Here is a 71365-nt window from a genome sequence, read left to right on the forward strand (position 1 = left end):
TGAACCCTCGTTAAACAAGCTCTTGCCGGTTACTTGCCAGGCCGTGCATCCTATAAATAACCCAGGGAGGGGGCCAGATCAATGCTGCCCACCCCAGAGCTTCAGCTGCTGAGGCCCTATGGCTTCCCGGCCTGATCAATATGGACTCACAATGGCCCAGAGAAAGCCAGGGGCAGGCCCCGAGCTCCAGGCTGGAGCCTTCTGCCCAGAGCAAAAACAGGCAGTTTCTATAAAGGGGGGTTAGGCCAGCTGCTCAGCCCCTCCCAGCCAGAGATTCCAATTTCCCTCCCCAAGCCTGTTTGAGGAACTCTAGGTTTCTATGGCTGCCTCTGCCCTCGGCACAGGGCAGAGGGAGGGCAGAGGCACAATATGAGGACTCAGGCCCAGGACCCAGCACCCCAGTAGCCACTGGGATGATGCACAATTTGTTTTCTTGCTGCTTTCTGTTTGCAAATGATGTTTGGTTCTGTTGTCTGTGAATTAAAAAGGGATGCATTTCCCCCTTGCTTCTTCCTGATATGTTTTTAAATAGGATCTGATTCTATGATGTACAGGAAACTGAAAGGGGAGAGATTCAGTTTTGAGGATCCAGTGTTCTCTCAAAGAAACCCATCTGACATTTGCAGATTTCATAAAAACATGAATGCATTCCCAGGTCTTGGCAAGGGCTTGAGGGGAAGGTGGGGGACCCCTCAGCTGGAGCCTCACAGCTTCTGGGGTAGTCTGACCCAGAGAGAGTCCAGGAGTCCTGAAGTTACCCTACCCATGCATCTGCCTTGGCCTTCTGGATTGTGAGCCCCCTAAGGGGGCGGGGGCAGAGAGGGAGCAGCTTTAGAGCCTAAGTAAGCCCTCTCTTCCCTGTGTGACTTCAGAGACTGTGCCGGTCACAGAGCAGTGCAGATGTATAGGGAGATCTGGAAGGGGTCAGCTCTGCAGGGCCAGCGAGGGACCCCCAGGCTCGTGTCTTAGCCATTGTAATTTCTTGTAGGCCTTGAAATAGGTCATCTCTTTTGCCCATCATCTGGCTCCACCTGTGGCCTTTGCTGTGTGCATCAGAGCTGACTGTTGAAAGAAGAGCTGGTCAACTTCTGGAATATTCTCTGATGGTCATTTTACAGATACAGACAAGCACATGTAAATGTGTATGCGCCCATCCACAAATGCACAAATGCCCACGTACAAAGCTAGGTCCATGAAGGCATGATAACTCAAGTGCTGGGCCAGGGTCTTTGCCTCAGTAGATAACCCCAAAGCAGAGTGGGAGGGCCCAGAATAGTATCTCTCAACTGGGCTCAGTTTTGCCCTTCCTCCCCAGGAGACCTTTGGCAATGTCTGTAAACATTTTTGGATGTGGCTGCCTGAGAGGTGGGGAGGAGGTAGAAATGGAGCACCTAGTGGGCAGAGGCCAGGGCTGTTGAGTGCAGGACAGCCCAGTTGTCCAACCCCAAATGACAACGGTGCTGAGATTCAGAAATCCCGGGCTAACTCTGCACCAAATCTTTATTCCTTGCCAAAATTTCCAGTGCTGCTGTTTCTGTTTCAACCACAGTGCCTTTGGCATGCCGTTCCGAAGGGGGAGGGGAATGCTGAAACCCCACACCCCTCTCTTGATATCAGTTCCAGGTAACAGGGCCTTTATTCCAGCCCTCTTTCTGCTAACCACTGACAATCATTGTCCCCAGTGTGCTGCAGCTGCTGCCACAGCTTTAGGGGACACTTGAGCACAGTCCTCCTCCAGATCCTGTCTGAAGAGTGCCATGTCTACACACCACTGGTCACCAGCTTCTGAGGAGTGGCTGTCCCAGCTTCTGCCTGGCCTTCCAAGAACCCCACTCGATTCATTTCAGAATCAATACAGAATCATTTTAGACTCTGCTGTGTAAATACAGGAAATTAGACACTGAGTGCCACTCTATTTCAGGATCCAAAACCTAGGTGACTAATTCCCCGCCCCCCCATACACTAGATTTCCCCTCTGATCTTGTTCTGATTCCCTCACCTCCTTCCCCCCCTTTCCCCTCCCCCACGGCCTATTGTCTCCTGCTTTTCCTAGAATTGATCATTCCAACCATGTTGGCCGCTTGTGGATATAGACTTTGCAGTGATCTGAGCTTCTGCTCTCACTGGCCAGGAAAGGACGGTGGTCAGTATAAAATGATGCCCTTTGTTTGGAGAGGGGAGGGTCATTCCTGCTACATAATCCCAATTGCGCACAATTAGCTGACTCAGGCTAACGGTGGCCACTTATTGACCAGGCAGATAGATAATCACCCAGGCTATGATTTTGTCACTGCAGAACCCAGGAGCCGGTTTAAGTTGAACACAAAAGCATTAGCCCCATTCCACCATGGAGTCTAATGCCTACAGATAATTCCAGAATTCTTTTAAGAACCAAACTGGAACGTAACCTGTTCTGTGATTTTTTTTTCGATTTTCTTTTGTTTCAAAATTAAATTGCTTGTATTTCCAGCATGCATCCAAGGAGAGCAACTACAAATAATTTGTAGAACAAAAATTCTCTACATTGTAAGATTCAGAAATGCCTACGAAAAATCAGTCCTGTTGATTTTAATTTTGGAACTTCAGAAAAGGATGAAGTTTAGCAAAATAATAATAAAAAAAATTTCCCAGTCCTGAACATAATAAACTATTTGTCATAATGTGGGCATGGATTATGGAACCATTATTGAGCAGGAAAGTAAAAATGATCTCTTTCTCTGTAAATTTTTGGGGTTTTATTTATAAACACAGAGATTCTATCATAAAATGTTTCCCCCCCCCAAACCAAGCATGCAAAACATTAGGAATTCCTAGAAATGGCAAGTAATTTATTCTTTTGTTTACTATGTTTATGATCTACAGAGTGTCCATAAAGTCTGGAAACATGGGTAAATATAAATAATGTGGTCAAGGACATCCTCAATCACAAAAACAACTAATAATATGTGTATTTCCAGGCTTTATGGACATCTTTGTTTATCACTGTCATGTAGACAGTGGAAATGAAAATCTAATTAACATTTCTTATGCTATATGCAAATACAGAGTCAAATTGAGAGTAAATATATCTCCCTTTACATAATAATGAATTCCCTTTGTGTAACAATTTTTGGAGGGTCGATCAAAATTTAAGTGAATGCTATAGAATATGACTTTGTCAGGTGAAGGATCTTGATGCAAATCGAAGGCCTCAGTTTTCAGTTTTCGAAGTAGAGGTTTTCATGGATTGGATTTCCTTCAGGAGAGACACAAAATGATGGTAGTCATGACAATGAGGAAGATGAGGCTGGTCACGCATGTTCACCCAGCTTTGTCCTGCAGGAGACCCAGCTGTGGACTGTATGTGGTTTATCTCAATGGAACCTTGGTCTATCTTTCTTGCCTGGATCAGGATATAGGTTCAGGTACTCTTCTGATACAGCCAAGATTTTGTTTTATTTGATATCTAGGCATGGGTGGATTATGAAGGAAGCATGCTGGAGCAGGAAAAATATAGAAAAATAAAAATCCGCTAGCTGTGGAACCTCATTCAGGTCAGCTGTCCTTTCTAGGCCTCAGTTTTTCTTTAGGGTCAGAAAAAAGGAGCCTAGGACCAAAAATCCTAGCCTCACATCACTATCAAGTCCATTCACAAGGAAGCTCCCTTGGTCTTAACAAAAAACCCAACTGGTTTCCATCAACCCCTGGAGGTAAGGTGTCCACCACAATCCGGGCAGTGCGGTCTACGGGGAGGCCTGTAGCATGGATTGGAACTGTTGGAAGGAGACCTTAGATGCCGTTTCCAGTGCTTTGGGAATCAGAAAATCAGTTTGAACCAGAGCTTGACGCATTATGCAGCAACTATTTGTAAGACCATCTTATGCTCCACATACCCTTTGAACTCTCAGGGCAATGCCATGGCATTTAGTGGACAGATTGATGTGGTGTAGGTATTTGCTGAGTCAGAGGAGAAATTGAAGTAGTAAGTCAGGATTCATTGAGTTGGAATACTTTGAGGAATTCTGTATGAGGAGGACAAATGTCCACATTTTGAACTTTATTCCGATTAGCCTCACACCCTTCCTCCCTGTACCACACCCACCCACTCCAATCCAAAGAATCTGAACCTTGGATTCAGTTGAATACGAGCAAATTCAATCTGCCACACAGCCTAAATTTATGGTTGCCTCCAAATGTGCGTGTGTGCGCGTGCGTGTGCGTGTGCGTGTGTGTGTGTGTGTGTAACATATTGTCTGTGCTCTCACTTGCATATTTGGGTGTATTTAAAGGAGATGTGTCTATCTTGCTGGTGAGGAGTGGGCTGCCCTTTCTACAGTGCTTTTGTTTGTTTGTTAAGCAGCACTGAAAATTGAACCCAGGAGTGCCCTACCCCTGAGTGACAGCCCCAGTCCTTTTTATTTCTGACTCAGGGTCTCACTGAATTGCCCAGCGTGGCCTCTCTCTTCTGACCCTCCTGCCCCAGGCCTCAGTCTTCTGAGTTGCTGGGATTCCAGGTGTGTGCCACTGCACCTGGCTAGCTTGCAAATCTTGAAAGCTCTGCGATATCATTTTCAGCAGTTGAATCAATTGTTTTAATGGAAAATTACAAAGAAAATGAGCGTTTGGAAACCAAAGGTTGCCGACTAAGAGCAGAGGGAAAAAAAAAAAAAAAAAAGACTGCATTTCACCTAAAAGAGAGAGACCTGAAAATTGACTTCCTATCCATCTCTTTTATTCCTACGCCTATTTAACAGCCAACATATTCTCTTTTGGCCGGTGACTGCTTATTTTAAATTGTTTTCCAGCCTCAACAGCTCTGTCTTCACCAGCTCTTCTCTGCCCCCCTTCTCCTAGGCCCCCCCCAAACGATACAGTCTGTGTCATTAGCTGATGCAGCTGATGAGAGTCCAGAGATGGTTCTTGTTGGCCAAGCCTGGGGAGGGCTGCTGAGGAGCAGGAAAGATGCCTTCGTCTCCAAGGATGACCAGAGAGCAGGACGGCTCCTCTCACCCCTCCAGATCAGAGGCTCTGCAGGCTAGCCGCGTGAAATACCGCAAAAGGTGAAGTTGACCACAAGGCAATATTCAGAGGTGGACATTGATCTCAAGGTGTGAATCACTGACCACTCAGGGTTCTAAATTCTGTCTCTGTGTTACCTAAAGTTTGCATTTCTATTGCTATGGCTCAGAAAGTGGTTTCTGATTTTGTGGAGTTTGGTGTGTTCTCCTTGGGAAGGCCTTTCGTTGAATCCTGTAAATATCTGAAATGCAATTCCAAACATTTCCAAGTTAAACTCCTTTTCTATTCACCATCGATCCCAGAAAGAATCTGTGCAGACCCAAAGGACTAGCCAACATTCTCTTTGTTCTCGATGGAACGATGGTATTTGGGTGGTCCACAGGGGTGTATCATAGCAAATTCTCTCTACACCAGTGATCTCAAAGATCTCAATCTTGGATAAGAGAGATGTGGATATTTCTCAACAGAAGGGAAGGAAAGTGGTCTGGATGACTCAGGTTACTAAGTATGGATTTCCCCTACAAACACCAAAATTGCAAAAGCCAGTAAAGGAGTGAAACCTCTCTTCAAGGGAAGGTTCAGGAAATAGGATTCCAAATATCCAACTAAGTGCTTATCCAAACCCTTTGGTTGGACTTAGAAACTCCATTTCTATAATGACAGAATCATTTCTCTGACTTAGAAGAAGCATCTTACCAATGTTGAGGGCCACAGCCCAGTAGGGAATGACACAGGGCATTTTTGCCAGAAGGGAGTGGTTGAGAGGTGACACCAGCGAGCCATTGAGATGATAATGGTTAAGTTAAGCTGCGCATTCAGTTGTATATAGACCCCTGCTGTCCACCTCAGGCGCCTGCTACTTTGGGGATTCCTGGGGAGTTCACGTTGGTTGGTGAAGTTCCGGTCAAGGGATTTCCGGTTGGGGGTGTTCCTGGGAGGGCCGCGTGGGTGGCAATAAAGGAGTTCCTGTTTGAATTTACAAGTGCCTCCAGTCGGCTGGGTTATTTTGTGCCCAGCCAGACTGCAGCATCCCAACACCCTGTGCTCTCCCACACTCTGAGCCTCAGCATCTGCGTTGACCCAATGGAGGATGAACTCCAAACCATTAAGATCCTCCCTGGAACTTAATTTTTAAAATGCAACCTCTACTTTCACTTTCTTTTTTGTTGTTGTTGTTTTCAAAATCTCTAATAAAATAAGAATTATGAAAGCAAAAATATCAGTCATCGCAGTTATTCCAGTAACTGGAGTTCTCATTCAACAGAGACATTATTTTGAGGTGGAATCTCAGGGCAAAGTCCTGTCCTTCCAGGGTGGAATGCTAATTTGAATTTGAAGTGGATGTTGAATATTAACCCTGACTTGTGTCCTGGACGGCAAGCTTCTCAACCTCAGCGCTGTTGACATTTGGACCGGGAAATTCTTTGCTGAGAGGCTCACCCTGAGAGCAGAAGCATCCCTGACCTCCACCTCCTCCTGATTATACCCACCAAAAAATGTCTCTGACCTTAGCTAAGTGGCGGTTAGGAGACCCAAATCAAACCTGGAGGAGAGTCAAGGGGAACATTCACTTATTGGACATTTTTCCTTTGCTTAAGAGAGAGCTAGGAAATGTGACTTTTCTGAACATAAAGTCAAAGAAATAAATGACGTTATTTCTGCCGTATAATGGAATATTAAACACCCATTAAAAACGTGCTTTAAAGACACTTTATAGGCACGAGAATACGTTCATCCTTAATGTGAGATGATAAAAGAGCAGAATATGAAAGTATATGTGCCATACATGTATTCTGTAAGAATCCATATATTTGGAAATATTCTAAAAGGAAAAAAGGCCACAAAAATTAAAGCGTGGTTATCCATGCGTGGTAGAATCATGCAGCGTATGTTTTTCTAAGTGAAATTCATCTGTTTTCTCAGATCATCTGCCATGGACCCGCATGTTGACAATTTTAACACTAGATACAGAGAAAGGACCAGAAAGCAGGTGTTGTACAGCCCAGGTGAAAAACCAGCCTCTACCTCAGAGCAAAGCCTGTCCAAGGAAGGGACATGGCCTTTGTCCTTGGAAATACCCACAGAGCACCCCTAGGCACATACCCACCCTGTTAAGTTGTTTATCTACAAATAACAGGAGAGATCTGCTGAGCCAGGTGTCCCTGACTCAGTCAGGCTAGGTGGAGATCCATAGCAGCCCCCTAGCAACCACCAATCAACATGAGAAAGGGAAATACCTGGGATGCCAGATGACCCTCCCAGTAGTTTATGGTGGTTGATAACAAGTTGGGAAACCATGTAGTTCATCACGAACACCCCTCTTGGCTTAAACCAATCAGTTCAAATGAATCCCCCTCTTGTACTGACCAATCACCCCTCCCCAACTTGTTCCCTCCAGTGACTGTGCTAATCATGTTTTAGAGTTGTTGTTTGATTTCCCCGCGGTGTGTGATGATTTGCTAAGGGATGCTATGATGTATGTGGGGGTCCCTGCCTTCTCCAAAGAATGTATAAAACTGCTGCAAACTCTGGGCTAGGCGCCTCTCAGCGTCACCAGTTGCTGTGTGTGCGTGCGGAGGACCGAGCTAGCTCGAAATAAACACCTCTTTGCTGCTTACATCGATCTTGGTCTCTGGTGGTCTTTTGGGGGTCCCGAATTCGAGCATAATACAGGAAACCGAAAAGCTACATCCAGCTGGCTTCCTCTATTCCTAAATCGGTTTCCTTCCTCCCCCTGAAGGGAGCACAGTGATGCTTAGAAAACTCCTCCAATTCTTTAAACAAGCTTCTCTCTGCAGCCTTGAGTTTTCTAGGCCCGAATTCACGACATGGTTCATTTCACACGTGGCTTCTCAACCTGGGTGCCCTCATTCACTCAACACTCCAGGACTGTCCTGGGCACTGGGGATGCGGTGGGGGAACAAGGCCGGGAGAGTTCCTGCTATCTTGGAAGACAGGACAGTAATTGGATCAGCTGATACAGAGACAAGAGAATTTCAAAGATGAATGGTAACTGTGAAGGGAAGAAAGCGTGAAGAGGTGTTAAAGAGAGGGAGTCGGGCAGAAAGCACTACTTTGGGCTGGGGCATCCAAACTGAGACCAAAGGCCCGATGCGGTGGTGTATACCTATAATCCCAGCAGTTTGGGAGGCTGAGGCAGGAGGATTGCACGTTCAAAGCCAGCCTCAGCAGCCAGGTGAGGCCCTAAGCAACTTAGCCAGACCTTGTCTCAAAATAAAAAAAATTAAAAAGGGTTGGGGGTAGGAAGGAGAGCAGAATGGATCCGACATTAATAGCCCATGTGCCTATGTGACCTCGGACCTGGTGCACAACCAGAAGAATGAGAAGTTAGACTCCATCTGTGTAGTCGGTGTCAGAATGCATTCAACTGTCCCGTATCACTGAATTAAAAAAAGAAAAGGCTGGGGATGTGGCACCCCTGGGTTCAGTCTCTGGTACCAAAAAAAAAAAAAAAAAAAGAACTGAGACCAAAGAGTATGATAAAGAGTTACAGAACAAGCCTGATACATTCAAAGAAGACACCACTGGAGCTGGCACTTTGTAAGGAGAGACTAGCTAGAGCCCAGGCTGGGAATTTGGCAGGACCCCGATGGCACGTTTCTCCTAGGCCAGGTTTAGGTCTAGGCCACAGGGAGCGACAGTCATGAATCAGACTTTGGTTGCGGGGAGCTAAGATCTCAGAGCTTGCCAACAAGATTTCAAGGTGATTTCAATAAAATGTGAGAATCACGGTTCTCGAGTCTTCTCTTTATTAAAAAAATCATGAGAGTGACCCGGGTGCTGTGCCTCCTTCCTATAATCCCAGCTCCTTGAGAGGCTGAGGCAGGAGGCTTGTGAGTTTGAAGCCAGCCCGGGGGGAACACCCCCGTCCACCACCAGTGATAGGAGTGGTGGGCCAGGGGCGGTGAGTGAGCTCATTTCAGACCCCTGTTCCTCAGAGCGTGGTCCATGGGTCAGTCACAGCAGCATTTCCGGGAGCCGGTGACAAGGACAAGATCTCAGATGCCAACCCAGACCTTCTGAATCAGAACAAGAACAGGCACTTCAGCAACCACATCCTAAGTGTCTTGAATACACATGGAAGTTTGAGAAGCACTAATTTAAAATATATATATATATATATATATATATATATATATGATATTTTTTATCATGATAAAAATAGGATCGTATCATATCATCCTGTAACATTATATATCATGATGACTTACGTAGAGTGCAAGATGGGGAGAGGATGATTTTTAGTGATAAAAGAGGAGGGAGTTACCACATACCTGATTATGCTATCATTTTTCCCCTGAAACGAAGGAGCCACAATAAAAAAGATAAATTCGACTCCAGGTCAGGTTAAGTTTAACCCCCCTTGGAGGTGACTGAAGCATCTGAACTGTACCCTTGGCTTTATAAAGTTTCATCAACTGGACGATAGATACTGAAACTCATTCTACCTTTAGTTTTCTTTTTTTTTAAGAGAGGGAAAATTCTTCATTAAAGTAGCTAAGCAAAAGTAGTTGCTACTACTTTAAAAAGTCTGTGAGTGGGTCCATTTCGTGTGGCTGCGTGAGGCATGAAGAAAAGAGGTTTCCTTGGCTCAGGATTTTGTGGCTGGAGAGTCCAAACAGCACGTCTGATGAGGGGCCCCTGGCTGTGTCACACACGGTGGAGAAGCAGAAAGGGAAACAGCCTCCTACAGAAGGGGCCAAGCCTGTGACGTGCCCTTGCTTTAGAACAACTCCCTCCTGTGAGCTGCCTTCCAAAGGGCCATGCTTCTCAGCAGCTTCTATGAGGCCCCGCTTTCTGGAGATCCACCACCTCTTACTCCCCTGACGCTGAGGACAGAGCGCCTACCACCCAAGTCTTGGGGGGACAAACTCCGGCAGTCTCTAAGCCACGGCACTATAAAGGACCTAAAGAAACTCACGCCATCATCCCAGAGGCTCGGGAGGCTGAGGCAGGAGGATCGCAAGTTCAAAGCCAGCCTCAGCTACAGGGAGGCACTGAGCCACTCAGTGAGACCCTGAATGAAATATGAAATGGGGCTGGGGGTGTGGCTCAGTGGTTGAGTGCCCCTGAGTTCAATCGCCCAGTCCCCCAGACTCCAAAAAAAAAAAAAAAGAGAGTGACACTGTGGAATAAATAGACTTGGACCATTAACCCCGGATGATCTCGACTCTTCTTCCTGCTCTGTTCCTGTTACTCAAGATGCTTGGCAAAACTTAACCTGTCTCGCTGACTCTGTGTGGGTCTCTATTCACTCTGCTTTATAAAATGTCATCTTTCTTATTTTTTCCCCCTCCTCGTTAACCTGGGCCTTTTCACCTTTTTCATGTCACAACTTTTGCCAGTTCTCAGACAGGCCCGACTTCTGTCCTCTCAGGGATCAGAGGAAGCCCCTGTTGGTAGGAGCCCTGGGCTTATTCCGTGGCTCTCACTGATCAAACATTTCTTTTCGATTGGCTCCAGCTCCTGACTTTATCTCTTTGTCCTTTGAAACTGATAAGCTATGATTTCTAGCAACCATCGCTGATCCCAAAGCACCACGTGCGTTAAAGGAACCCAGACCTAGAAAAGGCCCGAGTCCCAGCAGCGTTCTATGAGGAAAGAATATTAAAGTAGGGTGCCCAAGGCTGGAGGTGACAGAGAGCCTTTCTTCCCGGGTCCCCCAGGGGCCCCTGCTTCCCCAGTGAAGCACAAGCCCCCCTCCCCAGGTGTTCCGGATGGACAGCACCAGGCCTTGAATGAGAAGGCAGGGACAGGAAGGCTACCTGTCGCTCACTCTTTGGGGGCTCTCCCCCGCTGTGTCCCTGTTACCTCCTACATTGTTATGAAAGTATTTCTTCTGGAAAGGACCCGATCTTTGTCCCTGAGCCTAGTAGGAGGTGATTTAGGCTGGAAGGAGACAGGGAAGTGTCCTGGGCTGGGTCAGCAGTGGGTGCCGTTTGACTTGGTTTTCTGGGGCAGCCTGTGACCGTTTTAGTGATGTTTCTGAGGAAGGGGCTGTTCCTGCATCCAGGACTCCTGGGGCAGGAGGGCTTTCTGGTCCTCTGGACTGGCAGAAAATGAGGTCACTTCCTGAGCTCAGGGCGGCAGGCCTTTGCTGCTTGGGTTTACTGCTCCTGGTCCCCCCGCCTCCCCCATGCAGAATGTCCTTTTCTGTATAGCAATCACTGTTGTCATTGCGGTCATTCCTGCTCTGATTGACAAGTGCAGTGGTCATCAGAAAAGCAGCTGTCTAAAGCCTCATGAACCACCCTCCCAGCCATTTTGCAAGAGCATAAGCAATACACCGGCAGATATGTATTCAGCTTTGGTCCCTGACAACTCCCAGCTCTAGAACGGTGCCCAGTGTAGAGGGGGTGCTCACTAAACATTTGCCACATGAAAGAATGAACTTCAGCCAGCAAATCAGGCACCTTTCCAGGGCCGAGAAGGCTCTCCTGAGACCTTTGCCCTTTTGTGGTCACAGTTCAGTGTCCTGTGCAGGGACTTCTAGAACACCTCCCTGAACTCTGTAGGCGCACACAGTGGTCTCTGCCATGCTGTGAGCACAGAGGTTAATCCTGGTGTTTACCAAACCACCTGGCACTTAAGACGCCGCGCTTAATAGTTTACTAACGGTCTCAGTCCATGTTCTGTTGCTAGGACAAAATGCCTGAGACTGGATAATTCATAAAGGAAAGAGGTTTATTTTGGCTCAGAGTTCTGGAAGCTCAAAAGGTGCCCACATCTGTTTGGCTTTGAGGGACAGCCTCATGGTAGAACAGGGAAAAGAGTGAGAGAGGAGAAAGCTGAGGAAGCCCAACGTACTTTATACCAACCACACTTGTGAGAAACTACATTAATCCCTTCATGGGGACAATCCCTTGTAACTCAAAAACCTCTCAAAGGCCTTACCACTTCTCCACGACATTTCATGAGCTTCTGATGAGGTCAGATCAGAATAGTATATATATATATATATATATATATATATATATATATATATATATATATATTGTTCCCTTTGTGCAAAGGCTTGGAGAAGCCCAACTCCTTTCCTGGGGAGGGGGATCCTGACAACAGAGCTCCCTCCGCCCCTCGAGGCCCAGTGTCAGTGCGTCCCGTTCTGTCTCTACCTACCACGTCCACGTCCAGCCAGGACTTAGGTGTGTGGGATCCAGGTCCTCCTCCTGAACATCGCATGCCATGAGTGGCCCTCCCAGCCGTCTTTGTCTCTCTGCCTGTCATTTCAGCCACCTTCCCTCGCTGGGTCACTCTGTCTCTGCCCTCAGCACGGAAGCAAGGGCCTCCTCAGCGCCCTCCTTTGCTTGTAGAAAGTCAAGTGCTTACAGAGTCAGCGGGCAGGTGGCAGGTGAGGTGGCTTGGGTGGGGACTGTGGAAAAGTGGAGAGCAGGTTGGGTCCTCCACGGGGGACCGTCATGCCACCACGATGCTAGCCGCTCGTGGAAATGCAAGAAGAAGAAAATTCCTTGATCATCTGATATTTGAAAAAAAAAAAATCTGGAAATCGAAAATTTTATAAAAGTTGTGAGTTTTAAAAGTTTGTCAATCACACAATACCATGAGCCAACTGAAACAGCCCGTGAGTCTCCAGACTGGGGCTGGCAGGCTCCGGGGACTCTTTGAACTTTCAGAGTCATTATTTTCCTGAGCTGTGGGATCTAACTCCAAAGCACCCAACGCTCCTTCCACTCTCCCGCGTCCTTGCAGTCCTTGGTGTAAGTCACCTGGGCCACGAGGACAACAGGCTCCATCTAACCTGCCACCTGTATGTGGGAACGTGTTGGGAAATAGGGTCTTTGCCGATGTCATCAAGTTAGGATGAGGCTTAGTGTGGACGCTAGTTCAATATGGCTAGTGTCCCTGTAAGAGAAGAAGAGAGACACACACAAGGTGACGAGGAAGATCTCCACGTGACCATGAGAGCAGAGACTGAACTACTGTGTGGGCCAGCCCAGGGGTGCTGAGGGTCGCCAGTATCCCCAGAAGCTGAGACAAAGGCATGGGATACACTTTTCTCTAGAGGAAGCACAGTTGCATCAGCACCTGGATTTCAGACATCAGTCTCTAAAGATGAGAGACTCTCCTTTCTGGGGTTTTGTTCCCTTAGAGCATCCCGGGAAATCATTACATTGGCCATTCATGGGATGCACACTGCTATGAATTGAAAATGGTTCGTCTCCCCCTGAAACTCCTGTCGAAATTCAATTGTCATGATGGCGGTGTTGGGAGGTGGGGCTTTTAGGAGGTGACTAGGTGGGTTCACGGGATTCATGACTTTCCTGGGGAATGGACTCTCCTCTAGAAGACCAGTTGCTACGAACCAAGTACCTGTCAGGTTCTCTCTTCTGTGCACATCCACATGCCTTTCCAATCTATCAGAAAGCAGCACAGGAATCTCAACAGATGTGACCGTCCCATCTTAGAATTCCAGCCTCCAGACCCATGAGCTGAATCAACTTTCCTTTATCAATGCAAAGTCTTCCAGTCTTGAGCTGGGGATGTGGCTCAGGGGTAGGGCACGATCTTACCATGTGCCTGTCCTGGGTTCCATGCCCAGCACACGTTCCCCCACCCCACAAACAAACAAACAAATAAAAAAACAAAAATGGCCTTAGCTTTTCAGTTATGGACTAAGGCAGGTGCCAAGAGAAGAAGGAAGCTCAACTGCCAACCTTCCCACTCCTTCTCGCCTCCCAGTGGCACCTCAGACCTTGAAAACCTGACGTCTTCTCTCAGATTTCCGAAATTCCTGAATTTTAGTGACTCCTCTAAATATTTCTTTGATTTTCCAGAAATCTTCAAATTGAGCTTTGTGCAAGGAAGAAAATGTGAATCACGCTGGTTCTCTTGATGGGAGACCAAAAGATATTAGCTGTTCACGCTTTTTTTTTTTTTTTTAAAGAGAGAGTGAGAGAGGAGAGAGAGAGAGAGAGAGAGAGAGAGAGAGAGAGAGAGAGAGAGAGAGAGAATTTTTAATATTTATTTTTTAGTTCTCGGCGGACACAACATCTTTGTTGGTATGTGGTGCTGAGGATCGAACCCGGGCCGCACGCATGCCAGGCGAGCGCGCTACCGCTTGAGCCACATCCCCAGCCCATGTTCACGCTTATAAATGATTTTTTTTTCCACAGTGACAGTTCAGAAGGAACTTTTTCCCCTTTTGGTGAAGAATGCATGATTTGCAGTCAGTGAAAAGAAAAAAAGAAAAACAGCTGATTTATTTTCCCACAAGAGAGGGAAAGGGAAGGAGGATAAAGCCCTCTCACTTCTAAGTGGATGGATCATTCTTCTGTGGAAAAGATAAGGATTATCACATGCATAAAGCATTCCTTACTCCCTGGAGGGAGGTATGGAATGGCACGTGGACCCACAGTTGGTGCGGATCCCTGCTATTTCTGTCTGCACTGCACAGCGAGCTGGAGGTCTCGAGCAGGATGGTTCTCCTGGGAGACAGGTGTTTAAAGAGCTGATCCCTTGCCTGTGAATCCCTGAGGATTCTTCTCCTCCTCCTGAGACCTATAGAGTAGGGCAAGAAACATCAGAAAGGAAAATGTGCAGAGATGAAACTTGTTTATTTCATAATTCAGGGACTGAGATTGGGTTAGGAGGGACTGCTAGCAGACTTCTTGGGAAGATTTATGACCAGGCAAGAAGTAGCAATAGGCATCAAGAACCCAGTAGGTGTGCTCCGGAGCCAGGCCGTCTGGATTTAAATGCTTAACAGGCATGTGAATTTAGACATCTACCATAACTTCTCTGCACCTCAGTTTCCTGATCCGTCCAATGGGCTCAATGATAATGTAAGGATTTAAATGAGTTGATTCAGGGAGGGCATCTGGAACAGTGTTTGAAACTTAGGAAGTTGCTAGATACATCTTATTGAAATGGGGTTACTGAGCCCTGCTGATGCTAAGAAACCCTCAACTAGTTTAATGGTTTAAGACAACGACTGGTTGTGCCACACGTGTGTGTGTGTGTGGGGGGGGGGGGTAGGGGTGTGGCAGGCTCTGCCTGGATCAACTGAGTCAGATGCCAGTAGCTGGCTGAGGCTTGGCTGATCCCAAGGCCAGGTGGCACGAACCTCTCATGGTGACAGCAGAGGCACAAGGGCACAAATGCAAATACACACATGTCCGAGGCCTCTGCTTGGAAATGGCACACCATAGCATCTAGCATGTGCATCTACCTAGTCCCTGGGTACAGCCAACAGGCAGGAAGTCCACCTACCCTAGGTCGGGAGGCAGTGCAAGTGAGGTGGCCAGGGGTGTGGACGCAGGATGCAGAAGAGCTGAAGAATGGAGGCCGATATTCTATATGAACTTGGGGGCTCTCAGTCCTCACCTGAATAAGAAGTGGCGGCTGAGAGTCAAGGCTGTGATTCTGTATCCTGATCTTCAACTCGCACGCTGACCTTGGGTGTGGTACTTCTGCCACCAGATCCACAGGGATAGATGGAAGTCAGTCAGGCCCTGCTCTCAGCTCAGGTTCCACAGAGCCAAAGAAGTTCCTTGCCGGCCACTCCTGGCTCTGGAGATTCAGGTAAGTGTGTGTGTGTGTGTGTGTTTGGGTCTTTTCTCTGTCCAGATCGGAATGGTCTTCCCCTCTCCCCTCTCCCCTCTCCCTCCGTGGTCCTGAGGATGGTCCCAGGGCCTCTCACATGCCTGGTCACTGGGAGCTACATACCCTGCCCCTGGGCCGCAGATTCTAAAGCAAATCTTCTAGAGCTGATTTCTCAGGCTTCTATATTATTAGGCTACAGCAAACCCCACAGAGAGTACAGTGACTAAGGATGCTTAGAAATGGCAGGATTGGGGAGGGGTGTGATCTTAGTTACCCAAGAGCTGAGCCCAATGATCCATGGGGGCAGGATCTTAAAGGGACAGTGCAGCTCTCTGCAGTCACACCCGGTGACCCCTCATAGTTTTGACCTCTTCTGCACTAGTGTGGGCTGAAGAAGAACCCCCTTGACTTTGCTGTGCCACCAACGCTGTCCGTGCGGAAGCAGCCCAGGCAGGGAGAACCCACAGGAGCTAGCCCCAGGCCTCTCTGTCCCTGCAGAAGCAGCTGCTAGAAAACTCTGCCTCGTGCATGAGACACTGTGCCATCTACCTGGACACAACCGAAAAACAACAACAACAACAACAACGTTTCACAAGCCCCGTGTGACCTTGACTATGTGCCACATTCTCCCAGTTTTGTCTGTTACATCAAAACGTAATGGTGGCGGAGCGGCTGTACTGATTTCACAATGCACTCGGGATTCAGGGTCCACAGCAAAGGCGTGGGCCAGTTCAAGGTGTGTGTCCACAGATGAGGCGGTGGGGGGTCGGAAATGGACCCCTTCAAACCCACAGACCTCACACACATGCCATCCGTGAGGCAGCTGGGGAGAAGGACAGGGCGCGGCTGGCGAGCGAGTCCCAAGGTGTGTTGGTGCTAGCTTGATGTGGGGCTCCTCAGCAGGAGGAGTGGTTCCACCCTAGAAGGGTTTTGCTCTTGCACAGGATTAGAAAATTGCTGGAGAGAAGGGAATCTAACGTTCCCCATTCCTACTAAGATAAATACTCTGTAAGCTTTAAAAAGGGAAGCAACTTAAATCCAATTATTGAGAGAGTAACAGCGTGGGAGGTACTTCAAGGAAGGCCGGGAGGTGACAGGAGCCTGACTGAGGCTACTGGGTGGCAGTCTAGCTTGTGGCACAGATGGGAAAACCGTGCCACCCATCAGGCGGTGATCCCCAAACACCCAGGGCTGGCCATCAAGCCAGTGACAGACAGCTCCAGGTGACGCCTTGTGTCCAAGTGTTAACTTCTCTGCTCTCAGGCCTCAGTTGTGCCATCTGCTCAATGGCTCGTTATCAATCAGGAGCAAGAAGAGACACATAAAGCCCTTCAAATTCAGAAAACAGAAGCATCTCTGCAGACTCACCAGCGTGGTATTTCTTTGCCTGCTCCTAATATCAGGAGTGGGGGCTTCCTCGTCTGCAAGTTCACCCCCTGTTTATAGGTGACTGCCCGGGACCTCATACTTAACATAGCCATGATTCCCACTTGTTGCTCTTGGTCTTGATGTCCCTGTCCTAACAGACGAAACAGTGTCAGGATTTAGCTATGCCTGCGAAGGCTGGACAAGGTCCCACCCTGGCTCTAACAAAAAAGGATCAACTTGTGTGCCACCTCTGACTTTGTGCCCTGCATCTTCTAAGCTGCCCACGGAACATTGGTTAAAAGCGGATCCTGGAACTGTCCTCTGTGAGGTGAGCTGCCCGGGGGGGGGGGGGGGGGGACACACACAGAAGGTGGCCTGTTCCTGACAGTGTTCTCAAGCCCCCTCACATTCCCTAACTCTGGGAAGTTGTCCTGGCTTCTTGGAGAGCCGGAGCCAAGCTGACACAGGGTCCTTGAGTCTTTGTTGAACTTGAGCTCAGATGGATGCAGAAACACAGGAGAAGCCAAATCATATGTTTAAACAGTTAAGAGGAAACCAGACTCAGCAAGGAACTACAACCCTGGATTTAGCCAGGGTGAATTTTCCTTCTCTGGGATTTCCTGTCTCTTTTCTGGATGTTTCTATCTATCGAATTTTTCCCTGGCAGTTGGTTTAAGGCCATCAACTCTGCGGTGAAAGAAAGTCTTACACAAGACTTGGGCTTAGCTGCTAAAATATCAACCGCTGCCGAATTGCGAGGATCCAGAGCCAGACTTACATGACATAAGCTCCCGGCCTCTGTCAATCTCCCGTTACACTGGAAAGAGAGACCAAACTTTACGGGTGGGCTTAAAGAAGCCTCCACACAGAGAAGGCTGGCATGCTACCTCCACAATGCTTGGGGGGGTGCACAGTGACAGTAGTGGGGGCCTCTAGGGGGTGGGGATGGCAGCAAGAAGAGAGATCCTTAAGGAACTTAGAATTAGTGAACCCCAAAGCCTGGCTTCCTGCAAGTTCTTAGACTGTAGTTAAAACTTCACAATTTTTTTTTTAATGTAAATCATCTGGCATACTCAATTGCATGGGGTAGGGAACAATAGGTTAGGATTAGATAATTTACTTAGTGCTAAAATTCCAGGAAGTTTTGTGTTGATCTGGGCCTGAATCTTGTTACTTTTTAGCTCAAATCTAAATCTTTATCTTCCTATATTAGTTGACAGAACATTTTTGTTACTTGCTCATTTTTACAGTTGTAATTTTTACCCCCTTTCATCAAATAGAGCTGGTGAGATTAGCAGCTCTTAGCACTGAGATGAAAATATTGGTAGGGCCCAGTGGGTCCCGTTTTGTTTATGCTAACAGAGCAGGCTTTGATCTAAACATATTTCCTGGGGTCTGGACGAGATGACCTAATTCCTGTCTTATCCGTCTCCACTTTTCTGTGAATCTCAGATTGCGCTTTACTGTGGAGTCCTTTGAAATTCACTTTAGGCTTTCCCCTCCACTTTGTTACCCTCTCTGACATTTGTTTCATTTGGGGTTGAGTGTGTAATTCCCACTAAAGAGTCCGTGGCTTTATTTTTTCTAACAGGACTGCTAAGTTTTAACAAGAGTGAGGCGGTTTTTCTTTTTCTTTAAGCTTCTCTCAATTCTTGACATTCACAACACGCCAAAAACAATAAGCAAATAATCTACTGCTAGAAATTTATGTCAACTGCAAATCATTTAGGATTTTCTGTCTGAACACCTTAAAAAAAATTCAAAAAGATTGTTCTCCCCTCTTTTCTCTTTCACTTAAAAGTCATTTAAATAAACCTGGCCTGCTAAGACAGACATGTGAAATCTCAAAGCCCAAAGTTGGTTTCTGTTAAGTCCAGTGGATCTACAAAGGACCCTCCCTCCCTCACCCCCACCCTCACCCCCACCCCCATCAAGACCCCCGTAGGAGTGGCCTCTTGGGCAGCTTGGGTGCCTCATGGTTTCCTCTTCCTTTTTTTTTTTCTCTCCAGGTTCTTGTCAATCACCAAAATGCCCTTCCAAGGGAAACCCGTGTTGGGGAGGAGGGAAGCAGCGGAGATGGAGTGAGGGGGAAATAGAAAAAAGATGAAGAGAGGAAGGAAAGGCTCAGAGAATAAAAGAACCACAGTGACACAGCCAGAAAGAAAGGACCAAGCAGTTAAAAACGGGGGAAAAAAAAAAGTTCCTAAGGTTTGTAAATTGGGGGTGATGGGCACCGCTGTTCTATTCTGTATTTATAACAATTCTCATTTAAGGGGGGAAAAAAAAAGAACTAGGAAAAATGTCACCAAGGTGAACCTTTTTAGTCCCCAAATTTTGCGACTTGGCTGTCATTCCACTCTGCAACCACCCTTCTTAATGCACTGAAATCTGGTTCTTGGAGATTCCAAAACTACCACGATGCACCTCAAGTTCCAGAAGGGGGGAAGGAAGGCCAAGCAGCGCGCGCGGTGGCTGGAGTGGGGGGAGCCGAAGAGGGGGAGGTGCGTCCATTATCGGCCTTAAAACCAGCCGTGTGGCTTTATACATGCAAATCCATTTCGCTTCTGCTAGGCCGAGCTGCCAGGCTAAGTGTATTTATCACACTGAGGCGAAGTGGGACTGGGGCACTTTCTTGTTTTGGAAATGGATGGGAAGGGGAACGGGCAGGTAATGATCAATAGATTAGAAAGATAGTCAATCGATAAATGGATAGGCAGGGACAAAAGGGGAGAGGACGGGGAGGGGGAGAGAGTCTACGACCTTTTCCTAAAGACTTCGGTTGCCTCCGAAAAATCTATGCATAAACGAAAAGCCACTTTGGCTTGCCTTAACGCACTTCCAGAAAACGCTGGAAGGGAGGAGGTCGGTGGCAGAGGGAAAAGAAAAAAGTGCCTGGGCTCCCCGCCCCCCAGCGCCCGCCTCGCGGAAATGGACTTGTGGCCCCGGGTGACGCAGGGTCTGACCCCCACACCCAGCCTAGTGTGCGGGATCCGGGGGACCAGGGGGCGGGGACCGCGCTTTGGCGACAGAGGTAGTACGGGGTGCAGCCGCCGAGCTTCTGGGGGGGGGGACAGCATCGCGCGACGGCCTCCCGGGCCCTTTGGAGAGGGCGGGCGATGTGCAGGGGTGCGGGGCCTGCGACCTGCAGTCGCCCCGGGAGATCCCCAGGGTCGGTTCCGGAGAGGAGCCCCGGCCCTGGAGCGCTCAGCCTCTCCTCGCCACGCCCAGCCTGAAGGAAGTGATGGTCGCCTCCTTCGCAAGGAGAACCACCCTATTTGGCCCTCGTGGAGCCAGAGCTCTGGATGCAATTCCGGCCTTGTCTTCACTGCTGGGGAGGCAGGAACGAGATCTGAGAGATGAGAATTATAGAAAACCTGTCCAAATTTGGGGGTGATTAGTTATCGGGATGCTTCTCTGCATCGCAACGCTGCTCACACCCCCATCTCTGCCCTTTTTTGGTTTGGGAAACATCCACTCCCACCCCTGCATCGGGGGCCTGGGGTCCGCCCACCTTCCCCAACACCCAGAAGGTGCCTAGAGGCTGAGCTGGCGCTCCGGGCGCCTTTTGCGCGTCCCGGCCTTGAGACCCTGCAGCAGTTAAGTCTAATGACAAGGTCCGCGGAGGCCACGGAGTGACCCATGGAGTGACCCGCGCCCCAAAGGAAACTTCCACGGGAAGGCAGCCCAGAGCTTTCGCACTCACCTGGGGATAGCCACCGGTTACCAGGGTTCACCACCTCCCCGAGGGGAAAAAAAGACACCACCAACCCACATGGACCCAACATCCACTGTCATATGGCTCACCCCAAATTCCTGCACAGGAAGAAAACGTTTCTCCCTAGAACAAAAGGGAGAGAGGAAGAATCAAATTGAATTTTGATGAAATGTATTCAAGTCGATGCTACATATCCTTTATAATAGACTTTTTCTTTTAAATATGCATGTGCTTTTAAATGCCTAAAAGACTAATTAAATAAAGAACATGTTGACCTCACTGGGTTGAGGCCCAGTTTCAGAGTCAGATTATATAACCCTGCTGCATCGGGAATTCTCTAGCAATGCGGCTCTGAGCCGCCTGGAAAAAAAAAAAATAATAACATGCCACTGAATCAAGTGAAATGAAACCAGAAGAGTTAAAGCTGAAATCTAAATCCAAATATCCTGCTTAAGGAAACTTACCTGTCAGGATGAGATCTCCAATGACAACATTTTATTTCATGTTTTTTTTTTTTTTTCTTGAGGAAGAGGGGTTGAGAAGGGTAGAGAGATTGTAAATACATTCTCACACAAGTAATGGATATTGGGGAAGTATCTAGGGTCTCCAAATTTCAAAAGAAAAGGAAACACAGGCCCATTCAAACTCGTTTCTGTTATGCCTTTTACAATTTCTTATTTAGAGAAAGATACTAGCTCACGTACACAATTTACTGGCACCTGGGGAAATGTTAAAATACATGTAGGGGCCTAGCTAAATAGAAATGCACTCTGAAAACACAGACACAGTATGCTGTTTTATCTGTTGCAAAAAAAAATGTATTTGATTACTTGAGTAAAATTACAGTATCTCTGTTGTTAGTAAGTATTAAATGTTAAAGAAAATTGGACCCCCCCTTCCTTTCAACTTTCCAAGAAAGTGCATGTAACAGTCCAATTTTTTTTTTCTTCCATACCTAATACAAAATAAACAAACACTATACCTGCTCTCTTGATCAAGAAGAAGCATTTGCTCTTGTAAGGAACATATGTACATTTTAATGAAAGTGATATTTCTTATTGTATATACAAGAGCATCTACATTTTCTCCACTGAAGGTTGTTCAAGATGCTATACTTAGCAGCATTGTGAAATTCCAGCACACATTTTTCTATTGTGAATATACCTACAAGGCAAAATGTTACGTCTCAGTTTCAACTACCAAAACAACACTTGATTTTTTTTTCTCTATAAAGAATTCTGCGTGCTTATTACTGTACAGAAACTTATTAACATTGAAGAGACCTCAAGTAAAAAGCACAATACAAAGAGCAGTTCAAAACGGAAATGGTTAAATCTACAAAAACAAAACAAAAACAAAACAAAAGCAGGTTGAATTTTAGAATAGAAATGGAACAAAACAAAACAAAAAAAAACCCCAAACCTTTCGAAGATCCACACTGTTCAGTGTGTACTCTCAGTCCTTTCCTTAAATCTGTTTTGAAAGATTAGACAATGTGTTTGCTGATAAAATTTTCCAGCAGGATCAAAGTGTACATTTATATACAGACTTTATTAGAGACCTAATGCATCACTGAGGCATTGCATCAACACCAGGTTCATATTAAACTGGATATAGAAAATAAGTTAATGCCAGATTAAGACCGCCTAGCAGGGCAACTTGCAATTGCCATAAATGTTACAGCAAGTTTATAGCACTCTAGTCAATTAGTATTTAGTCCAAAATACAGAAGACCAAAGTTAATGCTTGCATTCTGTTCGCAAAGCAAGGTTATATCACTAATAAATAAGCTTTCTTAGAACTCTAGAAGTTGAACAAGGTACAAAAGAATGTCTTCATAATGTTGTAGTTCATAGACCCGGGGGACCAAAAGGAAGGGGGATGGGGCGAGGGGTAGGAGGCCACCATAGGTCGCATTCTGAACGGGAATGCTATGTCTGTGGAACTGCTGCTGCTTCAACTTGTGACGATCTCTTTGCTGTCTTCCACAAAGCGGGTGAAGCGGAAGTTGGTTCCGTTCTCGCTGCTTGCCATCTTCTCCAGGCCGGCCAGAGGAGCACTAGGCTCCGAGTTCTGGAGCTTCTCCAGATTTCCCGTCAGCCCGCTAATAGGTGAGCTGCTCCCACTGCCGAGGCTTCCAGGAATTGGAGGGATGCCACCGTTCTGAATGACAGAGATCTCGTTGGCCTTCATCGCCAGCCCGTTGGAGAGCGCGGCTGCATACTGATTCCAGAAACTGGAAGGATCTCCGCTTCCTGACCTCGCCGCCAAATCCTTCTGGAACATTTCTGGGAACTTGACAGGATTGCCTCCTAGAAATGTCATGGGGCCATCCACAGAGAGCCGCCGGCCCCGCCGCGCAGGGGTGCTGTTCCACATGTGCGTGCCCATGTGTACCTGAGATGTGGGGGTCGGTGTGTGCAGGGGGTGGTGGGGGGAAGAAAAACAAAAAGAAAGACCAAAAGAAAGAGAAGTTAATAGTTGAATCTGTCTCAACTCATATCCCAACACTGACCAAGCAAGTGGCCCAAATGTCTATTCTTATTATATGACAGACGGTGGAGCAGGGAATGGGAACCATCCACTCCCGGGGACTAGTAATAACGTGTTGGGTCTCCGCAGCCCCGGGCCGTCTTTGCTCTCCCTGGGCAAGATGTCTTGCTTACTCTTTTTTTATTACCCGTATTTAGCTTATAATGGCCTCAAGCAGGCCAGTCAGTCGCAGATAGCTCCTTTCAGGGTTAGAATTGTTATGTCCACTCTCATTGCAATGGTAAGTATTGTATCTGACACCCTTTACCCTATAAATGTCCTTTTCAGATGGAAAGAAAGTACCCCTCACTGATTACCCATTGGAGGGCCCGGCATATGGAGAGAAAAGCCAGAAAGTAATTATTCATCTTGCATTACTGGCAGCAATCTCCAGAGAAATACTCTGTCAACAGAAAAATGTACACAGTAAGAGCGCTCAACTGTTGCTCTAGAATGTAAGCATATTTGCTTTATTTCCAACACATATCAGTAGGAAATGTTGTATAATCAATTATCATAATACCCATTAGCAGAGCAGTGACGTTATTGTTTCTAGAAAAACAAACCATGCTGGACTGCATAGTTATGAAAAATAGCTGCATACGCCAAGGAGAACCGTAATTATTAAGTGATACGGGCAGCACACAGGCCACATGGAGGTCTTTAATCAATACCCCATGGCAACACCAGGCTGTCTTATTTGGTAGGTAAAGCAATTCATTTGGTGCACTTAGCGAGACAACAGAGAGAGGCCGCTGCTTCGCTTAGGTACCAAATTATTCAAGGCACTGTGACATGCAGCTAGCTGCAGGCTGTCCTCCTCCCTGACACTATCCCGACCCTCACAGGCACCCCCATCTCTCCCCAGCCTGCTGCGTGCAGGGCAGCAGGTTCCCTTTGGGAAACATTTTTCCCTGTGTGTCTGGGCCAACGACTCCAGGAGCATGTGGTACTACAGAGTACCAGTGGCAGCGAGGTGGGCTGAGGGGGACAGGCGGGGAGCAGGTGGAGTGGGGTACCTTAAGATTGCCTTTTGTAGTGAATGCTCTTCCACAAATAGTGCAAGCGAAGGGCTTCTCTCCAGTGTGAGTTCTCTCGTGAATCTGCAGGGCGCTGGACGAGGAGAAGGTTTTGCCACACGTGTTGCAATAGTGCTGTTTGGGAGTTCTCCGGGGCAGAGTGGGGAGCAGGACCGGGGACGAGGCAGAGGATGACAGAGGCCCAGAAGGGACGACGTGACTGGTGGGGGTGTCCTTACTGTCCTGAGGAGAAACATGCACAAAGCCGTTGACCTCTGTTTTGATGAGAGATGACAAAGAGTTGGCGGGGATCACCGCCGAGTTCTGATTGGGGCCAAGGTTGGAACTGGGCTCAAAGAGCTGCGATGGGAGGTCTCGCATCTGATGTGTCAACATGTGCTGCTTCAGGTTACCCTTTGTGGAAAAGCCACGATTGCAAACTGTGCAAATAAATGGTCTCTCTTTGGTATGACTTCTATAGTGAATGTCCAAGGCACTCTGACAAGCAAAGGTTTTGCCACAAATGTCGCAAGCAGTGTTTTTAAATTTACCCCTGTCTCGGAAAGGGAAGAGGATTCCCAGAGCATCTTCTTTGATGATTTTCTCTGCGTGACTCGATGTCAGGTCCAGAGCGCCCCCGTTCACTGGGGTGGGGGACAGGCCATTGGCGAACTCACTTGGCCCTGCTCTCTGGGGCTTCTCCTCCACGCTGGGTGACTTGTGGAACTCCTGGGTGCTGTTGGAGGGGGACAGAGCCTGCATGGAGGAGGTAGACTCTGAGATGGCTGGGCTGCCAGCACTTTGGCTCTCCATGTCACCACCCACCGAGGACGAGTCGTTGGTCAGCACGTCCCCCTCGACGGACCCATTCTCCACGGACTTGAGGCTGGCCTGCAGCTGCTCGGCCAGGCCGGCATTGATCATCTTCATCTGGTTTTCCAAAGCAGCGATGCTCGACATCTCCAGGGGCAGAGGGGAAGAAGACAGGCTGTCCTGGGACGCGTCAGCCGACCTGGGCGTGTCTGGGATGCTGCCCTCAGGACACTCTTCCATGTTGTCGTCAGAGAAGTTGTCTAGGTCATCAAAATTTTTCTCATCGAAGGAGCCCGTGTCAGACTCCATGGACTCGGGGTAGCTGTCGGGGACGGGGGTGTTGGGGATCTGGCCTCCCATGTGCATTCGAATGTGCTGCTGCAAGACCACCGCGTTGGTGAACTTCTTCTGGCAGATGGGGCAGGAATGCTGGACGCGGAGAGGGGGCATGGCCCGGTGGACGCTGTAGTGGGTTTTGAGGTTCCCTTTGGTGGTAAAAGCCCGGCCACAGATCTTACATTTGAAGGGCCTCTCCCCAGTGTGTGTCCGGTAGTGCATCTTCAGGGCACTCTGACAGCTGAGAACCCGGTGGCAGATGATGCACTCATTGGGGTCAGTGGCCTTCTTGTCAATGTTTTCTACCAGTTGCTGCAGCTTGGAGGTCTCTGACGCCTGGGCTGAGTCCAAGAGTCCCCCAAAAGGGAACTTGGCCTTGAACTGCTCTGACATGAGTGGCAACAAGGGGTTGGTGAAGGTGGTGGCACCTCCCGGGCCACCATCAGCCGCCGGGGAGCTCAGGGTGCTGTTGCTCGCTGTCGGGGCAGAGTTGGTGGCCAGGCCACTTTCTTCACTTTTGCCACTGGAGGGTGGCAGAGCAGGCCCCTCGGCTTCCTCTGGGAGGCCACCCAGGCTTCTCGTGGCCGGATCGGGGGCCCCAGAGTCACTTTTGACGGAGCCCGGGGGGCTGGCCGCAGAGTGGCTGATGGGGACGGGGGCTGGCTCTTCCGTCTTGATAAAGGGTGTGAGGCTCGGGAGGGTCGGGGGCAACGGCAGGCCGACGGAAGTGGTCAGAGTGGGCAGGACCGGCTTGGTGTCGAGCCAGCTGGTGACTGGCTTCTCCGGAGGGATGGACATGCCGTAGGGGATGCCGGTACTGGTGGGGATGTTGTCCAAATGCTCAGGCACGGGGTAGGGGTTCATCTGGATGTGAGGGTACTTCTCTTTGTGGCGCTGAAAGTGGACTTTGAGGTTCCCCTTGGTGGAGAACCTGTTCCCGCAGATGTTGCACTTGAAGGGCCTCTCCCCAGTGTGGGAACGCAAGTGGATCTGCAAGGCACTGTCGCTCCCAAAGACCTTCGCGCAGAACCTGCACTTGTGTTTGAAGAACGCCTCGTCCGAAGTACTTTTCGCTTCGAAGGCCGTGACATTTGGTGGCTTGCTTTTTCTTTGCTGGGCCAAGGCAGACAGGGAGTTTAAATCCTCTGCAGTTGTTCCGATGTTGGGCAAAGGGCTGGGGAAAACCGCGTTAGCAGGGGTCGGCTGAGGTAGAAGTGGATTAGATGCAGGACTTAATAGACTGCTTATTGCAAAAGCTGGTGAGGATGAGGCCGAGACTGTCGCTGGGTTGCTGACATGGGAGGCACCCGCGCTCGAAGCCACGTTTTCAGAGGACGGGGTGGTAACTGCTGCCGCCAAGATGTTAACATGGGGAGAAGTGCCACTGCTGGATGGAAGGGTGGTGTTGCCAGGACCGCTCTGAGGTAGCTGGATGGGGGGTAGCTGTTTCACACCGCTGATGCTGGCAGATTGGCTAGCGAGGCTCTGTGCTAATCCAGCTGCTGCCGCCAGCTGCTGAGATAAATGGGAACTTAGCGTGGACAAGGGGTTGGCAGATGTTCGTAAAGTACCTTGAGAAGGACCAGAAGAGGTTGGCAAGTCTGCGTTCTGAGAAGCCAACAGCAATATTTGGTGACGGATCTGCTCGATCAGTTGCAGCTGGTGGATCTGCTGCTGCTGCAGCGCTAACAGCTGCTCCATGAGGGCGGGCACGGCCAGCTTGCCCCCCGAGGCCCCGCTGCACCTCGCCTCCTGGGAGAACTGGGCCACCGCCACCTTGGTGCTCTGGAGGTTCTCGATGATGACGTTGCTGTTGATCACGGAGAAGTTGCCCAGTGTCGCCAGGTCCCCGAGTTGAGGTAGAGAGGTTGTGATCGCTGAGGTACCTGTGGAGTTGCTGCCGTCACAGCGTGGGGTGGTGCGGCCAGTGGGGCCGCTCCCGCCGCTGCAGCTGTTAGCGACTGGGGCCTCCACCTCCATGGGCTCTTCCCTGTCAGGTCCCTTGGGTTCTGAAAGGTCGCTGCAGTCTGGGTGATCGGTTTTGTTCACCGTGTCTTTCATTTGTTCGTCAGGATTACCAGGAGGGGGACTGGGAGAGAAGGTGTCGGGTGGGGACGCTGGGTTTTCATTGACGATCAAAACCAATTGATTCTTGGTGCAGTTCTTCTTGTGGAGCAGAAGATCTGATAACTCAAAGAACTCGGCGCAGCACCGGCCACAGACGTGGGCATCCTTGCTCTTAGTGGGACGACTCGGTTGACCCTTCTCGGTGTCTCCTACGAACAGCAAAGGGCGCAGGGTTAGAAAGGGAGCCAGGACTCGTGGACATCGATGACTTATAAAAAAATTAAAAAATAAAAGGTGAATTATTTTCTAGCTGCAAAACTCAAAAACTGTACTCCCTGCAAAACCAATCGATATGACCTAGGGATACTCATCATTAATTTTTAAGGGTGTGGAGGAGTCCCCCCATCCCTCTAGTATCCCAGATAGTGAGGGCCTTCAGCTAATTCATCAAAATATAAAATACTATGAATGGAAGACATTGGTACATAATGAAATTCCATAGCAAAATATTGATTTCCAATATTTTATATAACCGATTATCTGCCCATCCAGAAAGGGTCCAGCAACCATCCTGAGGACTTATTAGGCTCTTGAGTTTCTGTCAAGCTTATTCATTTTCCACCGATTCAAAGATATCTGTGACAGTTTGTTCTGTCACTAAACTAATTTGTAGTCATTCAGGTTCCAATCAGTGGTTGACAAGGGGGAAAAGAAATGCATATCGCCAAGCCGTGGACTGACAACGTGAAAATCATCTCGAGCCCCCACCTAGAACCTGAGCAAAGTCTGATCCGTGACAAACACACTTTAGTCACATCAGTAACAAATCCTCCTGGGCGCTCTCCTGAAGACTCACTTGAACACAAAAGGGAAAGCAACACACACACACACACACACACTGCACAGAAACACAATGATCATAATCCGTTACAAGGCCTGCCTGGCACCTATGTATCACCCTGTGGTGTGTTTATTTTTAAAATTAAAGAATGCCACCCTGGCTACTCTTCCGCCAATAGGGAAAATACACCTCTGTGCTCCAAATGGCAACATCGAGCCTCTAAATATTTCATCAAAAGTGTTCTATCTGTAAAAACTGGCATGAGATTCACATTTCTGATTAAATATCAACTTAAGGGGAGCTCTCCCATCCTGTAAGAAATTATGCTTGCTGCAGAGTTTGGAAATGCTTTGCAATTCTCCTTGACTGAATGCCTTTAAAAACAGTTTGCTCTTAACTGTTATCAATTGTTTAACAGATTGTCCTGAACCTTTTCTTATAAAAATCCCTTTATTTTGTGTTTGTTTCCACTGGTTGCTCAGATGTCTCCTCAGTAAGAACCATTTGTAAATTAAACATAAAAATCTCCAACTCCAAGCTAACATCCTATTCAAAGACAGGATGGCGTCCCATTGTTTGCCCAGCATGGGGAACACCAACTTCTGTTGTACAAATGGTGTGTGGTCATCTCCGAAGGCTGTGGAGGAAAAAAAAAAAAAAAAAAAAAAAACTGTTTAATTCAAGGATTACCTCCCTGCATGCTTTTCTGCAGAACTGAATCAGATAATAGGTAGTTTCCATGACTTCCAAATTGAATCTCCCAGAAAACTTGTAGGGAAAAAAGTAATTGCGGATATGAATACATGCAAAATCAAAATGCTGCCTTTTTTTTTTAGTAAACTTACAGTCTACTCAAAAGAGCCAGCTGTTTGCCTTTTTTTGTATTAAGCATCTAAAAAGCTTGAGTGGTTCTGTATTTCAGAAAATATAACTAACATCTAAATATTAACTTTTGAAAATTCCTTAACTCTATCTGCCTAAAGTAATGCTGAGGTTGATCAGAACCCCCAGTAAAGTATGCCAAATGTATGCACACTCGATTCACTGGGAGTGTTATTTTAGTAGCTAAGTTATACTTAATAAGCTAGCTTTCCTAATACCCATCTTTTAATCTCCACGAGGTTAGAGTGCAAAACGCATTAACAACACCAAACAAACCGTAGTTGTAGCAGAAAATACCAATAATGATCCAGTTTTAATTTAATGTTTAATCATCCTAATTGGCACCAGATTCCTATGCACATTTAAGGTGCTGCTTTTCTGTCTCTCCCCTTGCCTTAAAATAATATAAACAAAATATTAAATGAAATTTGCTAAAGTTATGTTGCTTAACTTGCGACAAAAATAATGTGACAAAAATTCTGTTTAAAGCTTCTTATTTTGACAACCAATTTTAAATGATGCATCCATTTCAGATGCTTATTTTAAACTAGGAAATGCAATTCCTAATATATTCAACAGAAATGTTATTTCTTTCTCTTTGCACATTTCCATATGTAATGGTTATGTTTCCATCTACTTTTACAGCCAATTATGAAGGAACAAAAGCTATTCTGTTTGTTCACACATTTTCAACAAAATGCATTAAAACTATTATGTCAGCATGTTCTATTAAGCTCTGCATTCAGTGGAAAATACTTTTCAACCAGCTCACATTTATCAAAACATAAAGCCACTTTAAAACACAGTTTTGCTTGGTCAGCTGGGCTTAGACAAATAATGACAGATTCAGAACTAAATAACTAGCAAAGGGAATCAGAAAACTGACTTCATCAATTGTACACATTACAATGTAGTTGCTTCAAATATTTAGCACATCTGTGCTCACGATTAAAGAGCATTTTAATTCTTTATAACTTGCAAACATCTGATATTCTCATAATATATATAAAGAAAATAAAAAGGAAGGTTATTTTACAGGATTCAGTTGATCAGTACCTTCCTGCACTCCAATTCTGTATTTGTGCTGCTTTTGAGACTCACTTGAGAATTTTCAAGTTTCTCAACCTGAACATTTTTATATTATAGATTGTGCTAACTGGATGGAAAAAATGGATGCTTAAAATTGAATTCTAAGAAAGACTTGTGTCAAAAAGTTGACCATGTTTTAGCTTAGATTTTCACAGCATTTTAATAAGCTGACATTTGATCTCACTGTAGTCAACTAATTTAATTTCCTGATGTTTATGAACACCCCAACCGCCCCCCCACCCAAATCCTGGTATCTATTTTGATGTATTTTAAAAGCAGGTGTCACTACATTGTAATAATACCTAACTTTAAATCTGTCTGCATTCTGAATAGAATTCCAGTGGAACAACTTTAAAAGAAAGAAGACAAAACACAGGAACTAGCATGAATCTTTAACTACCAAAAGGAATACTTCAAGTTGTAATAAGATACACACACATACACACACACACACGCACACACAGGAACATGTTCTAATTCATTTTTCCTATCCTACCCTCTGCTATCTTGTATCTTTCTCAATAATCTGTTACACAGGATTGCAACTGGTGACCTCATTATAGTAAATACAGTTGTCTTGTTCCTTGTACTATGCTGAAAATAACATTCCAGTTCTTTTTTCTATGGATTTTGCATACAGATTAATTTTGTAATTCTAGTCAGATAGGAACATTTAAGAAACAGTGGTTTTCTGAGTATATACACATAAGAAGATGTTTGCTGGGCCTTTTTGGTGGGAAAGGAAGTGATCTTATACTGCCACCAAATTTATCCTAAAATCCCAGATGTGTTAGTTCTTGTGGTTCTCTATAGGTACTTGATGCCCAACTCAGATTGCTCAGTTTTTCATCTTCTTGAACCAAACACTGCAGAATCGGAAGCAGAAAATTGAAGTGTTCTAGCATATCTGTCTACTGAGAAAATAAAAATAAAACTATGCCCCACACAGAAAGGCTTAGCCAGCCAGGAAAGGGAAAAAAACAAAGTGTGCGCGCGCGCACACACACACACACACACACACACACACACACACACGCCAAAAGAAAAAAAAAACCACCAACTCTACCAGATTTAGTTTTCTTTTTTGGAGCTCAAGACTCTTCACTGTACTTCCCATCACCTAAGACTGCGCTAACATTTTTAAAATTAGAACCTCTCACAATAGTGGGTTTGGGGCTCATAATTTTAACAGGCTATTCCTTTTCGGGAAAAGGCTAATTTGATTGATCCTTTTTTTTTTCTTTCTTTTGCACAGACCTAGGAAAAGGCTCCATCTGAATGTCCAACTTAAGATTCCAAAGAAGTTGTAAACATTATAGCATATGCTGTGCATATTTTCTGTAATGTCTAGAGTTTCCTCTATGCAATGTGCCACCCTAATGACAAAAGTGACGGCCCCCTTCAAGTTCTCTCAGTGTGCTGGCCAGGATTAGCGTGTTCTCGCGTGGAAGAGTACAAGAGAAATCTCTGAAAAAATAACAACCCGGACAAGACACTCCTTTCAAAGTAGCGATGCAAGCCCACCTCATTCACACAATAAATGAAAGGGGGGAACGTCTTCCCCATGGATGAATCAAAGTGAACACTAGATGGGGTTCCAGTTGCAAGGGTTTGTTCAAAAACTTCTTTGTGGCTTTCCTATTCCAGTGACGCGTAAAAGAGAGACTCCTTAAGGCGAGATCTAAACTCTGACTACATAAACATTGGCAAAGGCACAAGAAACTAAATCCCTGTTGTTTGAGGGTAAAGCTGAGCTATGGGAACTACCTGTCAATCTTCCCCTTTGGGGGTCTGGCATCTGAGGGTGACAGGGGAATAAGGTTAGGAAAAGAAGCCAAGCTGATAAGGTGAAACTAAAATAAACTACTAACTTCCTGCTAAGTGACTAGCAAGACTCAATTTGGGGGTCACTGGGAAGATACTGAAGGACATATTATGATCTGGACCTTGTCACCTTTGCATGGGAGGAGGCTAGCAAAGGTTAAAACAGCTCAACACATCTAGGTTTTCTAAAGCCTGGCACACAAACTTTTTTCTCTTGGTGGTGGTGGTGGGGGGAGGTCAGTTTTTAGGTTAATTCACCATCTCTTTTACTAAACTGAACTACTGCATGTTTTGACCATCTAAGAATATTTTAAAATTTAGGGCTATCTGCTTGTCTAGTCTCTAGGAGAAATTTGTTCTGGTATTACCTAGAGCTTTGGCTTTTAATAATTTCAAAACATGTAACCTGTCTGCTTATTTCTTCCCTAGATTCTGGTAAAATCTCCACTATAAAGACATGGATTTCTGCCTTCTAAAGGACTGTTGGTAAAGACAACTAGATACCTCCAAAAGTGGAAAGAAAAAAATAGAGACCCCAAAGAATAACCTATAATTTAGCACTTCTGCCTAGGAAGCAAGGGGAGGGGGGAAACTTGATGTTAAATAAACCACCAAACACTCAGTATCACAAATTCATTTTCACACTTTTATCTATCTCATACTCAACTAGACTTTGCTTTTTTTTTTTTTAAACCTTTTAGGAAGTATCTGCAGCCCGAAACAAATCTCAAAAGACAGTTTGCATTTTCTTATCCAGAATCTTCCATTATGCCAAACTTAAAATAGGCCTGATTAAACATGAATTCTTTCCAACTGCCTTATCTTGCAGGTGTCGGTTTTTCAAAAAAAGCAATTAATTATAGTTCTCTCTAACCTTTTGGTCCCAGGAATCAATGTGTTGCCATTAAGCTGCTCACAATGAGTAAATTACTTTGGTAAATAATAGAATTTCATTATTAATATAAATAAGAGGGATTTTTATGATACTTCATACAAGAGTTAGTGTTTTATCTGCAATTCATGATGTTTTTAGTTTTCTTCCAATAGTACATTTTTCTTGAAAAAGCTAAGCACCAAAAAACTTAATTAATGAAAGGAGTCTAAATAGGCCCACCGTGTAGTTGCAGGAATCTTAAAAATACCACCAAAGGAAGAAAAACCCAATATACACATAGGCTTGAAGTCCAAAGCTGTAGGAAAGAATACATATATAAAAATCACTGGATTCTCATATGCCCTTTCCTCAGAATGATCTATCCTGGTAAATAATCTTTCCAGTGGCGGTCATCTTTCTACCAAGTAATTTGAGACTTGTTGAATATCATCTGAGACAATTCACGTTTGCCATAATCTTGGTTTTATAAAAAAACAAAAATTGTCAAGTTTATTTTAGCCTGTTTCCAGCATGCATCACAGTTGCACTAGAGTAGAAGAAAATATCAACATTCTCAGATCGACCAATTGATCTTCTTTTCTCCAACTGGATGCAACGAAGCCATCCTTTAGCTTAGTGCCCTTTAGCACTCCTTGGGCTTTCTTTGTAAGTGCATTCACACTCACACACACACAGGACACACAACACAGCAGGAAAGTCACTCTTTCGGAGGCTACTGTAACTGGGGTCTACAAACTTTTCTAGGTTTCTCTCTGGGTAGAAGTCCTAAAATTTGAGGTCCCGGAGTATAAGAAGAGCATAAACTTGACTGAATTTGGTAACATTTGACAGGTATGTCATTCGCTGTATTTTCAGAACATCTCAAGACACAAGAGAAAGGAATGTTCGAATAGGGGTTTGCCTTCCAAGAATTTAATAACCTTGCTACATGCAACAAAGCAAAACACCAACAACTCCTTGAAGTGTGTGTGTTCTGAGTGGGGAGAAGGATGGAGATTACTGAATCCACTGCAGAAAGGTGACTTTTTTAAAGTAACCTTGAGCTATGTCATGAACTTTCAATTGCATTTATCTCCCAACTACTCCCAAATAAAAAGAACTGGGGTATGTTAGGCCCTCCTGCACGTCACGCGTTAGGGAGGATTACTTGTGTACTAATATTATTACAACACACTAAATCCTGTAACCCTATTACAAAATCTACCCTCTAGGCAACTTCTCCCCAAACTTATTGTTCAACCATGTAAAAACAGTCATAACCTAAAACCATTACTACTGAAGAAAAAGAGGAGGGGGTGGGGAGAGGTGAGGAAAGGGGCCGGGAGGGGGATATTTCCTAGGGTGCCTCTAACAGTTTACTGCTTTTTAGCACAATGAACTAGCTTTTTGGAGGAAAATAAAGAAAGGAAGGAAGAAAGAGAAAGAACTTAAAAGAAAAAGAAAAGAGGAAAGGAAACTTGATTCAGTTACTTAATTAACTTACCTCAAAGCTCAAATAAACTAAAAAAAAAAATAGTACTAATAAATAATAATGGTAAGAGGCAGTGAACTCCTTTTATGCTATCGCTTTATGAGAAGCCTTAACTATTAAAAATTCCAGATCCAGAAGGCTAAAGGCAAAAAACTAGCAAGCATCATTTCTTCCGAACCCCGTCATCATTATTATTAATATTGGTGGAAAAAATGTAAAAAAAAAAAAAAGTCCAGATTTATAAAATAGATTAAAGAACTCTGTCTTCTCTTCAGTTTGGTTTTTCGAATAGAGATTGTTAGCTTTTAAAAACAGTATTATTAGAGAGCCAAAGGTCTCACCAGAAACTTTAGGAAACACTGATGTGGGGGCGAGAAGCCTACGAAACCAGCTGAGAAAACCCGGAAAAAATACACCAGTCGTTGCTGAGGCCTTGGGTAATTTCACCTTGGTCTATCCTGCATACCCGGGGCTCCTTTTGGGGTAGAAAGTGGGGTTTTAGGGGTTCTTTGCACAGGACTGAGACATCGCAGAGACAAGGCTTCAAGCTTGAGAAAGTGCTGGGAAGGAGCAAGTATTGTAAGCAGTCTTCTGAATCGGTCTAAAGTCTCCCAGATTTTTACAGGGATCCCACATCAGGAGTCCCCTTTCCCGACTCCAGGTAAAGGGAGAGGGGGGTTCTCTGCTTCGCTGCTGGGTTCTGCACCGGTCCCTGCTCCCCAGACCTTTGGAAAGGCAGGCCTCTGGGGAAGGAGCGCAGAGACCGACCGTGGGGCCCGGGCGGCCGCAGAGTTTGGTGGACCGAGGTGCCGACCTAAGGGCACGCTTCGGAGGAGCTCTACTGGGATCCAGCGCCCTCCTCCGCACCCCCCAAAGTCCCCCGGGATGTGAGCATCCCTAGAGGCATCCAGAACCGCGGAGCCCCGACCGAGGATGCCCCTCGTCCTCCTGCAGCTGAGGGACAAGAATCTTGCTGGAATGACCAGAGCCCCGGCGCCGCTCCATCGCCTCCGGGCGCTAGGCCTGGGAGCTCGGAGGCCCCTACCGGGAACACCTTCTGGATCCGGGAAGAGTAGTAGGTATCCTCCCTCCGAATCCCCAATGCCCTGCCCGGATCTCTCCTACTCTCGGCCGCAGTTACCTCACACAAACTTTTTTTCTGGACTTGTCCATTCTTTTCGGGACCCCGTAGCTGAAGCCTCCATTGGAGAAGGCTCCTGCTCCTCTGTGTCAGGGGTCGCCTCCTCCGGCTGGCTACCTGCTCCTCCTCCCCAGCCCTGAAAAACTCCCCTACGACTTTTCCCTCTGCGGGTCTGGGAGTCCTGGGCACCACAATTCAGAGAGGACATACACGGAGCCTCAAGATTTTTGGGGAGGGGGGGGCTCTAGGTGCATGTACTGGGAGAAAAGATGCGGGAATAAATTTGGGGAGCTGGAACTCGACACTTCACCCGGTTTCCCTGCACTGTCGAGGGAGCAACCGGCAGCAAAGAGTATCCACCCGGGCCGCGACCCCAGGGTGCTGCGCCTCGACCCAGGTCTCTGCCTTCTTACAGCTCGGAACCCACAAAGGCACCTCATTTCGCCCTGCGGGCCGAGGGGGAGTGTGCGCGTGGGAAGGAGGGGCGCAGCGAGCTCCCCACACGCTCTAAGTTCAGCCACCAGCACCAAGTAAACTTCCTTCCCGCTGGCAGCAGGGCCGGGGCGGCGAGGCCGAGCCTGGGGGCCCCCGGAGCGGCGCAGGGAGCGCTAGGGGCCCCGCGCCGGCAGGCACGGACGGCCTTTGCCTGCACCCACGCCCCGAGGTCCAGCCGAGGGACGCCGGGGTCCAGGGGAGGCTTGGCTCTCCCTGGGCTCGGTTCCCTGGAAAAGCCGGGACGGAGAAGTAAGGCCGGCATTCCCTCCCTCCTCCCCTAGGAGGACACTGCAACTCCGGAAAGGTCCTGCCCCGAGATGTGCTTGCCTTCCCCGGGCCAGTGGGAAGCCCAGTCAAGGCAAATTGCAAATTAAAAAAGAAAAGAAAAAAATACGCCGAGTCGAAAAGGCGAGCGGGGACGCGGCGACGGCGGCGGCGGAGGGGCAGTGGGCGCGGGGGGCCCGCCGCGTGTGCGTGGGTCCGAGTGTGCGTGTGAGTGCGTGTGTGTCTGTGTGTCCGCGGCGCGGGCCGGAGCACTCACCATCTCGCCGGGGGAGCGAGGCCACTTCGGGGTCGGATTGGAAATGTTGAGGCTTCGCTTGCTTCCTCCGCGACATGCTGGCTCAAACATCAGCTGGGGCAGAATAAAAAATTACTAAAAAAAAATCTTCTCAAAATTACGGAAATCGAGCGGCGGCGGCGGCGGCGGCTCCCCCCGCCCGCCGGCCCGCCCGCCCCCTCCCCGGCTCCCCGGCCCCGGGCGCAGCGCGCATGTGTCCTGCTATAATTATGATTATCAATAATGCATTGCGATTAATCATAGAGGGGCTCTTTGAAAGGCGATTGGCACCGGGCCAGCGCTATTCAAACCCGCTCGCCTTAATCAATTAGTTCGTGATTTGCTGCAGACCCCTGTCTCTCCGCGCGCTGGCCCAATAAGCCGGCCGCGGGGCTGGCTCTGTGAGCCGCGCCGCCCGACACTGGGTTAACCCTCTTCGCGACCGCCCGGGACTCCGCGGCCCGGCCGCCGGGGGCCTGCCTCCTCGCCACTGCGCGCCCGGCGCCCCGGCCGGCGCCCCCCGCTCCTTCCCTCCCCCGCCCCCCATCCCGGGCTGGGCTGACCCAAATTAGCATGCCCTCCCCGGAATGAAGCCGCCCCGGGCGGGGGGTGGGGCCGGGTGGCGGGGGCTGGGGACCTGGGCTGCGGGCGCGCCGCGAACTTCCCAACTCTGGCACGCCGAGCGCCGGCCCGCGGGGGGAGGGAGTCCCGTGGCGGGATTTTGGGGGGAGGGCGTCCCGTTTCGTGAGTGTTTCTTCGTTTCTTTAAGAGCTACCAGAAAGCAGCCCACCCCCACCCTCATAAAAAAAAAAAAAAGCGAGTGGGGAAGAGCCAGCCCCACGCCGGTCCGCCTCCAGCCCGCGGCCAGGCCTCCCCGCCCGCCGCCTGGCTCGGCGTGCCTTCGCCCCGAGTTCTCCATGCCCTGGATCCCGGGCTCGCGGGGGCGCGGAGAAGAGGATCGAGGAAAGGTTTGGGAACGTGATGGGTTTGGGACGGGGGGGGGAGGGGCAGCTCTCGCCACCCCCATCTTCCCCCTCCCAGGGGGCCCCGATCCTCCAGCCTCACGCTGGCTCCCTGGCTCCCTTTCTCTACCTCGGACATTCCCAGGACAATTAGGGCTGAAGTTTTCGGGAGAAGCGCCCCGAGCCGGTGGGATAAGGGGGCGGCCCGGCTCCGCCCAGGACCCCTCCCGAACCTCCCCCCCGGCTGCCCCGGTTGGCTGCAGGGCGCGTCACTCCGCGGGGAGGCGGCGGCGGCGGCGTTGGCGCCGCCGAGCCCCGGGCGGGTGGAGAGCCGGGACCGGCTTGGGCTCCGAGTTCAGCTCCGGCCGGGGGGGAGGGGAGGGGTGGCTGCTTATCCTGCGCGCGGTGGCGCGCCTGGGGCCTGGGAGGCGCGGCTCAGCAGTCCCTGACCCAGGGCATGGCCAGTCCCTCCGACCCCTGGGCTCCCTACCCTGGGGGAGGGGACCTCCCCCCCCCCGCCTCTGAGATGAGGTGGCGGTGCTGAGCCAGGAGTGAGAGGGGTGGGGGTCCTTATCCGCTGCTCCCTGGCTGAGCAGAAGCTCGCCTCCACTTTTCCGGCATTTGCCGAGCGCGGCGACCAAACTTTTCGCTCTATCTCCGTCTCCCGGAGCTGGGATGCAGCCACCCTACCCGCGCCCTGAAGCCCGGAGCCCCGGTCCCGCACTCCCTCTGCCGGGCTCAGACGCCCGCGAACCTGAAGCTCCGTCCTCAGCTCAGCCTAGCTCTTCCCCTCGCGCCTCGGGGTCTCCTTGCTCGAAGGTTCCCGAAGTCCTGCACCAGAAGGACTAAACTAAACTAAACTTCGGCTGAATAATGGGGGAAGGCGGGGGGGTGGTGCAGATACACAATCCTTGCCCTATCTCGCGATCGGGAAAGGAGAGGGCTCATAAGGACGCCCCAATTTCGGAGCGCCCTTGAGTCTGGGTACTGCCCAGTCGGTTCGCGCGAAGTGGGCACCAATCACGAGAGCAGAGCTTCGGGTACTTGGGACCCATACCGCGCTCCCCCAAATGACTCTTTTTCTCTTCGCTTAAGTTTTTTTTTTTTTTTGTCTAAATCTTTTTTTGTGCGGCTCAATGTTTGTTTTCTATCTTCTGACTTTTTATTATTTTTCTTGGTATAACATCCCTTCTTTCATTCTCCCTATTCGCCCTTTCTACCTTTTCTCCCTCTTATTTTCTGCCCTTGCTCGGTCGCCAACACAACCTCTCCGTCTCTCTCTGTGGCTCGGTCTTTCCCCCTCTTCCCCGCCTCGCTCTCTTTCTCCCCAGGTCCTGTTGGGTACAGTAGATTTTGATAAAAAGACAAACGAAGCTATCAGTGGGTCTGATGTTGAAGAATGAAGATAATAATGTTTCCATAGGTGGTGCTTCAAATGCCATTATTTCTCACTGAATATTTAAAGAGATCCCTCGGCAAAGATAGATCTGTGCGCTCCTGGGGTACTAGCGGCTTGCTTCCCCCAAACCCTCGGGAACGTGTGCAGGAGCACGTGTAAATCCCGCACCCGCCCTCCCGCTCCGCAAACAGGCGTCCTCCAAAACACACCGACCCTCACTCTTTCGGGTACCCAAACGCGGCCACGTGCACTAGCACCCACATTTCCCCTGTACGCTTGCGTTTGGAGCCTCCCGCATCCGTCTCTAACATTCTTGGCTTCTTGAAAGTCCGGGCCTCCGGGTCACAGCGTGCTGTTAAGAACCTAAAGGAGTCGGCGGTCCCGCAAACCCTTTATCCTGGTTCGCGCCGTGTGCGCCGCGGGAAGCTCCGGGGAACAGTTTCACACGTGTTTGTTACTTGCTCTATGTGTGATTAAGATTAAGGCGGGGGGGGGGGAGATTTCCCTCCCCCGCGAGACACCACCACAACCAACCAAACCAAATGAATCCTCAAAAGCTGTTTCGCGCTGTTTAATTAAAAATGGGAGCTCAGAGACGAATTAATTGGGGAATCCAAACTTTAATAACTTTTTTCGTTCTTTTGCGTCCTCGACGGCGTAGAGGCAGGCGTCTCGCTCTGCGCTCGGCGTCCCCAGCTAATTTCTTGTTTGTTTTCTTTCCCTCTGTGGCCGGGAAAGGAGAGGGGAGGCGGAGGAGAGGGGGGATGGGAGGAAGGGGACGGACGGAATGGCGGGGAGAGGAGAATTGGTCTTTATGGTTGGTGGCAATACATCAATTACGGGCCATTGTCTCCGGCCCAAGTTCCGTGGTTCGCTTATGCGGGCGCTGCAGTGTCAGGGAGCTGGCGAGGATCCGCGTGCCACGATGTTAAGAAATAAGGAAATCCATAAAAAAACGAAGACAGTAGGGGTGATTTTTATTTTTTGAGAGGTTCGGGAGAAAGCAGCGAGTGCGAGTTAGGTGCCACAGCTCTAGTTGCCGCTAGGTCCAGTTTCTCCAAAGACCTAAGCGCTCTCCCTGGGGTTGCGCCTTCCCAGCCCCTGAATGGGGGCAGCTGCTGTGGGAATTGGGAGGAAGAAGTTGGGACTTGCGGGTTCCTCTAGAGGGCGGGTACTTAAGGGATGATTCGCGATAGAGAATAGGGGTGGCCCGAAGAAATGCAGCAGCTGCGCCAGGGTCGCGACCTCGAGGACCGAGGGGAACCACACCCGGGGAGGCGTTCGGCCGTTCTGCAGACTCCCATCCTGGGGAGTTTGATGTCTTTCGACCCCTACGTCCGCCTCAGTTTTCCCAAGACCTGGAGTGTCCTTGGTGCGTTGTCAGGGCCCCAGGGCTGTGCTCCAGGCCCCAGCCGCATTCCCAGCGAAGGGGTTTGGGGACTTCCTTCAGTTGTCAGTCCTGGGAAGCGGAGAGCGCGCGGAGGCACCCCAATCCGAAGTCTGATGCTTCTACCTGCATCACTTCACTTACTCGGGCCCAGTCTGACCTCAGGTCTGGGATGAGGCCTTGCTTGGGACCCAGACCCTCTTTCCCGTCTCACCCTCGCAGGACGGGCCCCCTACCCCAGACCTGGGGAACGTCCCCCCTGCCCCCCCACAGGCGCCCTACCGGCGACCCAGCTTCCTAAGTCTCGGGCCCAGGCCCCGCTGGCCCCCCACTGAGGCCAGGAGAGCGGTATAGGAGGTTTCATTTTCCTGCGCCTACCAAAAAGCGGCAAAAAGGCGGCAGCGGCGCCCTGGAGGGCGGGGGAGGAGGAGCATCGATGGTATCAACGTTATTGATGGGGAAACGTTCGGGGCAGGAGCCCGGAGATCAGGTTCCCAATCCCTCCCCTACCCGGTGGTGGGTGGGTCACAGCGGGTGGTGAGGGTGTGTGTGTGTGTGTGTGTGTGTGTGTGTGTGTGTGTGTGGTGTGTGCGTGCGTGTGTGTCTGTGTCTGTTTGGGGGTGGGGTACCTAGATGCACCCGCAGTAACCATCCGGGGTTTATTTGTATTTTCTGACTCTGGAAACTTGAGGAAGGAGAACTGGGAAGAAGGGTTGAGGCGGCACGTACCCTAGTCCTTAGGGATCTTCTAGGGTTGGGGCTGGAGTCGTGGGAGGAAGAGGAAGGCAGGGAAAAGAGCATAAAGCAAAGAACAAGTTTGGAAAACCCTCCGTGGGTTCGATTATTTCCCAAACCCAGGACCACGCCTCTCTAGGAGTTTCAGAAACTCCCTCCTAACCCATCTGCTGTCGCTCAAACCCTAATTCCCTTCTGACCCTAGAGAGGCTTCGAACCCGAGGCCTGCCATAGCAGTGTCCGGTGGGTGTCCCCGCCCCTGGTCGATGATAGCTGTGCGCTCTTGTCTTGCTCGCTCACTCCGCAGCAGAGTCCTGGAGGCGAAAAGGAACAGTTTTGGGGGGCCTCCCGCTGTCCACCGCCAAGGGCTATCTCCAGCCGGGCGCCGGGTGCAGCGCTAGGACCTGGCGCCCCGGCGCCGGCTCAGGCGAGAAATACGGCCCTGACGAGCTGAAGGTGGTCTTGGTAACCACCCGTATGCGCCCCAGCCATGGATCCTAAACTGCCTGCCCAGGCAAACTTCGTCTTTCTTCCCCTGCAGGGCCGTTCCCACAGCAGCATTCAAAAAGTGACTTGGTTAGCGACTGCAAGTGTCTGCCGATCTTTGCTTTCCGTCCACATTGAGCATCTTGCTGTTAAATTCACTACGCCCCGCATGCAACAGTGCCTCGCTAAGAGGTCTCTGGGTATAAAATTCCTCCCAAAGGAAATGTCCCGAGGCAGAGAGAGTGGAAAAGACTAATCGAATTTATAAAAAGAAAACCTTTGCTTCCTTTTGGTTAAATCCCTTTGCGGTTTTCCGAGCGTGAAAAAGAAAAAGAGAGAGAGAGAGAGAGAGAGAGAGAGAAAATCACCAAGACATAGAGTGTAGCTAATTCTTGAAACCTAGTAGTAGGAAGTTTAGAAGCCCAGAAGGGTGCACAGATTCCCGTCCAGTTCAAGAAGCAGGACCTCAGGATCCAGCGAATAGTGATTAACTCTCATTAGTGTCTTCAGCTGGAAACTAGGTGTGAGATCTGAGGGGTCCTGTGCTCTGGTTGTATGTGCATTTCAAGGGGACCGAGTTCTACAGGGAAACTCCTGTCCATTCATTAAAGGAGATCCTCTCAAATGACTCCCTATGGGATGCCTAGACAACTAATGTAGCATATCACTTGCAACAAAGTTTTTTTTTTTTTTTAATCACACTCCATGACTTTTTCAGCAAAACTTTCATTTTAAAAGAGCAGATCAAAAAATTTTCAGAGATGTGCGCTTTGATTTTATAAAAAGGCTGTTTGCAGTGAAACCTTGCCTAGTGGCTTCTCCCCATCCGTTTTCATGGGGCCAAGCACCTTTTGGTTTCAGTTTGGTAGAAAAAAATGAAACAATAAGGTCTGGTTTCAGAACCCTTCCAGGGTACAGGCACTTGCCTGAGAGCAAGGCCTGCCTGTCACTCACATTAGTGGTAATTTGCAAATCCCACATGTCTCAGCTGAACTATGACTCTCAGAGGGAACATTTCTCTGGATTTCTCTCTGTTGACTTTTGAGGGATCTTCTTTTTAACTTTTTTTCTTCTTTTTATTTTCCCCTTTCTTTTCTTTTTTCCTTCCTTTTTCTTTTTTAATCCTCTGAGGGAGAGAAGTGTTTCTCGTCTTGGGACTGCAATGTGAGTCACAGTTGTAGCTTTAATTTGCCTCCATAATGAACTTGAGTCGGTCCTGTGCAGCCTTTGGGTTCAAACCTGCTGCCTTCCCTTTTCAGATATGTATAAGGAAAGGTGGGAAGTGGAGGTGGAGGGGAATAACCTACCTGTCTCTTCTCTCCCCCTTTATTCCCTCCTTCCCAGTTTGACGAAGTTTTCTTTCCTTCCTTCCTCCCTGTTCCTCCTTGCTCCTTTTCCCTCCCTCCCTCCCCCTCTCTCTCTTCCTTTCTTCCCCACCTCCTGCTGGGAATCCACCCCAGGGCCTTGTGCATGCTGAGCAAACGCTCTACCGCTGAGCCCTATCCTCAGCCCCGGACTAAGCTTTCTTAATTATTGCACTATAATTTCTTTCTCCCAAATCTTCTCATCTGTTCAGACAAGGTAACAATACTGCTTTTTTTTTTTTTTTCAACAACATCTGGCTTAATGTGGAGTTGGAAATTTAAGAGACTACTAACCTGTCCAAATGCCAAACCCATGTATCCCTGCTTCCATGTGCCCTCTTAAAGGGAAGCAATTGTCTCTTAAGTTATGAACGCATCCACACTCACACACTAATGCTTTTTCTTCCTCTTCATGGCTGTAAACTTTCATTTTGTGCTGGCCTCTGTTATCATCAGGGGTTGCTCTACTGTCCCAGACCCTTGGGCAGAGTTGGTGGTAAAATCCAATCTCTGGAAAGGCCTTCTCCAAGCTCTGCATAGCCTGTAATTCGTGTAACTTCTGCAAGAACTTTGCCCAGGTCTTCTCTGACCTTGACTCAGGCTGGAATGAATGTTCTGGGACTGAACGCAGGGTTATGCCCGCGAGTTTCCCCTTCTGCAACCAAAACCACATGATTTCAGGAGAGTTGAAATGGAGCCTGTGTTTTCCAGGTTTGCTTTTGTTTTTCCTTTCTTTCCTGGACCCTGTGACACCTCTGTTCTGGGAGGATGGTGCAGAGCAAACCAGTGCCTGTTTTCTCACCTGGCCCCCAGGACACTGCTCCTTCTTCTGATCTCAGTTGTTTGCAGTGGATCATCCCTCTTCCATGTGTGCTACTGGGGTTTGGAGAATGTGCACTCCGAGTTGGGCTATTTGGGTTCACTTCCTGGCTCTAACTCTCTAGGCCTGTGTGTCCATAGCAGGTAGCCTTATTGAAATTAACATTGCTTTGTTTCCTGCTCCATTAAGTGCAGCTAATGGAGAAGTACAGTGCTACCCAGCACCTACCCCGGAGCCTGCTCTGCCTCCTGCTAGCAGTGTGACCTCAATGCCTGCAACAGCTTCTTCATCTGTTAAATGGAGATAATAATAGCCCTCATTTCTTAGGGCTCCAGAGGGTTAAAAAAGAGTTAATATGTATGAAGATTTAAGAATAGTGACTGGCATGTAATTAGCACAATGTAAGTGTTAACTGTTATCATTACTTCCCAGGGTTGTTGTAAGGCTCAAATGATATAATGTGGCTAAAACATCATTCTCTATTCATCTGTCCATCCATCCATTTACTCATTCATTCAACAAAGTAATGTGCTAGGCATGGAAGATGCAAATGGAAAGTCAACACGGGCCTTCCTTCCCTTGCTTACAAGCAACTAATGAAATAGATGATTTCCTGGGGGGTGTGTTATGGCCTGGTTCAGTGATAGGGGTGAAGGGAACAGTGTACTGGTAAGTTCTCAGAGAATATCTCATGCTCTAGCAGGAAGTCCCCACTAACAAAGAAATGTACCACTGAAGCAGATCACACATGAAACAAAGTCCAATCAGGCATATGGGTCCTTTGGGCCAGAGACAGACCATCTTCATGTTTCTGGAAGGTTCTTGAACACGGTGGACATGTAAGTGGCCTTCCGCTGATGTGCCAGCCTGTATTCACTTGGTCGTTCTATTTGGCTCTGTTACGGAGATTCCTCTGAGTCCTGCACAAACACAACAAAACAATAAGAAAAGTACTATTCTTCTTTGGGTCCCCCAAATCTATAAACCACTCGGACTGTCATAGGCCTTGCTTTTCTGCTTTTCATTTTGTCAGATTATAAAAATTCAACCTGGTGATTACAGTAGCACTTTCTGCAGCCCACTGATGGCTGGGGTGGCAAAGCCTCGCTTAGGAGCTGCTCTGCCCTCAGAAATATGTCTGTTGGGTCTGGATTCAGAACCTCTAATGGTTGCTGCCCGGGCTGATTCATTACTAGTGTCATCATGTTGTGACCAAATGTGATCCAACATTTTATAGGCAGAAGGCAAAGTGCCCTGGCAAAGCCCCCTTCTCCTGTGCGTTGAGAGGAAAAACAATTTTTATGGTTTGAATCTGGAATAGGAATGAGAGTCTGAGCACACATACCTGTTTGCCGTGGAGCTGTGTGACATGGAAGGGACGGGAGCATCTGTGTCCCAGGTCCCATGTCACACTGGCTGCCCCAGGAGGCATCTGACAGCAACTGTGGTTTAAGATGTTTGCAGATGTCAGCAAGTCGAGGGTGAGGCTCCCCCCCCCCCCCCCCCCCGTGTTGGGGGAACAGACTCCATTTGATCTGTCACTTGATGTCCTGCTCAAAAATAGTGCCTGGGGGCCCCACGGGGGCTTTATGTAGAGGCTCTCAGGACCTTGGCAGTATGTAAATTATCTGTGAGTGTCCTTCATGGTTCCCGGTAGCCACAGTCAGGGGATTTAAACATGATTTAGCTTTTCAGATGATTTGTGGGAGTGGAGCAGCCAGTGAGCACCACGCAGGCAGCCTGCTCACCACATCCCCAAGCCGGTCTCCACGTCCAGGCCTCTGACTCCAACAGCAAGCAACCGCCGGTGCTGGTGGGTAGCATTGACATATCCTCCTTATATTAGGGAGTTCTGGGATTTTTTTCCAAACCAATGATTTTATAACTTTAAGAAATACAAATTGATCTATAGGGTGCATTTACCCTCTCATTCATCCATCTATTCACTTATGCATTTATTTAACCAATATTTACTGAGCATCTATTACAAGCCAGTTAGTACATTAGACTGGAAGGATATAATGGTGAACCACACAAAGTCCCTTCTCTACCCTTCTGGAGCCTGTATTTTAAAGAAGGGGATGTACCAAAACCAAACAAAAATAAACAAAACCACCTCCCCACCAAAACACACAGACACAGACACACACACACACACACACACACACACACACACACACTCAGATTTAATAAAGTCAGAGAATGATAAATGCTTTAGAGAACAATAAAACTAAATGATTTGACAGAGAGTGACTTGGATTGCAGCATAGGAAAAACTATCTGGGGGATCTTGGAAGGCCTCTGAAGAAGTGATCTGAGAGTTGAGATGTGGATAGGAAGGTGTTAAGTATACCAAGATTTGGAAAGCATTCCGGATCAAGCAATGAGGAAGGGCAAAGGTCCTGGGGTGGGAATGAGCTTGGAAGAATTTTCTCCTTTTTCATCTTTCCTCCTCAATTCCCTTCCTCCTTGTTAGAATATATTCAGGTGGATTAGGGAAATTAATTTTTTTAAATTTTTTTTTTTTCCAATTGAATAGAGAAGACAGAAGTCGAATATCCACCAAGTAGAATACAGCTCAGCAATGCAGAAGGAATGAACCACTGATGCTTACCTCCATGTGGAGGAATCTCAAAATAGTCAGTGGTTTGGGAGGCTGAGGTGGGAGGATCTCAAGTTCACGGCCAACCTCAGCAACTTAGTGAGGCCTTGAGGAACTTAGGGAGACCCTGTCTCAAATATAAAGAAAATTAGAAAGCCTGGGGATGTGGCTCAGTGGTTAGGTGCCCTTGGGTTCAATCTAATCCCTGGTACCCAAAATAAAATACAATAAAATTTAAAACATTATGCTTAGTAGAAAAAGCCCAGAACCAAAGGCGTGCAGACACTATAATTTCACTCATGTAAAATTCTAGAAAATTTTATAAAATTCTGGAAAACAGGGACAGAAAGAAAATCAGTGACTTTTTGTTTGCTTAGGGATAGAGTAGGAGGGAGAACGAGGCTGTCAGGAGGCCCAAGGAAACTTCTCAAGGTTATAGAAATGCTTGTTAGCTTGATTGTAGTCATAGTTCTATGCTTCTATACCTATATTAAAGGTGACCAAATTGTATGCTTTAGGTATATGCATTCAGTTTACTTATGTCAGTAAAATTAGTTTTCTCATCCAAAAACTATCAGAAATGGATATTGTATAAATAATAGGGTTTTATTGTTGTTTTGGGTGCTAAGTGCACAGTCTCAAGCTTGACATCCTCCTGCCTCATCCTCCTGAGTCCCTGGGATTAAGGACCTATGTCTCTGCGCCTCACCCGTCTATAAAGAATCTGAATGGGAAATTGCCACTGTCCTATTGAAGCACTCCAACCCTATGAGTTCTCTGGGCCTTGGTCCCATTTGATGTGGAGACAAGAACTGGCCCCGTGAAGGTGGCACTGGGCTGGCATTCGAGAGTCCTGGGTAGTAGTGACTGTCCCTGTTCTTCTGCCTGGAAGCATAAAGACCTTAGAAGGTCAAGTCCTGGCTGGTCACAGAGTTAGATGCTCTGTCCGTGTGAGAGGGGAGGCCACAGCCTCTGGTAACAGCCGTGTCAGAGGTTCAGGGTCTGAGTCTGGCCCAACACAGTTTTGGGATGCAATAGACCCAGGTTGGTGAAGGGTCGTCTTTGGTAATAAGCCAATGGGGTTTGTCTCAATCAGTCATAGACCAAGAAAGAATGATAATTTATAATTGTGTAAGTTTTAACCAAAACATCTTGGTAGGAAAAAATTGAAATAGAAAACAGTCAGACAAACTCTTAAGCCCCCAAATTGCAGTATAGACTCAGCAGCCATGAAATGATTCTGGCAAACTACCAAAGTAGCGTCTCCTTGCTCAGCCTGTTTCTGGAGTTATGGGGTTGTGGGGCTGATCCCAGCTGACGGATCAAACCAGTCTGAGGACCAGAGTTGGGGCAGCCCTGGAGCAGCCTGGCCCCTCATAGCCAGAGCCATCCATGGCCAGTCCTCTCTGGTCTTAACCAGCTGCTTCCTTTAATCTGCCTGTAGGAGAGGGAGGCCACAGCCTCTGTGACAGCCCTGTCAGAGGTTCAGGGCCTGAGTCTGGCCCAACATGGTTAACTGACCGGATGATGATTTGGGGATGCAATAGACCCATTGTGGTGAAGGGTCATCTTTAGCACTCACATTAATAAGCACCAATAACTTGCTGACTTTTGGAGCAGCTGGTACGTGCTTGCTATGTGATAGGCACTCAAGAGAAGATGGCTTCTCTGCTGCTGGTGGTGGTTTTCTGAAGTCCTGCCACATCTCATTTAGTTCTCTCCATAGTTCAGTGACTTGAACATCCATTGCACAGGCTTTGACATGTTTGTTTGTTTCTTTGTTTCTTTCTTTATTTTTGTGATATTGGGGATCCAACTTAGTGCTTCATGCACTCAAGGCAAGCACTCTGCCACTGAGCCACACTCCCAGCTCCGGAGTGTCTGTCTGTAGCTCCTGGATATAGCAACCTGCTGCCCACCTCCACACCTTTGCTTGGAGCACCAGTATTCAATACTTCCAGCCCCAGGACGTTTGGCAATATCTGGGAATATTTTTGATGGTTAACACTGGTGGGTGCCACTGGCACCTAGTAGGTAGAGACCAGGGAGGCTGCTGAACATGCACAGGACAGCCCCCCACCACTAAGACTAATGGCATCCCAACTTTCATAGTGCCCAGACTGGAAAACCCTGGCTCAGAGAGTTTCCTAAGCATTCTGTAGGGAATGCTTTCCTTCATGGTACCTCAGAATATTCTACAGGTTTCCTCTGCTGACTTTGGAGTAAAAATTTTCATTATGGTTTTCCTACATCTTGTTCCTCTTAGGGGTCTGAGTTCAAACCCAAGGTCAGTGAGGGCTTCCCTACCCTCCTCTTCCTACCCACCTGCCTTTCCTAGGAAAGATGATGTTGGTGTGTGGGGGGGTATCCAGATTCCCAACCAATCTATGTGGGGTGAAGGGAGAGAAGGGCCAGGAGATGTGTGTCTGCTTCTGCCATCTGCTTCAGAATTGGACCTCAGTTCTTCAGTGACTGCCCACCTTGTTCTGATGGTGATCAGGGAGGGATGTCCTGCCAGGACCTGGGGAGAGAACCCTCAGACACGCCTTGGCTGCAGTGGCCAGACAGGCTTGTTTTTATTTTTGCAAACCCAGGAAAAGAGGGTGGGAGAGAAGTAGCACTTTAAGCAACCAATTTGGCAGAACAATGCCTTTTCCTCTCCCCCCGCCCCCCCCCAAAAAAGGAAGGACTGAGGAGGTGTGGCCTCCCTCAAGTCATTTAATTTGGAAAGGATTTCCACAAGCACCTTCCCGGGAGCCACCACAGACTCTCCAGTGGCATCCCCTCGATGGCTGGGCACTTGGCCTCCTGGAAATGGCTTCTCTGCAGCAGGCCCGAGCGGGAGATGTTTATCAGAGAGGGGTGGACAGGTCTGCGCTGGGACAGACCCGATTCTGTCTCCGGCGGCCTTTTATTGCTAGTGATAGGTGCCATCAGCGTCTGGCCTGAGAAATGGCCGTGCTGCGGGCACCTCTGTCAAGGCATCTTATTGATCCGCCCGCTGCTTCCCTGGAACAAGACGAGAGTAGTAAAAATGCAGGGGCTGCTGGCTGGCCAGTGCGCTGCCGGGGCTGTAGCTGCTCCCTGGGGTGAGCGTGGTGGTCCTTGTCGCCGCCGCCCCCTCCAGCACGGCAGATGCACACCCTTCTGGATCTCCCCACACAGCCTTTGGGAAAGAGGGCCTCTTCTGAAGGTCTTTCCTCATCAGAGTCATGTGGCTGGAATTCATTTTCCCCCACCAACCTCTGTTCAATAGGATGGAAAGCAATTAATCTGGGGCAGAATGCCTGAGAATCCCATTCATAAATAATCTTTTTTTTTTTTTTGGCTGCCCCTACCCCCTCACCCGCCCCCCCCCCCCAGGGAAGGGGAGATTTACAGGCTCCAAGCCTGTGGGCCGGAATCACAGAAAGGAGTGTGTGCCCGACCCTCTGACTTTGCACACAAGATTAAATGACCATGATCAATATATTGCCATAAGCACCAAGGGAACGTTTTTATGGCATGTACATAAGATTTTATAATGTAGAAGAGACAGGATCTGCCACTAGCCCCAACCTGGGCATAAAACCTATCTTACAAATAAAAAACGCAAAGGTACTTTGGCAAAAGTTCTGTTCTGTGGCTGTTCAGGCTGCAGAGAAAGGTCCACAGAGAGTAGGGACGGCTAAAATTAGAGTCTGAGCATGTGAAGGGGGTGGGTGAGAGGAGGGGGCACGCCTGGAGAAATATAGCTGGGTTATCTAGAGCTGTGTGGTTAGGGGTCTGGGCAAACCTGGGGGTGAATCATGAACCCCGTCACCTACAAGCTGTGTGATCCTGGTCAAGTCACTCAAGTTCTCTAAGCATCGGTTTGTTTATATTAATCATAACGCTTGGCCTCAGAAGGGTTTTGTAAGGATTAAATCAACACGCACGTGTAAAATGTTTAGCCTGTCTCTGGGGCATAGCAATAGCTCAATAAATGTTACGAAGGAGAGAGATGCTGTTGATGATGATGATGGCCGTGATCACTTAGCATCTGGAATGTACCCAATCACCAAATGTGACTACCGGCCTTACCGATCTGAGGCTCACCCCTGTCAGGCAAGGAAGGGGTGGGTTCAACCACTGGTGAGATTACCTGGTGATAAAAGGCTCAGCCAAGCGGTTGCAGAACACCCCTGGGATAGCTGTTTGTTCTCCAGAGTTGGCCTTGGACCTCTGCCCTGAGCCCTTGTTGGTTCCTTGCTGTGACATCCTCGTACTACCCATTGGCTGGGTGTCCTGAGGCTGTAAAGTGATTTTAACATGAGAACTAGCAAACCACGGTGCAGAAGGAGAATTCACTGCCAAGATCATCACGCAGCTTTCCTGTTTGTTTGCTCTGGGCTGTTGGGTGGTTCATACTCCGTATTATTGTGTCCACCAAGGGTTGCCAATTCGTGGTGAACGTGGCAAGCACCAGACCCCAAGCAGCCAAGGTCTAAGCATAGAGGAAATGTTGCCAATTCTGTGTCGAGGATTCTGGGTATCATTTTTGGTCAATGAAAACCTCATGCTTATCTCAGGTCATCCTTCCAAGGGGGCCATCACAAGAGATGACCTGAACCAAGCCCGAGCGTGTGCCAGGCCTTCAGGGAGATGCTTCCCATTTAAAACCACATAACAGTCTGCATCCAAGGCCCTCTCATCTGCCAGCATTGCTGATTCATATCGCAGCAGGAGGAAGTTATTGGGAGCATGCTGTGGGCTTCCAGAGTTGTCAGGGCAGCAGAACATGAGGGTGGGAGAAGGAACTTGGGCTCATTGAGCTCCAAGAGCCAGGCGGACTGTGGTGTGCTCTTTGGAGATGGTCTTGGACCTCTGCCTTGGAGTCCTTGTTCTCTCATTGCCCTGACTTCCTTGTGGGGGTGTCTACCTCTGCTTCTCTAGTCAACTTGACTTCTCTTCATCTCAAGTAAGATTTGCTGAGCTGACATCAAGACCTGCTGGGCCAAGGCAGAAAAAGAGGTCGCATCCATTATGCATCCCTAGCGGGCTCTCTTTCACTGGGACTGCAAATATTGAGGCGTCACCGAAAGGAGGTTTGAAGATGGTGGGCTAGCTAGTCCAAATTGATAAGTGACCACCACAGTGGCATGAATGCCCCTAAGGCACAGATTCATAAATGGATGCTCAAGAGAGTTGGGTGAATTGTCCTACTTCATTACAGGCAACAGGGACAAGAGCTGGGATTTGCACTGAGAATTCTCCTATTCCAGAGCTTTAGCTCCTGATGGCTGAGCTGCTCTTTCTTTTGTTAGGGTGAGCTCACACAGTAACGGGATACACTGCGGCAAGTGACCTGATTGCATTTATTAGGCCCCATACTTGGAGTTCATTAATCCAAGGCCTCAGGCATGGCATCAGGACCCACACCCAGCCTCTTTTGAAGGGTGGGGCCCTTGTGGTTGAGGTGACAGTTGCAGGTGTCAGGGCACCCTGCTTTCCTGTTGATGTCCCACCGGGAAAAAGGACATCAAGATTTCCATACTTGCTTCAAAGCTTATGAAAAAACACTTTCTCAGATCCTTCATTCAAATATCTCTTTGAGTCTCATTGACCAATGCTAGGATTCATGATCATTGCTCAGACACCTGCTGAATGTGCGTGGCCTCTGACCCAGGGCTGGAATTGGAGCCAAGTCCCGAACTGCAAGGCCTTTAGAAGGAGACAGTGGGGTGGAATGGAGATTGGGAGTTGATCCTAATTCACTACAGGGAAGGAAAATGCACCTAAATAGCCGTACATATGTGTGAGTCTAACTCATCTTTTACTTAGAAGAAGAACTTGGGCGAGTCAATACACATGCCATACTGATACCTGTGATCAAGATGAGCTCTTTCTGTAACTAATAATGCTTTTATCATAGCAGTGGTGGAAACAGAATGAAGATAAATGAGGTGCCATTGCTCTGCCCAGCCTCAACTCTAACATCTTACTCATCTTTGGCCAAAGCATATCTATCGCAGACACCGTGCCCTGGAGCCTCGCTAACCAGCTCCCCTGACCCCCTGGAGGTTCTCTTTATGTGGTCTTTAAACATAGCCAGTGACTTGGTTTCCTTCAAATATAATGATGGCACTACCCCTGATGGCTCTTACTTTGGGGTAGGCAGACAAGGAACCAATGGCCTGCCCTTGGCCGAGGGCAGAGACTTTCCAGAGCAGTGTTGCATCATTAGGAAGCCAAGGGTTGCAAGCAACAGAAACTCCAGTTGAAACACTTTATAAAAGAAGGGGACTAAAACACACTGGGGCATCTCAGGAAAGATGCAGCAGGGCCTCAATAACCCCCCTCCCAATCAGACACTGCAATAGCACAAGTCTGTTCTACTTCTTCCTGAGCTTTGTTTCCATCCTATCCCCCTAGACACTGGCTTTTTCCACTTCTTGCTCCCTCATGGAAGAAAATGAGGCTACCCAGAAGAGGTCGCCTCACTTAAGAATGCTGGATGTTCTATTTTAGTTCTGATTTCAAGGGTCCCCGCAAGGCCTATGATTAGTTCCATGTTGTGCAATATCAACCCATGAGATTCCTTTCTCTGCCTTGGCCCGGCCAGATGGAAGATTTTTTTTTTGGAGGGGCACTGGGGATTGAACTCAGGGGCACTTAGCCACTGAGCCACACCCCTAGCCCTATTTTGTATTTTATTTAAATGCTGGGTCTCATTGAATAGCTTAGGGCCTTGCTAATTTGCCGAGGCTGGCTTTGAGCTTGCGATCCTCCTGTCTCAGCCTCCTGAGCCACTGCGCCCAGTTCAGATGGAAGATCTTGATGTAAGCTCAGCAAATCTTGATTGAGGGAGGACATGGAGATGAATGCAAGCCACTTTGACGGTTGAAGTAGAGGTGGGGACACCCACAGGGAAGTCAGGGCAGCAAAAGAACAAGGGCTCAAGGGCAGAGGTCCATGACCAGCTGCAGAGGGCAAGCAGTCCACCTAGCTCCTGTGGCTCACCGAGTCCCTACTCCTTTCCCCAGCCTTGGGATCCACCACCCTCTGACAACTCTGGACGCCCACAACATGCTTCCCATGAACTTCCTCCAGCTGTGATAGCGGTCGGCTTGGGTTGCTTGCAGCCAGCAATGCTGGCAGATGAAAGGGCCTTGGTTGCAGGTTGTTGTGCAGCTTAACTGGGAAGCATTTCCCTGAAGGCCTGGCGCATGTTCAGGCTCAGTGCCGGTCATTTACGTGATGGCCCCTTGGAGGGATGACTTGAGATAAACACGATGTTTTCATTCACTGAAACAGTCCAGTTCTGGTCGACTGGAGAAGGTGTCACCCTTGTGGCACCTGCTGAACTATGTCATGATCAGTCGAAACCAACAGATGGGAAAGGGTGAGGTGGGGGATCAGCTCCACCTGGATGGGTTTGGGGGCTCTGTCGTGCTTCTGTCACTGGCCTGGGCCCTGGCAACCCTAGGTGCTCCCTGGAACACCATCTACGTCACAGCGATTAAACTGGAGTGTCCCAAGAAACCAGTACCCTGCTGGTATCCACCAGGCCTTCCTGGGAGAATGGTCTTGTTCATTCTCACGAGAGCCCTGGGGGTCAGGATGGAGGGGTGGGAGGGCAGGGGCTACGTGCAGCAGCATAAGGAAGGGGGAAGCCTCTGAGGATGCAGCCAGCCTCCCAGACAGTTCTGCCAGCCACACACCACGTGACCCTGGGCAAGTCCCCTTCCTTTGCTGGGCCCCAAGTTCTCATTATAAAGTGGGGGGAATGGGATCCAGTCCCTCTTCTTTTGGGTGGTGATACTTTGTAGCACCAACACCTCATGTTCCCACTGTGCTGTAGTGGCCACCAAGACTGTAAGAAGAGCAGCAGTTGGCCTAAGTCACCCAGCAAGGTGGGGGAGTTGCAGGGAAGTGACCCCATGGCGAGACCTGTGTTCACCATCATGGGGGTCAGACCAGGGCCTTGCCTACAGTATCCGTTGGTAATGACCGGAGTGAGGAAATGCCTGGGTGAATGAATAGAAGCTTCCACAGGCTGTTGTTTTTCTGTTAGCCTTTCTGAGAGAAGGAAGTGCTGCCCTGAATGGGATCAGACACTCACTCTTAGAGCTGACGTCAGGACTGGCTAGGGAGAGAGAGGTTGGAATTTGCCCTCACTCTCCCATGGGGCTCTGGAATAAACAGCTCCCAGGAGAAGCAGGGCTAGACTGCAGAGGAGACCACGAACAGGCCCATGGGGTGCCTCAGTGGAGGGGGCTTGTGTCCTAAGGACTGAATGACACACCGGGAGGTTGGTGGGACAGTGGCAGAACCAGCCCGGGGAGGCATTGCCTCAGCAGCCAGCGTGCTGAGCACCACATCTGGCAGCAGGCAGCTTGGTGCGCCATCTTGGGCTCTATTCCAGAGTGTAACACAGTATTTTCAGGAGTGCAGTAAGAGAATAAGTAAAGGCCAATGTTTTAGTCAGCTATTTCACTGCTGTGACTAAAAGACCTGACCAGCACAATTGTAGAGGAGGAAAAGTTTATTTAAGGGCTCATGGTTTCAGAGGTCTCAGTCCATAGTGGCTGGCTCCATTCCTTGGGGCTCAAGATAAGGTTGGACATCATGGTGGAAGAGTATGGTGGAGGGAGGCAGTTCACATGATGATCAGAAAACACAGAGAGACTCTGCTGGCCAGATACAAATATGTACCCCAAAGCGACACCTCCAATTCCCACATCCTCCAGCTACACCCCACCTGCCTCCAGTTCCCACCCAGTTAATCCCATCAGGGAGCACTTCATTGATTAGGTTAAGGCTACAACCCAATCATTTCTCCTCTAAACCTTCTTACTTTGTCTCACACATGAGCTTTTGGGGGACACCACATCTAAACCATCCCAGCCAAGATAAGCCATTAGTCAGAAGAATCTTATTTCCTATTCTAGCCAGAATGTCTTTAATTTATTGCTATTTTTAACTATCATTCCCCATGAGGAATAGTTTGGTATTGAAGTTAAGGCACCAAGGTTCAAGGAGAGGTTCAACTGCAGTCTGGCTTTTTGACTTTAGGTAAGTACAATAGGGGTCACATTGCCTGTATTACAACCTGTATTACAGAGACTCTGCCTAACACCTCGGGTATTGACCCATAAACCACATTCATAAAGGAGGGGTGCAACCTTTTCAAGGAAGTTGAGGGAGTTTGGTCTACAAGTGCAAGTTAGAACGTGCAATCATGAAAATATTGTATTTTGCATAATTGTCACACCCTGGTTTCTTCTGTCCCCAAACTGGCTTATAACAATTATATAACCATCGCAAGGTATCGGTCTGTTCTTCACTCTGCTTAAAAGGTAAACAGAGCAGCAGTGCACCCCCTGGTTGCGAATGGATGCCCATTTGTCTTCCCACACACCGAGGGCCAAAGGCCTAGAATCCTCCGCGCATGCGCATTGTCAACGAATTACCAAAAGCCCCAACTTGTGTGAGTGCTGCGGTTAGGGAACTAAAGTGGACACGTGGCACTGAGGATGAGGTCAGACAATGAAACCAAAGACAGCAGCACAGAACCTTTGGACGCAGATTAAGATTTCCAAGTCCATAAATTACAACACTGTAGTAAATTTTCCCCAGTGTAATATTTCAACACTAATGAACAATCAATAACAACTAATGTGTTAACTTTTTCTTTTCCTAGACCAGAAAAATGTTCACTAAAATGTCAAGAGGAAATGATAATGATATGTGTCCATTTGGATTGTTCAATTTTAAAGTATATTCATGAATATTTCCTGCACCCTAGTCTTGCACTAAAGTCAATGTAGTAATAAATGATTTTTAAATAATACCATCACACTTTTTTTTTTAAAGCTTTACCTAATGGTTGCAACTCTACATTTTTGCAAAAAAAAAAAAAAAAAAAAATCGGGATAAAAATTTTCAACAATCAATGTGGTAAAATTTTTAGTCTACCTACCTGTCGACTAAAAAGGAGCTCATGAGCCACAGGTATAAAGGAGGGCTTGTAGTGATTTGCATGATGATTTGCATATCATTTGCAAGTCATTTAGGGCAGCTCCATGATGCTCTGGCATTCCCCTGAAACCACCCTGGACTCTTCATATTTATCTGCATAAGGCGGTGGGTCCCACTTGGGCCTCCCCTTGCTGTCCCCTCCTTCCGGGGGAGGCCTGTGTGGGCATCTTGGCCTGAAGAGATCCTGGAAGGCCACGCTGTCTGATGGCTGGCAGGCCTGAAGCGTGACGGAGCTGTGACGGAGCTTTCACAGTTGAAGCCATTAAAGGTTATTCTCCTTTTAATTCTTTGTGGTCGTTCTCGCTCCTTCCTGGGAGAAACCTCTGATTTTCACTTGCGAGGCGCTCGGCTGCGCTTGTCATACCCTAAAAAGGTGATTTCAGTTCTCTGATGCCAAAGAACCTTTTCTGCTAATCAAAACACAGCTGCGGAGGCCCGTGTGATTTGCTAATGGGCACCCCAACTCTGGGGTATGTCTGTCTGTACCTGGGAAAATAGATATAATTAGGATAACAGATATCATATGTATATGCAAATGCAGCAGGTAAAAATGACTAGAAGGGAGACAGGCCCGCGTGTGCCAAATCCCAGCAGGCCAGCTGCGCAGCTTAACCAGGCGCTAGCCCTGTCGCCCCCGGCCTTCGGGAGTTCCGGCTCTGTGGCCTGCTCTTCAGCCCCTCCCTCCCCTCTGCACCCCCCTTGCAAATTGGTGTTCTTTTAAAGTATGAAATAGAGCCCTTTGGTTTTCTGAAGAGACACATGCACTAGCCCCAGAGCTTCTGGGGCCACAGGGATCTTGGCATCTCAAAAGCAGGTGAGGGACAAAGGGGAGGAAGCCCCTTCCACGTTTCACCTTTAACAAGACTTCTGTCCCCAGGGTGACAGCTTCATGGCCAGACAGGCAGATCCAACATCACTAAAGCCAAGTTACTCCCTCTCAGAGAGGGATCGTGGGTGGGACTGGTTCAGCTTTAAGTTCTGGCACTTGGGCCAGGATCTAGCTCCCTGTCTAGGGATGCTCATCCTAAAATGGACTCGATAACGTCACCTCGATCCAAGGATATGTCAAGATGGTGGCTCCCAGGTGACGTTATTTTTGTCTCAGAGGTTCACCGGCAGGTGAAGAAAGTCAAGGATGAGGCCTGGTATCCTCACTCCCCTGCATCATCCCATCAATGTGCCTTTGGATAAATTACTTCATCTCTTCAAGCCTCTGTTTCCTCATCTGTAAACTGGGTTTAGTAGATAGTGGATCCCAGTAGACCGTGATGATGTCACAGGGCTGAGTGACAGTCATAGCAGGTCACAGGGTGCCACTAAACAGGAGCTGGTTATAGGTGTGGAGTAATGGAGTCTGTGTCTTTGAGGAGACTCCCTGTCTGATAGGCATGTGAAAGGGCCCCCTCCCATCTGTTCTGTCAAAGGGCTACAAAACCGCACGGGGCACAGTCACCCACAGGAGCATCCAGTTTCCACCTGCACATGGGCACCTGGTTTCCTAGTTGTGATTGGGACCTAACTGCGGGTTGAACCCAGGGGTGCTTAACCACTAAGCCACACCCCTGGCCCTTTTTATTGAGACACAAGGTCTCACTAAGTTGCTTCAGGGCCTCCCTAAATTGCTGAGGCTGACTTTGAACTGGCGATCCTCCTGCTTCAGCCTCCTGGGAGGCTGGGATTATATGGGTGCCACCACACCTGGCTGACCTAATGCCTTTTTAGTTTTTATTTGCTCTGTATCTAACTGAATACCTAGTACATTGCAGATACTCCATAAATATGTGCTTACTTGTAGCTGGCTAGATAGATGAATCATACAAATCAATGGAAGAGTGGATGGTGAATGACCTTGCAGACTTATATCCCTGTCCTATGGGTAAAGTAGGGAGAGCTGTCAGAGTCCTGCTCTGTCCACAGTTGGGCGAGAGCGACATTGGTGAAGTGCATACAGACTTTTTTTTTTTTTTTAAGAAGAGAGAGAGAGAGAGAGAGAGAATTTTTTAATATTTATTTTTCAGTTTTCGGTGGGCACAACATCTTTTTTTTTAATGTGGTGCTGAGGATCAAACCCAGTGCCCTGCGCATGCCAGGTGAGCGTGCTACCGCTTGAGCCACATCCCCAGCCCCAGCATACAGACTTTGAAGTCAGAGCCACCTCCACTTCTAGGTTTTGCCATGTATTAGCATTACCTTGTTTGAATTTCATATTAAGAAAACTGGCTGAACTTCAATTTCCTCTTCCATAAAATGGATTAAAATATTATCTCCTTACTAAGGTTATTATGCAGATTTCTTAAACTTATCTATACCTTGTCTGGCATGTTCCTAAATGGAAGGTGGTGAGATCGAAGTGAGTTGCCTTCTTCTCCTCCTTCTCCCTCTACGCACTACACAGGCTTCCGGGATATCGTTTCATATGCAGCCTGGTCCCGAGCCCCAGAAGCACAGCTGATTCTTTATCTAACCAAGGCATTGATGCCTTTTTACTCAGTTGAAGGCATCAATATTTGTTCAATAGCATAAGTCTTAAATAAGCATCTAAATGACATATTACCGTTGATGGAAGTCATTTCTGCGAGAAAGATCATCCCACATGATCATGTTTCTATCATTATCTGGGCCTCTGTAGTTGGAAAATCTCTGCAGCTACTTAAATGATAACATTAGTCCTAATACCACGTAAAATGACTAGTTCCTCGGGGTAGGTTTATTTTTAATAGCGAATGTCAGCAGCAAATAGCTTAGAAAATCCCAGAGGAAAAAGGCACAGCTCACAGTCTCACTGAAGTGATGATATGGATATATTTAATATCTATATTAAAAACCTTTTAAGCACCATGGTGATATTGAACTGGATAGTTAGATGGGCAAGGGGACCGTCCCAGGCTGTGTGTGACGGGTATGCCGCTGTGTGCCCTACAGAAACCTCTTGAAGCTGTTCAGAGCCAAACTTGGCCTTCAAAAATCTTCAACAGAATTTTTTTTTTTTTGTACTGGGGATTGAACTCACAGGCACTTGACCACTGAGCCACTTCCCCAGCATTATTCTGTATTTTGTTTAGAGACAGGGTCTCACTGAGTTGCTTAGTGCCTCACTTTTTAGGAGGCTGGCTTTGAACTCTTGATCCTCCTGCCTCAGCCTCCTGAGCCCCTGGGATTACAGGTGTACGCCACTGCACCAGCCCTTTTGGCAGACATTTGACCCCCAAAGTACAATACTCTGAAACACACAAACTGAAAGAAGAAAATCGGTTTGTTTGTTTGTTTATTTATTCATTTATGGTAGGTCTATGGATAAGTTGGCTGCACTATTAAAATGTTTAATCACTTACCTCCAGCAAGACAAAACTTCAGCCCCAGGTTGCAATCTATCAGAGTGCCCACAACACATTTGCAATTTACCCAAAAGATGGCCAGGGGATTCTTAAAGGGAAAACAAACCACAGTTTGAAAGCAAGCATAGAGGGACATGGACTGGTTTCAAAGAGAAAATGCTCTGGGGGTTGATGTCAGAGTGGATTTATCATATAAAACACACACCAGTTTCCTGTCCTGGATGCAACAGAGTGCCTGCAAGCCCTGCTTGAGGTATATCCCTAGGACAGTTGCTGAAAGAGCTGCCCACATGGCCCTGGGGCAGGCAGAAGTGGCCACAGCTTGCTAGGGACCTATCTGCCTCTGCTTGTGGGTGTAATCAGAGAAGCTCACCTAGAAGGACAAGATGGACAGCCGCCGGGTTCCATGGGATTGCCTAACTCTCCTGTCTCCCTTCCCTCCTAGGTGTTGACCTCACTCTGGCCTCTCAGGGCTGACCACGGCAAACTGAGGGCTGCCTCCCAGCACCATTAGACTTTGGGAACTGTAGCTTTCTTGGGTGGCTAGTGTCATAATACAGTTGTCCCCCTCCTCTGTGGTTTTACTGTGGTTACCCACAGTCAACCCCTGTCTGAAACTATGACATGGAAAATTCCAGAAATAAAAAATTCATAAGTTTTAAATTGCATTTCATTCTAAATGGTGTGAAGCAACTTTGTGTCCTCCTGCTCTGTCCCTCCTGGGGACATGAGTCATCTCTTGGTCCAGCATATCCATGTCAACACCACCTGCCTGTTGGTCTCTTAGCAGCCATCTTGGTTCTCAGATCAGCTGTCACCATGTCTGTACTTGTGGGCAGGTAGCCCTAATGCAGCAGCCTGACACGACATCACAATGCCTTTGTCACTCAAATCCCTGTCTCATCGTGTGTCTCATCCATGTGTCATCTCACATCACCACCAGAGGGGCGAATATAGAACAGTAAGATATTTTGAGAGAGAAGACTCATTCACACAATTTTTATTTCAGTATATTTCTATAATTATTCGATTTAAGGATTAGTTATTGTCATGCCTAGTTAATAAATTAAACTTTATTATAGGAGTGCAGGTATGTATAGGAAAAAACACAGTCTCTATAAAGTTTGGTATTATGAGCAGTTTCAGGCTCTGGCTGGGGACCGTGGAATGGACCCCCACAGATAATGGAGTCCTAATGTATTATGGACATAGTACTTGGAAGAGGCAGAGTGGAGGTCCCTTCGTTGGTCACAGACAGCCATCTCCTAGCAATGGGTGATCCAGGGCTGCACCTTGGAGGTACCTGGGGATAATGGGGCCAGTAGGGACAACCAGATTTTCTAAATCTGACCTATAAAGATATAGGAAATTTCTGATGTGCCACCCTGGCTCTTTGCCTATATGAATAGCTAAAATTCCTTTTTAAAAAGTTTGATAAGTGTATCCCAAACTAGGTTATGAAGAATAACAGGTATTCTGGCAGAATACCTGCACATCTTGATGACCCAAGGGCATAGTAGTGGCTGGGACCCATTCATTCACAGAACTGGTTTCACTCTGCTCAACCCAGAGAATCCCCAAACGACCCAGCTACCACTCCTTTCTTTACTGAATGTCTCCTGTAGTCTCACCTTTCTGAAACACAGTTTAAGAATGGCTGCGTCATAGGCAGGATCCTAACCCCCCACCCCACTGCCAAGAGCATCTTCTTCTGATTATTCAACCAAATACCCACACAGGTATTGAGGAGAAGGAGTTCTGCGAATTTAATTAAAGCTCTAAACCCACCTTAAAAGAGGATGATTATCTGGGTGGGCCTGACTCAATCAGGGGAACAGGTGGCCGCTCTCTCAGGCTTTGACAGTGGAAGCCACCCCATGTAATAACGTGGGTCACCTGGAGAAGCAGAGAGCAATCTCCACCCCCAGGTGACAGCAAAGAAATGGTGTCACATCTACTCTCACCATGAGCTAAATTCTGTCAAAAACCTGAATGAATTTGGAAGCCTATTCTTCCCTACAGCCCCTATATAAAAGCTCTGCTGGCAGTGAGATGATGAATAAACACTATTTGAAGCTGCTAAGTTTGTGATAATTCATTTCACAGCAATAGAAAATTAAATATGTGTGTGTGTGTGTCTGTGTGTGTGTGTGTGTGTGTGTGTATACACAGGTTGGGTTGTAGCTCGGTGGTTGAGTGCTTGCCCAGCACATGTGAGGCACTGGGTTCAATTCTCAGCACCACATATAAATAAATAAAATAAAGGTCCATTGACAACTGAAAAGAAAAAAAAAAAAACTCTATACATATTGACTCTGAGAAATCAAAGTAGAATTAGTTGTGTTCCACTTTGCCCTGCTCCGTCACTGTATAAGGTGCTTTAAATGTCGTAGAACACCTACTAGGTTTCCTCCTACCAGGAACTGCCAGACATGGGCACAGCACCATGTTACAGGTGAGCATCTAGACCCAGAGAGGTTGAAGGACTTGCCCAAGACACTCAGCCACGAAAGAAAGGCAAGGGGTCTTGAATGAAGTTGTTTTATTTATTGTTTGTTTGTTTTCTTCACTGTCTTTCGCATCAAAAAAAAGTGAGCATTTGGTGAGACTGCAATTGGGAGCCTGCAACCTGCAAAAGATAGATATATATCTCTTTTGTATATGTATGTATATATATATACACACACACACACACACACACACATACATATTCACACCAAGAAAAGGGTTGGGCTGCTTGTCAGAGAGGCCCTTTCTTTCATCTCTAGTTCTGACCTGAAAAACTTGTAAGAAGGACCCGCAGCTGGGAGCCAATGACCGCGTGGGGGCGGGGCTTGGCCAGGCGGGAAGTGGGCTCTGGGCCACTTATTTAGATCATGAGGGGTGAAGACCCAGAGGCCTCTGGCAGCCCAGGGACAGTGTCTGCAGGCCAACCTCCCGGAGAGCAGCTCTGCAGAGGTGGCCTGGCTGCATGATTAATCACGGTGGCTTGCTTTGCTGCAGTTAGGTGCCTACCTGTCCCCGAATCCCAGGAGCCCCAACACCTGGCTCCACGGAGCAGGCCCCCCATCTGCACCCCTCTCCACCTCAGGACAGAAGTGGAGACTGAGGTGCAGAAAAAGGACGGGACTTCCTCAAGGTCACAGATAAGGACACCAACACACACGCACGCGCACACGCACCCGCACCCAAGCAGTCACCGCACACTTTGCTGTGTTGTAGCCGATCCCCATGGTGGTCAGTCACGACTTCTGATGAGCACGGTTCCTAAGACATAGATTTGGTGCAGGTGTGCCCGTGTCCAGGGTGAGTGGGAGCCGAGGACAGGTTTGCTATTGTCCTGATGACATCCGAGACGACCCTCCTGGAGTGCCCACCGGCCCTGAACACTCCACGTGCACGTGTGACCTCAGCTCCACGGCTGCTGAGGGCCGTTACCAAGTAGGTATTGACGCATCGTAATCCTTGCCAGTGTACCCCATGTTAAATGGACTTGCCTTGGAAATTTGCTGCTACCTTGCTTGTGTGCTTTAGTAAGATGACCCTGCTCAAGGTGATCTAGGGTGGATCCAGGTTTGAGGAAGCATCCTGCAGATTTGAGGAAGTATCCTGGTCCTTGGGTTTAGGGTGTTCCCGGTTTAAGAATAAGGGTTTTAGGGAAGTTGAGGTTGAAGATTATGGCTGCTGGGATTAGGGTGTTCCTGCTGCTTGTTCCTGTTGAGTTCTCGTGAGATTAAAATGGGATTTGGGAAAAGCCTCGTGGAGCAGGTGAATTGTGCGGGCAGACTGCCCCTGAACGTGTGTGGAGGCTGGTGTGAGATCGGGAATAAAGAATTGCTGTTTGAACCTACAAAGCTGTGGTGCCTCCTGATTCTGGTGCCCCCCAAGACATCGGCACACGGCAGCCCCCGCAGAAGTGGGCAAGTCTTTAGGGACCTTCAGGAGTGTCTCTGGCCACAGGCGGACCCAGCTTATCCCACTTAGGGGTGTCCTCTGGAAGGAAAGAAATGCCAAGTCACAAGTGGGACACTAGGTACAGAGCGGGCTGGACTCAAGGAGCAGCGAGGACATGCAAGAGAGGCAGGTGAGGAAATCAGAGGACATTGGTCACTGGGGTGTGAATGACACCACGCCCCACTTCTCCGCGGAAGTTTTAAGAGAAAAGCGTGAGCTTTGCTTCCCTCCCTTACTCCGCCTGTCACCATCCCTGGATTGTAATGGAAGCGTGTGCTCAAAGGGAGTCCCCCTTTGCTCTGGGACTCTGAGTCAGTATGACGTCTGGATCATCCCCTTCCTTCATCCTGCCCTGTGTCAACCAGCGTGAGACGGTGGAGGATGAGAAATAAACTTCCCATGGTGGTAAGTCAGATTTTGGAGTTTTATTTTTAAACCGCAGCAAACCTAGTGTAACTTAATTGATGTAGGTAGAAGACGACTTTTGTTCCTATTTCCTGGATGAGAAATCCAATTCAAGGCTGAGAGCGGTTTAGTAACTTGTCTGAGAACCCACAGCTAGTTAATGGTAGAACCAGGATGAAGGGCTCAGAGTCTTGGTGTCCTGCTGACATTAGGAAATGGTGGGGATTTAACACACTGAAGATATTTATCCCATGCAATTGCTGCTGCTGGGCTCCAGATTAAGGTTGTGAAAGAACAATGTGGGCCTACTGTTGCTGGATGTTTTTGTTCTTCTTCAACAGAGTTTTAAATAAAAATCTCCTCACTATTTTATATATCAGTATGTATGTAGTTATTTTTTTTTTTTCTTTTCTTTTTCAAAACACTGTGAGGTTAAGCCACCAGGGAGCTAGATTTGGTTCACCAGTTTGAGACTTTACAACCTCTGGGTTCTCATTTAAGATACAGAACACTGAAAATTCAAGGCAGTGACAGGTGTGAGCTGGGTGACATGAATGAAGCAAGAGAGGGCAAGGAGGGAGCAGCACAGGGTCTGAGATGGCTTGGGTGGCGAAGGTGCTGCAGGATGCCAGTGAGATGTCTAGTGTCCTGTCCAGAAAATGGGAACATCCTGGATGGGGTAGGGGGGAGAGTCACCTGCCTTCCCAAGGACTCAGCCATATCCAAAGTCTTTCCTTAGGGTTATGCAGATTCTTCCCTGAGCCCGTCTTTCTCACATGGTCCTTGAGAAAATGGCTGGAGGGTCATATGATGCATGTCTGAGAGCTTTACTGTCACCCTGCCCTGGTGGGATTGAGCAGGGTATGGCTGAATATCACTGAGTCAAGAAGAACCAGGCTTCCTGGATCCTGGGGATCTCCTTGCACCTAAAGGAAGCCACCCCTGGGTTCCTGATAAACCCCTGCTGGGGGCCAGATGGACTGCCATCTGCCTCCTCCCTTCCGAGTGTTCCTGGGAGATGAGACAGTAAACGGTAAAGCCAGGTGTGTCCACGGGGCTCTTAACACCGCGTCTGAAAAGGAAGATCACCCTGAGATGCAGCCAGAGACCTCATGTCCTAACCTACAAGTTCCCAAAGCATAAAGGAGGACTTGGGATGTTGCAAAGTAAGTGTGCCTTTTGTGAAAACAGAATCTTGCAAGCCAAAATATTTGGAAAATTAGTATGAAATAAAACAACGTTGTTTGCTGCGGGACTTGACAGAACTTTTAGTAGCTCTGAACATTGTGCATCTACAAGGCTTCCACCATCCTGTCTGTGGAACCTCTGATTCTTTTCTTTCTTTCTTTCTTCCTTCCTTCCTTCCTTCCTTCCTTCCTTCCTTCCTTCCTTCCTTTCTTTCTTTCTTTCTTTCTTTCTTTCTTTCTTTCTTTCTTTCTTTCTCTCCCTCTCCTCCTCCTCCTCCTCCTCCTCCTCTTCTTCTTGCAGAATTTTTTGGAAAAAGAACATGACAGATAATATTCTGAGACCTGCTGCCTGATGTTCCCTCTGGGCCTTCTCTCCTCACCTCTTAGATCTCTTCTCTCCAGGATTTTTTTTTTTATTGTAGTTTTTGTTGTTGTTTCTAGAAAATGGGTCATTTCTGACATCATTAGTTGAGAAAATCAGGTGGTCAGTGGAGATTGGTGGAGGTCACCATCCACCTGTCACTATACCCCCTGTGTCCCCAGGCTCTCTGCTCTGGGCATAGGTGTGTATCCCTGTTCTTCAGCTCAGAGTGACCCTAACAGCTAGAATTTCCAGTCCAGGGAAGGCCCTGGATGGCAAAGGGCAGAGGTACTTGGGAAATGCTTCTCAAGGAAACTGTCCCTCCGCAGGGAACAAGCCCGGGCGGGGAGGGGGGGAAAGGGAGGAGGAAAGAGGTCCCTGAGTGGCTGACCCAAAGGGGCTCCTTTTATGGTCTTCCTGTTTATGGCTGAGAAGTAAACAGCTGGGGAGCCAAGTTGTCTCCCGAAACAGCTGGGGCACTGGCTCAAGCAGGCCTGGGACCCTCTCTCTGGACGGCGGTGGGCGGGGAGTCTGCCAGTCACGCTTGGCCTAGCATGCACTTTTTCTAAAGCCAGCATTTTGGGGGCATCTTTGCCCCACGCCATCTGCTTCACCCACCTCCGTAGTCTTGGTTATGTGGGGGTGACAGCTGGGGATCTGTGTGCACAAGCCTGGGGGCAGATCCCAGTTGTAGCACTTAGAGGCTGTGTGACTTCAGGCAAGCCCTGAACCTCTCTGAGGTTCATTTGTAGAGGGACAGGGGAGGATGTGGAGACCCGGCCTGTGAACAGCACCTACCACGTGTCCAGCGTGCGGTAAGTGTCCTCACACCTTTACGGCTGTGATCACTTCGACTTTGCCCTGGACTCAGCCTCCAGGCCCTCCATGGTGGTAGAGGGTGGGGTCGGGGAGGGAGTCGGGCCACCTGCTCTGAGGTGCAGGGAGCACTTTGCCCTCTGAGAAGCGCAGGCTGTGATGGGCCGAAGGTGCCCGACTAAGATGAAGAACACGGTGTGGCGCCGGGGGCAGCCAGGGCTGGGAGAATCAATAAACTATAATTATCAAGAATGGTGTCTGTGGGGGGTGGGGAGTCTCGGGGACAGACAGAGACAGGGGAGGGGGGGAAGGTGCCAGATTGAGGGACACACAGTCTGACAGAGGCTGAGGACTGTATTGCAGAGGAAGCAAATGAAAAAAAAAAAACATGCGTCATTGTGCTCAGCCCTCCTGTCCTCTCAGGGTGGGTGACACCCGGGGAGCGAGGGTGGGGGCCGCTCCCCTGCTTCCCAAAGCTCTGACATCCACCCGCTCTTCAAATTCCCCGAGTCCTCGCCCACATCAGTCCTTTGAATTACGAACATGGAACAAGAATAGAAGAGCCCGGATAGAGTAGCTAAAAGGATGCTCTATTAACTCTCCAGTGCAAGGGAGAAATTTTCTGGTGTCCACTTACAACATAGACCACGGGGATTTTGTCGTGTTTCAGATATTAAAATAATAGAGATCGTCACGTTCACTCCTTGGACACCCCCCAGGACTTCATGGCCCCAGATCGGACTTCCCAGATGCCCCCACTGAGTGGGATTTGCTTCAGCACCCTTTGAATCCACAAGCGATGCTCTCGCCTGACCTGCCTCCCCTGAGGTCAGCCTCCTGTGCCCAGGGGCTGCTCATGAGCTCCAGCAGGTTGCCACTCAGGATTTCCCCCCTAGAGACTCGACTTACTCAATCATTTATTTATTTTTGATACCAGGGATTGAACCCAGGGGTGCTCTGCCACTGAGCTACAGCCCCATCCCTTTTTATTTTTTACTTTGAGACAGGGGCTTGCTAGGTTGCTGAGGACCTCACTAAGTCTTTGAGGCTGGCCTCCAACTTGCAATCCTCCTGCCTCACCTTCCCAAGTTGCTGGGATCACCAAGGTGTATGCCACCAGGCCCACCTGACTTCCTCTTATTTTTAGGACAGTTATTTCGTTTTACAACCCAATTGAGAGACCAGGTACAGAGATTTCCCAAATATTGTCTGTCCCTACACATAATCTCATTCCCTTTTTTTTCGGGGGGGGGGGGCAGATCCCTGGGATTGAACTCAGGGGCACTCGACCACTGAGCCACACTCCCAGCCCTAATTTTGTATTTTATTTAGAGACAGAGACTCACTGAGTTGCTTAGCACCTCACTTTGCTGAGGCTGGCTTTGAACTCGTGATCCTTCTGCTTCCCAAACTGCTGGGATTACACGTGGGCACCATTGTGTCTCACAGTCTTATTGCCTTTAAAAGCCACGTTTCAAAGTTACTTTTCCCCAACCCCCAACACTTGCCATTTTGAGGTCTCACCTCCAGAAGGGTTGATTGCTCGAATCTGTGCATGTGTTCTTGGTTCTTCATCTCCCCCTGGATGGTCCTGGCACCCTTTACCGGTGCACCAGGTTGGTGGAGGTTGATGCTCTGGGTCTAGCAGAGAGACCCTCAGGGGGAGGAATCATCATCATCATCATCATATAATAATATAATGATAATAATATAATGATAATAATAAGTATTACCATTGTTATTCTGGGTATTGAACCCAGGACCACTTAGTTACATCCCCAGCACTGAAAGACAAGTGGCAAATATTCAAGCAAATTTGTTTTGAATTTGGGCTTCCCAGCGTGCCAGGCCCTGGGCTAAGCACTTTAGCAAGCATTACTTCAGCTGGCCTCATGGCCTGGCACCAATGACAGCCACTTCTACCCTCATTTTGCATAGAGCTGCTGGATGCAGAGACAGCTGGATGTAGGTAGCCGAGCCCACTGGATGCCCAGGAAGGCTGTCAGCATGTCACTGTACCCATCAGGGTCACCCAGTGAGAAAACGGACAGGTGGACTCCCGAGGCAGCCCATCTCCCAGTGACAGAGACCAGCCTAGGCTAGACCCCTGACTCAGCCTCCCTGATATCCCCTGGGGGAAGAGCTGTCTGGGCCAAGATGAAGGACTTGGAGTAAAACCATCTCGTGCTGAGGGTCTTCTGGGGCAGCTGTGCGATACATGCTCCCAGCCCTCCACCCAGCTTCAGAGGATGGACACTGTCCTTCTCCATCTCTGGGTGACATATTTTACAAGAAGGCCAGACTCCTGGCTCTTGACTGGGGAGCTGTGTGACGGCTGCCGAGTTTCCTGGGAGGCTGAAGCCAGGAGACAGAGCACAGAGCCTGGGGGAGGGCCGGCTGGACCCTCTCAAATTGTGCCCGTCCCTCCGCATCCTGGCTGCATCCTCTCTGGCGGACTCCACCTTTCCTAGGGCCTTCTTGCCTGGAGGCAAAAGGAAGAGTCCAATCCATACGTCCACTTGGCCAGGCCTGGTGCCCACAGGTGGACAGGTGCCCCTACAGGTGCTGGAGAGAGGCTTCTCCAATTGCATAGCACAGTCTGGCCTTTGGGAAGGAGGATGTGACTTCAACTTTGTTTCTTTTTTTTATGTTTCTTCAAATTAACATTCTGACCTTGGGCAGAATGCAGGCAGCTTACTTTTATTCTTATCTTTTTGTTTCGTGTTTTTGTTTTAAACTGTTGAAAACTGTTGGAGAGTTTCATTTTGGATACAATGAAGCCACATATCAGAAATGCAAACTTGCCTTCAAGACTGAATTTCACCTCCCCGTGGGTGATCTCAGCTACTCTGGAGGCTGAGGCAGGAGGATCAGGGTTCAGAGCCACCCTCAGTAACATTGAGGCCCTAAGCAACTCAGTAAGACCCTGTCTCTAAATAAAACACAAAATGGGGCTGGGGATGTGGCTCAGTGGTCAAATGTCCCTGAGTTCAATCCCTGGAACCTCCCCACCCCCAAAAGAATGTGTGTAGGGATCAGTTTTCATCCTTTTTCTAAATATAATGCCAAATTTTCATTTAGTAGTCTTGCTAAGATATCAGTAGAGAAGGAGGGATGGCTAAATTTTAAAAAAGCAACGTATATATATTTTTTTCCATTTTAATTAAAAGAAAAAGCAAACCCTAAAATGGGTGAGTGTTAAGAAATAGGCTTCCCACTCTACCAGAATGACCACGGAGGTGATTTACAAGTACCAGATACTAGGGTTGAAGTTCTCCTTCTCCAATATCAGACCCAAATCGTGCCCATTCTTAACTGATATTCAGAAATACCAATGTGAAACTTTACAAAAGACTGGAATGTGTGTTTGATTTGAAGCTATTTTTCTTTAAATGGGAGGAAATTTTAGTAGTGATAAGTGGAATGTGTTTTTCTTACACATTCATCCTGTTAGTTTCTGTTTTACTTGGGGAGAAATCTGTGTGACCCTCAACAGGGGAATCATTTCTTACCTGCTTTAGATTAAAGGAGAAGTCTTGAAGCTCTAAAAAACAAACAACAACAACAACAAAAACAACAAACTACAGAGAAAATAATGCAAGTGATTACTAGTGTGTGTTTTTCCAACCAGGCACCCTGGACCTTGCCTTCTCCCCTTAGGCTCACCAGAGCAAGGCAAGGTGCTTGGAGCCTGCAGGTGAATGAGTTGGGGGAGAAGGTCTGGGGAAGCAGAGCAGTTTCCATTAAGCAGAATTTGGGGCTTAGCTTAAGCCACCCTGCCCAGGGTCCCACCTCCTCTCTGTTTCTGATAATGAGTTTGACATTTCAAGACCAGTAAGATCTCTTACTCTGGACTTCTTATGAAATGGCTAAAAAGCTATGGTGGCTGGCTCTGTTTGAAAAGAAAATTGAAAGTGTTTGTTTTCTTCAATATTTTAAGTCGATGAAAGCATTTAGTGAGACACAGTGAGAAGCTCTTCCTACCTCTAAAAGTTATTTTGCAAGTGGTGGTTTTCTGATTGGACTGTTCATTTTCTTCCCTCTCTTCTTACTATGTGTCTCTCTTTTCTATATTTAAATATATATATATATATATATATATATATATATATATATATATATATATATATATAGAGAGAGAGAGAGAGAGAGAGAGAGAGAGAGAGACTTGGTTTTCTATTTTGTACTTTTTCTTCCCACCTTAAAATTTGGAATCTCTGCTTCCTCAGAGATAGAAATTTCTGCACGCAGACCTGCCCATGCCCATCTTGCTGTGTCACACAGTCCTCAATATCCCCCAGTGGCTTTTCCTAAAGCCCCCACTGTGGTCTGTCTCCTGAAGGTTGCATCTGGATGGCTCTGATTCAAACAAAAGACTTTAAGTTCATCCCAAGTCCTAAAAATGTCTCCATCCCCATGCACCCTAGATTTCTCCTTGGGGTCTCTATTAACATGGACCAAATGCCCTGCTTGGTGGGCTGATTTATGGTTGCATTAGGGAAAACTCCACGGAGGGTATAAAACACAGTGTCCCACGCCTGGGCCTGATCTTACGTGTTATCGGTGATTGCAACTGCACTTTATAACCCTGGTGCCAAATCGAAATCAAGGTGATTTGCGCATCAATCTCCTGGATAAAATCAGGGCATGCTCTCTTCAGTTTGACCTTCATGATGCCTTTGGCTCACAAGTTGTGGAAGTCCTTTGGACAATTACCCAGGGACAGTTGGAAAGTGCAGCAATAAGGGCCAGACCTGGGATTACCGGCAGTATCAAGAGGCTTAACTGCTCACCCCACCGGAGGAGAATCCTAGGGAGGGAGCATCTTGGGGACATTTCTTTGTAATTTTTGAGAGCACCGTTGAACTCTGCAGCCACTGGAAGATGGAAAGCTTTGAAACCTACAAAAAGCTGGCAGATA

At 48.1% G+C, this 71365-nt stretch overlaps 1 protein-coding gene across 1 annotated transcript; it reads right to left on the reverse strand.

Moving 5' to 3' along the window:
* Positions 1–22621: 22621 nt before the first annotated feature.
* Positions 22622–36687, reverse strand: Sall1 (spalt like transcription factor 1). The gene is made up of 3 exons (XM_026392296.2): positions 36612–36687; positions 24217–27641; positions 22622–23062 (listed from the first exon to the last, which is right to left on the reverse strand). Exons 1-3 carry the CDS (start codon positions 36685–36687, stop codon positions 22622–22624), a joined length of 3942 nt encoding a protein of 1313 aa, XP_026248081.2.
* Between the last annotated feature and the right edge of the window lie 34678 nt (positions 36688–71365).

The sequence above is a fragment of the Urocitellus parryii genome, chromosome 15 (genome assembly GCF_045843805.1).
Source record: "Urocitellus parryii isolate mUroPar1 chromosome 15, mUroPar1.hap1, whole genome shotgun sequence".
NCBI classification, from domain to species: domain Eukaryota; kingdom Metazoa; phylum Chordata; class Mammalia; order Rodentia; family Sciuridae; genus Urocitellus; species Urocitellus parryii.

What these genes read in the sequence shown, in the direction of transcription:
- Sall1 (XM_026392296.2), bottom strand. Translation starts at nt 36,687, where the DNA reads ATGTCGCGGAGGAAGCAAGCGAAGCCTCAACATTTCCAATCCGACCCC. An exon ending in CTCGCTCCCCCGGCGAGATG is followed by an intron (nt 27,642 to 36,611) that starts GTGAGTGCTCCG and finishes TGCTGTTCGTAG; the next exon opens with GAGACACCGAGAAGGGTCAA. An exon ending in CTACAAAAGGCAATCTTAAG is followed by an intron (nt 23,063 to 24,216) that starts GTACCCCACTCC and finishes CCCACATCTCAG; the next exon opens with GTACACATGGGCACGCACAT.